Source organism: Epinephelus lanceolatus, chromosome 7 (assembly GCF_041903045.1).
Source record: "Epinephelus lanceolatus isolate andai-2023 chromosome 7, ASM4190304v1, whole genome shotgun sequence".
Classification (NCBI taxonomy): domain Eukaryota; kingdom Metazoa; phylum Chordata; class Actinopteri; order Perciformes; family Serranidae; genus Epinephelus; species Epinephelus lanceolatus.
This window is the reverse complement of record NC_135740.1, coordinates 5,134,149-5,206,237: the sequence shown is the minus strand read 5'-3', so window position 1 is coordinate 5,206,237 and position 72,089 is coordinate 5,134,149. Positions and strand designations below refer to the sequence as shown.

Genomic DNA, 72,089 nt, shown 5'->3' with positions numbered 1-72,089 from the left:
TCACATGACTTGGACTTGAGTCAGATTTGGGCCACAAATTTGATGACTTTAGACTTGACGACAAAATCAAAAAAGACTTGTACTTAAACACCAATGACTCATGGCTTCACTTGGACTCAAGCCTTTTGACTTGAAAATACTTGATACCTTCCCCCAAGTTCAAAGATTACAAAGTATGTTATTTAAAAAGTGTGAAATGAATCAATTCATTTCCTTTCAAAACATTAATCTTTTTATTTCATTCAGACATAAAACATAAACCATGCATCAAAGTACAATATTATTTTAAAGAAATAATAGTCTTACAGAAAATGTCCAACAAATTTGGGTAGAAAAGGTTATAGACATTTTTCCAATAAATGATGCGTTTACAACAAGACAGGACAGTCACATACAAAACTCATTTTCTTGTGGTATACTACTGGTTAACAGTGTTATATCTTATGAAAATGCAATGTTAGTGCTGCTTTTTTATAAGTTCAGTCACACTTGTTTAAACAAACAAATACTAATTTATAAAAGCATTCATGATTTTTGTAAATGTAAAATTGTATTACTCTAATGTTAAAATGTTATTACATTTGGTGAAGGCAGCATAATGACTTGTTTAGGACTTGACTTGGAACTAGTCTCAGGACCTACCTGTCTTGACTCAGGACTTGAGTGCAAAAACTTGAGATTTACTAGTGACTTGAAAAACAATGACTTGGCCCCACCTCTGGTAAACGCCATGGCATTTTCTATGAGCAAGTCAAGGAACCGCAGTTAGCTCAGATATGTCTGTAATTAACAGGACAAAATATGTCTGTAATTAACAGGACAGAGAGTAATCAATGTTGCAGAAGATTTTAGAGAACAGAGATTAGAGCGAGAAAGTTAGAAAAATGACTTAAGAAGAGAGATTTGTTTTTTCAGGGAAAAGGATGCAACCAAGCTTCTATGACATTTTTTCTGTGCTAACAAAGCAGGTTGATCTCATTCACTGATCGTAGTTATTGCTACGAAAAGTAATGCATTATCATTTGTGTATAACCCACATAATTGGAGGCTATGATCAAGTGACCTATGTGCTGCAGGCTGTCCTCCCTCCTAAGATGAGAGCCAAGGAGGGAGTGAGGTCATGCAGTACAAAAATCGATAAAGTCCAAGTAGGGAGGCAGTCGGGGTGGTGCATGGATCAAACAAGCACAGGACTTTGACCCAGAAAACCAGGGTTTGTGTCCCCTGTAAAAACAAAAGTCAGTGTTGGCTATTTTAGGTTACATACGTTGCATCATGTTGTCATGTCATGTCATCACATCACATCATCACATTACATTATGTGACAATGCCCAACCATGATCCTTTTCCTGAATCTAACCTAACTGGTAGAGGCACTAATTCCAAAAAGATCATACAAAACCGCTATATGACAATATGTTGAACAAAGTAACCGTTGTTCAACTTTTTTAAAATCACAAAGGAAATTGCACTGCAGTGGATGCTGATTCGTCTTGAATTTGTTCATAACCCAGATGTGGTAACTTCAGCCCTCTCAACATATTCTCATACAACAGTTCGTATGATATCCTAAAAAAATGCAGTTCCTATGATATCTTAGGAAATAGTGGCCCATCAATGATGTTGTGTTCATAACGTAAAATTACATAATTAATGTAAAGTTACAGAGCTTAGGCAAGTAAAGTTACTGTGGTTAGGTTCCAACCACCGGTCCCTTGGGGATGTCCTGTGTTTTGTCACCCATCCACCATCTCAACCTGCCTTCCAAGTAGACCACTCAGGACCACTTCCTTCTTTACTCTTGTCAGCGCACTGATCACATGATCTCAGCCTTCCAAAATGTGTGGGTTACGCATGTATTACTGGCTCATCATTATGTGGGATTTGTACATTTTAGGGCGCATTACTTTTAGTAGGAAAACATACAAACAGTACATGAGAACAGCCTGACTCTTTACAATGTTTTGTTTTCACATAACTTAGGTTGGACTGTTAGCAAACTGTTGAAATCAAAAATATTTGCTTGGGAGCATTAATGTGCTTTGTAAATCTTCTAGCATTCTTCCTGTCAATCATGACATGTGTATGCTGTGTGGACTCCAAACCAATAAAACAAACTAGATTTTGGGGTCAAATATAATCAGATCCAGGCCCCAGGTCCCTGATGTGAAAGCCTCCTTCTTCTTTTCAGTGACTGTGAGATCTCCAATACCCATCTCAGACATCCAGTAGTTGATTACTGTCAGTTCATCCATAGATGACGTGCAAGCAGCTGCTGCTGGTTGCTAATGCAGCACCACTTCATACAGCACAGATTTGCCAAATGTAATAAACATAGTTTTTTTTTTTTTTTTTTTTTTTTTTAAATGTGGCTAAAGCACACACAGGAATGGAGTAAATTTTTCTTTTGTGCTATGCTTGTCCTGTGATGTATATTGTCGATGCTGCCATTTTGCTATGATTTGTGATTCAGGTGCTGTCAGGGTTGTTTGATTGTTTGTTTGTATGTTTGTTTTTCTTTCTGTTGTCCTGTTTTGTTTTTCTGTTTCCTTTTGCATTTTGAAAATTAAAATCAATAAAATATAAATATATATATATATATATATATATATATATATATATATATATAAAAAAGGAAAACATAGGGATGACCCCCTACAAGATAAAGATGGCAGAATACTCCAGACCTTTGCAGGCAAATGCTGCCTTCATGGCATGGTATGGATCAGGCTGTTCTCACAAATTTTTCATATGTTTTCCTAAGAAAAGCAGTGCACCCAAATCTGTACATATCCCATGAATTTCTGAAAGGCTGTGATCACATGGCCAATACGGTGCTGGTAAGGACAGACTTTCTTCCAGGACTTGTTACTGTGTATTTGTAACTGTGTGACCCTTGAGCGAACTTTGACTTTTTTTTTTTAAATGTGGCTAAAGCAAGCAATGTGGAAAAAGCAATCTGTGCAACAAAATCAATATTAGCTTTTTGTTTGTTGTGTTTTTTTTTTTTTTATATTCTTAGACATTACTTAGGCTCAGACTGTGATTTTTATGTATCTGGAACATTGCAAGCACGTGCACAGAGCCTAGGTGGTGCTCATGCACCTGCCCTTTTGCCCTCTGTCAAGAAAAGTTTCCTTTTTGCAAGATTTTTTTCTTCTTCTTTTAACAATTTTGTATTTTAGGTTTTAATTTTGGTCTGTGATATCAATCCTCAATTAAAAAGTGAGCTGTATGCCGGACAACTGCATTTGAGTCAAGTCCCTGCCCCTCCCTCATCAAATTCACGCACACACTAATTGTGCACCTTGCAGAACAGCATCACGTCGTCTAGCAGTGACCTGCCTTAATGGTCAGCCAGGTAATGATAGTGTTTGCCCTCAGCCTCGGCATTGTTTGTCACTGCTGTGATATTAAGCCACTATCAAAATATCTCAATAACAGCCAGACTAATTAAGGCAATGACCCACCATTAAGTTTAACAAGTAAGCCAGTCTGGCATAAAATCACACCATCTCCCTCCAACTCTCTAGTGATGGGCAAAGTAGTTCTTTAGATGTTACTGAATCACTAGAATCAGTTCATTAAAAAGATTTGTTCGAAAGATTTGTTCACTGAATCGTTCAGTGCTTGGCGGGAGGAGCCCTGACTGTGTACTACGTAGTCCAACTCAGTCTCTCTCGGTTGCTGCTGCTGCATCTGACCTGCACTGGTGAGTCTCATTACTGGCCAGCCTAACATTTGTTTATCTGGAAACTAAGTCTGTTAAATAAATGGGGAGGTGTGTGATTGTGTTCATGTGGCTTGACTTCTGGCTACATTAGCCATTAGCTTGGAGAAAACGGTCCCTATGAAAGTGTATCACTGAGAAGAAGTGATTTGAATCACTCAGGGATCGGGGTAACATCATTCACCGAGTGATTTCGTTCACCAAGTGATTCGTTCACCGAGTCATTCGTCCACTGAGTCATTCGTCACGTGGTAGGCAGTCCCTCCCTGCACCCTGGCTGCCTCGTGACCTCGTTCCACTCCCAGCCTGCACGCTCGCTAGCTCAACTGAACCAAGAAATGAACAAATCAGTTCCGGAAGTGATTCAGTTCAGTGCGTTCACTCAACAGATTTGTTCTTTTGAATGATTCGTTCAATTCAACACTACAACTCTCTGTTAGATTTAGGTTCAACAGCTGCCCTTTGTGAGCGGAGACAGATGCCGAATTGCTTTCCCACTTCCACGTATCTTTTTAAATTAAAACTCAATTTGAAATAATGTTTGGGTCTCCCACATTAATTCATGTAGTAAGAGAAGGCTCTGTTTCTTTGAACAACAGCTCTCTCATTTTAGTGTAGCGTGTCAGACTGGATTTATGAATGCTCCCATAGTGAATATGTCCAAAGTCTGCAAATAAAGGAAGTGAAAATCAAACAAAAAAGGCACAGGGCTCAAAAGGTGGTCTGACTCATTCCCTTTGCATGTTGTTTTCATTATGCAAATGATACACGCTGAACACATCAACATGCAAATAAACATATGATGCCTTTACTGACTTTAGAATTTGGGCGGCTAGAGTTACATTTGAAAACACTTACAAAGGCTGGTTTCTCTTGAACAAACAAAAAATATATTGACTTCTTTCTTTAGATACATTATGCATTACATACATTGCACAGTGGAACATAGACCCCCCCCCCCGTCCTAAATATATGAAATAGTTGTGTGCCTTTGATGAGTGTAAGGTTAAGGTGTCCACTTTCTGGGATTGTTACACAGCATCACGCTCTCCTTAATGAATATCTGAACATCTCCGAGCCCCCCACAGCACCAGAAGCAGGTGCGTGGTGAGGAGGCCAAGAGTCCCCTGGTCTCCTGAAAAACTTCCAACTGTTTCATCAAGTGTTAGAGGACTCTCAACATCTGTTTGATTTCATCAGCAGGGGCTTGCGTGGGCTTTGAGGTTCCCAGTGCTGGAGTGCTCTGCGTGTCGCTTAGACAGCTGCACAGACAGACAGCAACAGGCGCGTCCTCAATGTTTCCCTGCTCGTTGTCTGCTCTAATTGAGTAAATAGCGTTACTCTAATAAGAATATCTGAGTGTGTTTATATACAGGATCAAAAGTAAACTACTGCTTGTCCAAAAAGTTTCACATCATAGGGAATATGACAACGAAACAGCTTCCAACACTGCTTGTGGGATCTGAACACACAGTTGCAGCAGGAGATCAGAAGCCCTGGAGCCTCACACCACTCAGCCATTTTGACAGCCAGTGTGTAGGGGGAACATGGTGAACATATGGTCCCACTTATCTATCTGATTCCACACTTTTCTGACACCATGTAGAATCATAAATTGCCGCTATGTGTACCAGTTACACAGAAATTAAGATTGGTCTGCACCAACAAGATTTGTTGATCCAAGATGACTCTTCTAATTACAGCAACATTTAGATTTAAACTCAGATGAACAACTCTAAATAACTGTTTAATCCTCATCAAAGGTTAGGTTTACACTATCATTCAGTAGTTGTATCATTACATGAGTCACATCTGTGTAGACTGGAGTTGGCCTGCAGTTATGGAAGACTTTATCACTATAAGATACAATTAAAGCAGACATTGGGTTGTTACAGCCAGCCATATATTGTAATTTTTTGTGTGTGTGACATAGGTATTTTTTTCTGTTTCTTTGTTTTTTAGAGGATAGTGAGATATCCTTTTTTTTGTGAGGATCTTTGTGCTTCCCAGATACCAGTTCCAGCATGGACTGGGTGATCGTCAGTGACATGGCCACTATAGATTGGCCTGGCTGGTCTATTTGATGTCCAGGTTGTCCAACCCACTGTCATTCCCGGATACAACACTTCAAGTGTGTCTCATATCGAATACTTCTAAAAAACTTTTTAGTGCACAAGTGTGCTAAGTGTGTTCACACTGCATAGTACAGGAAAATGCAGTGTACTACTGGTGCACTCAAAACGTTGAGTATGGAATGATGGACACCTCTCACCTCAGTGGTCGCCATCTTTGTGACAAACTTCTCAACTTTCAAGGAGCCTGTGAGTTATACGTTTTTGTTTTGCACTTAGTATCAATACTGTTGTCCAATAGAAGTGGTCAGTAATGTTTGTTGGGTCTGTAATGACTTAGCCTCGCATCACCAGGCTCTTCACGTATGGAGTGGTTTCCATTCACTCTGAATTTTGTCTGGATTCTGGTTCTGGTCTAGAGAGCGGATCTGGAATTCACCAAATTCACCAAAGTAAAAGTGTTCACCAAAGTAAAACTTAAATTCTGGCTCACCATTGATTTACAATAAAAGAAAAAGATTAACTTAATGGCTTGGGGCTTTTCTTGTAAATTATATTCTTTAAATTAAAAAGTTTCACCGCATATTTATTAGCTTGGTGCTTTTATTTTGACGGAAAGGCACATCCATTGAATTCCGGATCCTGTCTCTCTCACCCTGGTTCCGGTTCCTTACCAAAACGGCCACTAAACGGCCCCAGACTAGTAATGACTTGGTATCACAAACAATAATGCGAGTGCTTCCAAGCTAATGTTAGCATTTGCTAGCTAGCTAACGGGCTCTTAGCTACGGCAGCACATTTTAATCAGCACTGACGTTGTGGCATAAGTTTGATTTATGTGTGGGCAGAGATAGCAGTCAAATGTTAGCACTAATGCGTCACCATCCGTTTGCAATTTTCCTTTCAAAAATAAGACAAAGAAGGAGAGGCGGTTAAAAAAAAAAGCGCAGTGCATGGTTTGAAAAAACGCTACCCTGTAGAAATTAGTGCACCACACAATAAGTGTACAACATTTAAGTGTACATTTAAGTGTACAAACTCTTTGTCACACCCAGTGACATCTGATAGTAATGCAAAGGTAAACCTTTAGCATTTCTATCTTATGCACAGCTGAAACACATTGTAGCACATAGCGTAGTTAATGTTCAGAAACACCCGCAGTTAGGTTCAGTCATTAAAACTCCTTGGTTATGTTTAGGTTAAAATGAGTATGTTTGTTACATAACGTAATGTAATTCAACGTACCATGAATACGTCACCTGAGTAATGTGAAACGTAAATTACATAATGTTGCATTAAAATAACAATGTCTTTTATTTTAAAACGGGACCTAAGTGCACAAGTTAACTGTGATCTCCTGGCTTAAAATCTTTTGTTTTACCCAACCCATACCCTCCCTCCTGTCCTACGTGCACTTCCTTGCTCTTCATACTACATGGGTTCAACCCGTACACGCCTCAACTTGTCAAATACCGTCGCTTTGTCAGAGGACCTAAATGTCAAGATGTGACACGCTAGGTAGCCTCCTGCATCAGTTTTGGACGTTCACTTACGTAAAACACTTCATTTTTACATTTATTTCCATCAGTTTAGGCAACAAAAGCAGTTTTTTTTTTTTTGGTTTTTTTTTTTCAAACAACACAGTTTGGCTTAAAATGAGCATGGCTCTTAGTATTTACATCACGACATACATCACGTGACTTACATTAGGCTACTAGTGTAGCATGCTACACATACGAGCCCACTTCTTTGTTATTGAAATTACTCCTAAATTATTTAACCCCTTATATTTCTCTTCGAAATACAGTTTAAAAGAAAGAGTTTGATACAGTTTCTGGATCCTCTCATTCACAACACTTCGGCTCTCCAGTCATTGGCCTTGGCTCAAACACTTGAAGTACTGGTGCCTTATTTTACTCCAACACAGTAAAAGTAACAGCTCAGCCTGCGTGTACCATTCATCCAGTTAACAGAGAAGCAGATACTTGCCATAAAGCCTCAGTGGCTCTACAGTCACAGAGGTTGTGTCCTCCATTTCTATGACCTCAGTGTTGAGACTGAATGAAAACAACAGTAAACCAGCACTTCTTTTCTCTGGTAACAGTTGTCTGTGAAGGTCATACTGCTGCTTTAATCCTATTGGCTCCATTCAGTGGTGCTCAGTTGGCCTGAGTCTCTCTCTATTTGTCCATCCCTGAGGCTGGCTTTCTGCTGTGTCCTTGGACACTGTGCTCACACTTCACAGCCAGTATGACTGCCACATACACACACACACACACACACACACACACACAAACATACAGTAACACATGTGCATATAGCTTACACACACATCCACACACAGATCTGTTATGGCCCTGGGGAGTGAGAGGTGCGAGCCAGAGGCATTTCTATCTAATACAGTTTTAACAGCCACTGTGTTTATTCCTGGATCAGTTTAACACCTTCAGCACACTGCTCAACCTCCACCCATCCCTCATCCACAGGGAGGGCTAAGGCAGCAGGGTGGTGGTGGTGGTGGTGGTGTGAAAACACTGACCATGCTCTATGACACATATGCTTGCTGGTTTCACCCCGTATGTGTGTGTGTATGTGTGTGCTCCCAGGGGATCAGAGCTGGGGTTTGATTTCCTCTTACCAAACCCCTCCAAGATTATTGGGTGCTATTCTTATCTCAGCAGTTAGGATAAAGGGAGATTGCTTGCCTTTTGTCCCTACAAGGAGGCTCCTTATTGGGTGTCAGGCAGGATAACACCCTCCTATCACTGTTCCAGGCCCGACTGAGCATCCATAGCCTCAGACAGTTTCTCTGGATTCAAGTGATACAGGCTTTAACATTGCAGTGCTAACACTGATACTTGAGTTTGAAGATTTAGACTTTTTGCTTATATCCAATATGACTAGGATTTCCACGACTAACATACCAAATGATTACAAGTATTCAGGGTGTTTTGCGAGAGTTGTTTTCAAGTGAACAGCTAAATCATAGATGTCCCAAACTAATAGCAGCCAAACCATAATTTAAAGCAAGCCTATACTGAACAGCAGCCACTGTGACCACAAGAGACATGCATCCATCCATTATCTGTAACCACTTATTCTCTACAGGGATGAGGTAGGGCTGGAGCCGATCCCAACTGATATTGGGCAAGGTACACCCTGGACAGGTCATCAGGCAAGGGTTGACCTTTCCACATAGAACCTTTAACATTAACACCTACAGACAATTTAGAGTCAACAGTTAATCCAAGTTGCATATCACTGGACTGTGGAACCTGGAGAAAACCCACACTAACACGGTGGAAACACAGAAGGGCCCTAAGCACCGTTCTAACCCGGAACCGTCTTATACCCCTTTTTCACCAAGGGTGCATTTGGACATACTCATTTCAAGGCCCAATCCCAATTCCTATCATAACCCTCAGTCTCAAAAATCCGCGCTCCCACGAAGTGCTAGTGCTGTCCCGATTCTCAGAGTGTTGAGTTGAGGGTCAAGAATAAGGGCTGTATGGCCCTCACTTTTAAGATTTTCCAGGACCACCCTTGGTGCTGAGTGCTATCCCAGAATCCTTTGCGTATCATCTGCCGAGCCCAGCCGAACCGAGCCGAGTACAGACAATTCAGTCAATCAATCAATCAATCAATCAATTTTATTTATAAAGCCCAATATCACAAATCACAATTTGCCTCACAGGGCTTTACAGTATACAACATCCCTCTGTCCTCAATCAATGCAAGATGGCGGCGACAAGCGTAAGGAAGCAGAGTTATCAATGTGAGTATTTTCCTAGTTAATAGTCATTTTAAAATTATGATAACCATTGCATTATCTTAGTTTAACGTCATTTTATGGACTATAGACCTCTTTGTAGCCTAACACACATATTTTTTTGGCTTGTCTGCCCCGCACATAACCCTGGTTCTCTGATAACCGAGTATGCTGTCATTCAGTTACAAAAGGTCATTTTCCTCAGTGATAATGTAGTTGTTAAGTTGTTTTAATACGTGAAATGTTTTCATCAATATTTTTGTAAGATGACCAGACGGTATCATCTCCTGTAGCCGTAGAGTCTGCAGCTGGTAACGTTACAGCTGCAGGTTAACGTTAGTGATCTTATTATCTGGTGAATTTCCGCTGAATAAGTTACGTCAGTTGTTGTGGTACAGGTTATTTGGTTGAATATCAACTTATAACCCAAAGAGTGAAACATTAACGTGGGTGAAAGTCACCATATAACACTTGTGTGACCGTGTGAACAGCCTCACCAGTTCTGCTGGATGTTGACTACAGTATTCATTGTGATAATACTTGCAATACAGTATGAAACTAAACTAATAATAACTTAACGAATATCTGACAGGTAGCCCAGAAAAATAAAAAATAAAAGAAAGTAATGCTGTTATCTTTGTTCCATTTCAGGGCCACCAGACAAAACACAAGCCCTGATTCATTTCAGGGCCACCAATGAAGACAAGTTTACAAAAAGCAAGCAGGCTCCAAAAAAAGTATGGGAGTGAGTAATTTGTAACTTGTGAACTGTTCATATTCATAACATAATTTTCGGTCACAACGGCAACTGTTCACCTAGTGATCAAGCATTCTGTTTCAATATGAAATCAGCACAGCTGCAGACAACATTGTCGAGTTTGGTAACTGTACATTTGTTTTGGAGCTGCCCCTATACTGTCACTTTTTTGGAAGGTTTTTGCCAAGTATATTCGTTGCAACATTTAAGTTCTATTTTCACTACTGTACAAAGATGTGCTGTTTGGATTTTATGATGTCAGCATTTCAAAACATAAACAATTCTATATCATTAATCTATTTATTATCTTAGCAAAATTCCATATTCATTAGAGTAAATTTTGTAATATAACAGAAAACCCTTGTTCAAAATTTTTATGAATGAAATGCAACAATACTTAGAAACCATTCAGCACTCCACAAACTCCAAAGCTATAAAGACTCTGAAAATATGTAAACAATTTAAGTGTTTGAGCTGCTGAACTTTTTTATTTATTTATTTGTTTATTTTATTGATCTTTCTTTTCTCTTAACCCTGGCATATTTGTTCTGTTCATGTCTGTCACTGCTTGTTTTGTACAAGAATTGAAGTGTTGGGAAAAAACAAAACAAAACAAAAAAAAAAAACGTTGCATCTTTTTATCAACCACTACTGATAACATATATTTCTTCTTCTTTGAACTGACAGACTGGACGGAGTTTTGGCGTATTGATTGCTGCCCCCCACAGTCTTAAGACGTATTTGCCTTTGAGAGCTGTCCCATTTTAAAGTCACAAGATAGCCCTTAACACTTGGTTTTGAGGGCTAGTGAGATTGAGGGTTGAGCTTGAAAATTAAGATTGAGGGTTAAGATAGGAATTGGGATTGGGCCCAAGTGCTGGGGTGCACTCTAGCACAAACTGGACCATTCGTAAATTCAGTGCCGTTTGGTTATCCAGGGTGGCAGAGCCCATTCTGGGTATTCTATCTGGGGAGATGGAACAACAGAGCGCCAAGTAGAGTGAATGTGTGATAGACTTAACCTATTGTTAATTCATATAGAAATAGAACATATATTTGCACATAACCATTATAATCAGGATTTTTTCATAATTGGAGGGTGTTGCACAATGCACAATGGATGTAAACAATGCTAGCAAAATTACATTGATTACCTGCAAAATTTTGTTCTGTAATTACAGATATTTGTTTTTATCCAAATTTAAGCATGGAACAACTATGAGACCACTGCACACTCTTTTTTCTGATGATTTCTCACTTGTATTCCAAGAACCAAGCTAAGCTGAGAACCAGCTTTTCGTGCTCTGAACCAATCAATTTTTGGTCAAAATGCTCTTAACATTTCAAAATTAGGTGCAAGAACCAGAACAAAACCAGTTTCATGTTGGTGGAAAAGGGGTATTACTGTGCTGAGAAGCGACAGTGCCAGCTACTGCACCACTGTGCTATCCCACTACAAGAGACAATTACAGGAAAATGGAAAATACTAAAATGCTGTGTAACAGTAGCTCATGCAGAGGAGTCAACTGACCCAGTGATGCATATTACACACAGTTATCCATGTCAAATTTTGCCAATTTTATCCACAATACCAATCACACCAGACCACATAGCTGTTCCAAAAAATATGCCCAACTGTAATGAATTTAACAAGAGAGTTGCTTATGAATAGACCGACAACTTAACATTTATAGAAGCCCTCTGCTGCATGTCCTCCCTGTATCTCCCCCTTCACACTTAAAGAACTGTCCTATCAGTTAAAGGCAAAAAAGCCAAAGAAATTCTTTAAAGAGTACTATCGTAAGCACATAAGCCACTGTGAGCTACTGGTCATACAACATTACATTCTTATACAGACATGCTTGGAGCCTTCTGTCCATACTCGGCATTGAGATCATCTGTATTTGTGATCATTTCTGAAAGCTCTCCTATATGAATGAAATGGAGCAACAGCCTACCACTGGAAATCATGGGGGTAGTGCAGCATAGCTCTAGCAAGACACAACTGTAAGACAAGACAGACATTTTTAAAATTTATGCAAAGGAAAGAATCAGTAATATAATGAAATACGTAAATTATAACGAATTCCTCTACTGTTGCCATGTTTGTTGTTGTCAGGAACTTTTAATTCTGCCTTCTCGTGCAACCTAGCGCAAGAATCTATGCCAGCATAAAGGATGCATGCAAGTATGTGGGCAGTGGCGGTTTCAATGTTTGAAGAGAAGTATGTATTTTTGTATGCAAAAGGAGTGTAAATGACCCTTAAAATTGGAGCAGAAAAAATCTTGACTAACACTGGGCTTTTAAACTAGATGTAAACTTGTCAGTTCAACTGAAATAGCACTAGATTGAATTGCTCAATGTCGGACTAACGCACTTCAAGTGATTGGAAGTATACAGTCAATCGGACCCAATCTGGCCAACGCCCTCTGCGCCTGCCCCACAGTTTCCACCCCAGGCTTTGACCTGAAGGTCAAATAGCATGACAGAAGTAGCCAGTAACAACATAACACCATAATCACAAGGGATAGAATGCATCTCATCTGTACGAAAAGTGATAGCATGTACGAAATGTACAGTGCTGTATTGTTGATGGTATGATGGTACCAGTTTGCAGCTAGCTAACTGCAGCTAACTTGTTTGTCGATTGTTTGGTCTGTGACGTAATAGGTCAACCGGAAAAAGGTCCAATACTAACAAGCTGAAAGGGGACATATCACCACCTATCGTAGCAGACTCGAGCATACTTAAGGCTAAAGTATACTTGCTGCACTAAATGCGTGCGTGTGCAGTTTTCGTGCATGTTTGGCTGCCACGCATATTTTGTGGTTGTTTGGCACATAGACCGCACACTTTGCTGCAAAGTAGCGTGATGCGTACGCAAGATGCAATTGACATGAACACTAGAGGCGCTCGTGCGAAGTATACCTAGAGACTGTGAACGTGAGGTCGGAGGTGGACTGGTGAAAAGGATATAATGGAATGAAAGATGTAGGAGCAAGGTAGACCAAGAAGATGGCGGTAATGCAACGTAACGGATGCCAACTGCCGTAAAACTTCAAGAATAAGAATTCCCTGTGCTTTTCCTCATTGATTGCTCACATGGGTAAAACAAGGGAAACAAACTCCCCATGTGATTGGTTAAGGGGCCGCACATACCATCTCCGATGGCGGCGGAGACGTCGCCTTTTCCTCTGCCGAGATCTTAACGGGAATAAAATTATGATCTCCTCTTAATCCAGAGTGTCCATGTTTGTCTTTATCCGGAAATACACTGTCACCGCATTCTTAGCTTTTCACGACCTCTGTGTCTGAGTGCTGCGGTCTGCCCCTAGCGGAGACCACCAGTATCAGGCGTTTTGGCTGCATCAATGAACGTCCGTGCTGCAGCAAGTATACTCACAGGTGCAGCACACTGTGTACTAGTGATGCGCTCCATCCCGCCCGCACAACCGCATCTATTTTCACAACCCGCCCCAACCCGCCCTCGCTGCTATTAACGTACACGTCTTGTGGCTCTCATGCTTGTATAGCTTATCACAGGAATTGCACTTCACATAGCCAATGCTGCTGTCGTCTGCTGCACTAACTACCTCACAGAAATTGTCCCAAACATGAGATTTAGCAGCTTGGCCTTCTTTTCTTTTAACTCTGTACTCTCCCGACCGTAATCTTTGCCTTACTTCTTCTTCCATCTTCACCGCTTCATTAGGCTCGTTCGAGATTTTTTTTTTTTTTTTTTTTTTTTATTCTCTTTAGTTTTTCCACTATGGTGTTTTTTTTTCTGTCAGATTCGTAATAGAGATTGATGTCCGTTTAAGTTATGTATATCAATTACTGATGGTCTATATTATATTTGTATTTATATTTTAGTAACCTTTATATTTGTAAATTAATTAATGGATTGTGCATACTGGACTTCACTCTCAATAAAATGTTTGAAAAGGCTCGCTCGAGATGAACTGCGCCTCGCCTGGAAAGTAGACGAGAGCAGGCAGCTGCAGCAGGTGGGGGGGGGGGGGGGGGGGGGGGGGGTGTGTGCTTAACAGGTGATCTGTAGTTTATGTTCATGGTTTATCTTCCATTTGACATGAATTCTCCTGTAAATCAGCATCACATCAGTTTGACCTGTCCCCTCAACTACACAGGCTGAATAAACAGTGCTTGACTATAAGGTTTATATTTTCAGAGGAAAAAAAATACAAGACAACAGCTTTCATTAAGGCTCAGTCAGATACAGTCAGGGCTTCACATCTGTACAGATGTTAGTTTAAGAATCCTCACATCCCACTGACCACAAGTCTCTGTGTCGCTAAATACTTCAATAATTAAAAAAGTCCAGTGTTAATATACAGTAGACTCTGTATAGTTTATGATGAATGTATTTAGTCTCTGATGACTAAACTTCACCATCAGTCACACAACATGTTTTCTGTTCACAGAATAAACCTTCAAATCAGATAAAATACAATCTTAATCTCTAAAATTGAACAAAAATGAAAAGTTTATCTAAAACGTCATCTTGCTGAGTCGACATCTAAACCAATCAGCTGTTAGATCAGGTGAGAGCCAGGCAGTGCAGTCGGTGGAGAGTAACTGGAGCACCTGGCTCTAAAAACTGAAGCCGCCTCGCTCTCACGGTTTTATCGCCATCCGCTTTTGTAATACTGGTTTGGTTAATAGTGATTCTGGTTTGTTGTGGCCGCTGCTTGGCGCTTTTGTGACGTTGCAGGTTACTTTACGTAACATGCATTTACCTAACCTACAACAGTTGTTGTTAACAAGTAGGCTATATCCGACATATTTAATCTTTAATGACTCGCCCCACCCGCCCCGATGGATTCAATTCTAGTCAATGTGTGTGTTTCCACTGTCTGCGGCTGTGCTGCGTTCCGGCTCCGTCACAGCTGCGGCACTCCGGAGCCCTCTGCAACAGATACGCAGGACTTCTATTTTTGCTGGACGCCGGAGCACAACGCAGCAATTCAGTACAGAGCAGATCGTACAGGGCAGGAAGTCGTGCACAGAAACAAAATAGAACATCCGGTTAATTTTCAAAATAAAATACACAGTGTTCACAGCGGATCATATTTCCCTGCACTACACCTTGAAAACTACATAATGGGCAGAGGCAGGCCTGGAGTCAACAGATCAGAGGTTTTCAGATATCATTTCACCCCGTTGACACCACGGACGAGGAGATGTTAATCATGGAGGTGCAATGAGAGATGTCTTCCAGCGGAGCTGCACCGCTCTGCACAGCAAACGCAGTCGGTGGGTGTTGACGGATGGCGGAGCACGCAGCGGATAACCAGCACTGCCGTTCCGCAACGGACACGCATCCAGTGGAAATCCGGTGTAAGACAGTAGGCCAATTAAATGGCCTACTTGAGCTATAACAGTACGTAGGTCCACTTAACTGTGCATGTAAACATACTGTATGTTACATATGCCAAATAACGGCCACTGTGGGCACAAGTAATAGCTACTGGTGAATGTTAAACAGTTATTTATTGTGAAGTATATGCAAAACTATAAAGTATTAACTATATTAAATACTGTAAAATCACTCGCGTTACATAGCTTTTTCTTGCAAAGTCTTAGCAACACTACTCATCTTATGGAAACTATGTCACCTTTAACCTTGGAGAATTCATCACTCAAAAATGTCTGGAGTGCAATGGAAGTCTAAAACACGGAGAGAGTTTTGGAAGTGTAACAGAAATAGTCTGGGGAGAGAGCAGGAGCTGCAGAATGTCTGTATGGCCATATGTGTGGACAACAGACTGTCTCCAACTTTGCTTGCTTTAACTGATGAAGAAATGCTGGAGGTTGAACACAACTCAAAATCATCTGAGCCATTTAACTCCAATGCCACTTATGACATCCTGCAAACAGTCTGATCAAGGTGTTTTATCCCAGAATGAGAATATGCATTTCTTGTTTGTTTGACATTAACAGACTGCAAAGACATTGTTGCTTCATTTACTTCTAGTCATGGGATTTCTATGAGACCGTCAAGCTCAGAGAAAAACTTGATAATGCAATGATTTGGATTAGGAAACATTAACTCAAGCTGAGACTGTTTTTATTAGCTTACTCAAAATATTACTCATAAAAGTGTAATAAAGTCATTATTTCTAACCATTAGCACATTAGGGGGCATTAAAAATGATTCAACCTAATGCTAACATTAGCATGTAAACATGTTTGTAATGACAAACATGTTAACATGTTCAAGTTTAGCAGGTATGGTGTTTACATGTTCACCATAGTTTATTTGCAAAATGTCTACAAACCACGATGTTGCAGTATCCCAGAAGGAAATGTAGCAATGTCTCTGTAAAATAACAACTGCTTCTTGTGGCACCAACCCCCGGTGGAAACACAGCGATAGGTCACTAGAATAGGTCACTTCCATGAGTAGGAAGGTGGGTGCCGAAGGTGCTGCAGCAACCCCCATCTACAAGGAGTGGAACAACACAGTATTTTAATAGCTGGCTATTTTACCAAAACTCATGGACTATCTGATCATTTGTTTTAAATTTTGAACAGGATAAGGTGCCTGTCAGAAGGATACGGAAAAAAATCTTTATTTAAAATGTGCAAATTTAATTTATTCCTGCGGTCTGATGTGACATCATCACATCAAGTCAAAGTGTAAGGGTCAGGGTCCGCTCATTAGGCAGCGAACATTAGCCTTGGGGAGAGATTTGTGGTAGTGGGAGCTAGTTAATTGACCTATGGCTAAGCCACGCCCCCCTCCACTCACTCGGACAAACTATCAACATTCAGTGACCGGCGCTATGGCAGGTGTCACAGTACACGGCATTTCGCAGGAGGCAATTGATGTTTTTTGGGGACACAACGATCAGATGTCATTGAGAAGTAACCAAAAGGGCCTAAACTACACATTGGAGGGATATATTCATCATTGTATTGTTGAGAAGGTCGATGAAAAGCTTAAATTACAAGCCAAAATTTACAGGTCACAGTGCACGCTTGTGAACCGCATCTCGTTGCCGTCGCCATCAAAGACAAGTTAAAGTGCCACTGAAGTTAAGGTTTTTGGCTCAGAACATGAGAAAAGGATAACGGCCTTTTTACCATCTTTACCAAGAGTGTCCCTCCGTTAGTTTGGTGCTACAGTATTTACACTGAATCATTCAGCATAACGTTTGCCAACCTTTGTTATTTCTGTGATTACAGATAAGTTAATGAAGCTAAGCTCCAGAAGTTAACGTTAGCTTAACTAGAGCCATTTGGACAACAGCTAACAATGATGTACGATCACCAAAGTACAAAACTAGAACACAATAGGCTAATGAACTCCCAGCAAACAAGGTGACATGATGAACAATGCAACTAGGAGCTAACGTTAGGCTAACTTTAGCTAACGTTAGCTAGAGATGTTAAAGATAACTTTATATTTCTTTCCAGCAAAGTGACAATATGTTGTCTCAAACACAATGTTGTCTTACCTTAAAACAGATGTAGACATCATTGTTAATCTTATTCACATTGAGTTGATGTTGTGGTCTAACTTTACCACACAACTTTATCCAAAGGAGACACTTTTCTCGGTTGAGATGTGGTTAAAGTGTAAAAAATACACCCCGTGTCCCAGCCTCTCAGGATACCTTGTGTCGGATTTGCATGTACCCCATGCACACCGTTTGACCATTTTTAAACTTCAAATCTCAGAAAAAGCTCATAAAACTGAACAAAACTGACTTTCTGTAATGCATTTCAATGAATGTCCAGGCAGAGAATGTCCGAGTGTGAGAATGGCTATACGCACTGTGACTGGCTCATCGCGTTTGAGGGCGGGACTTAGCCATAGGTCAATTGGCAGACAGGCTGAACAGGCTGAGAAAGACCATAAGTTTACAAGGACAGTTCTGAAGCTGCTTTTTAGATCCATAAAATATCTTGGATGCGAGGGACTTGGACTGTGAGGACATATCTATCAGGATGGAATTTTATAGCCACTGATAATGGAGTGGATGACAAGCAGACATAACATTATGAGTTGCCCCGGGGACCTGAACAGACGTGAAGCAAACAGACAACTGGATGTCCGCCACCATTCAAACGGCAATACTAGAAATTTTGGTACATTCAGTCCAAATCTTGTCTGAGGTGAGAGAGAGTGCACATTGTTTGGAATAACAAAGCCACTAATGTAGGTACATTTGAGCAGTTTTCCTGTAGCTCCTCAACCCAATTGTGGTTACAAATGTTTGGATTGTAGGTCTCTATAAATCATGAAGGCGAAGCACTTGTCTTTTGCTGGACAAATTTCCCCCACAAATACAACATGCTAATGTTATTAGCATAAACCTATGGCATTTTACATTGTGTGAATTAGCCTAGAAGCTAGCAGAGATTTCCTCTACTCATTTGAAGCCAGGAACAACAGCAACATTTAACAAAGGTAACGTTACAAAATTCGGCTCCATTACAGCTCACAAGGTTCACTCTTATACTAAACACGTTTTCCAAACAAATACAACATGCTTACATTATTAGTTCAAGTCTATGGCATTTTATATTGTATAAATTAGCCTAGCGACTAGTGGAGACTTTCTCTACCCATATGAAGCCAGGATAAATAGACTTAAAATGCTGTTTTGTGCAGACTTAATTGTCTTGACAATTTATTGTTTATCAGTGAAATAAAAGTTAAAAAAAGCTTCACTTCCACTAAGGGAAATGGTTGTCAGCTTACAAATGCACCCATGCTAACGTTAACTGCTAAGGCTACTCAACTTTGTAAATATTCTTCTTCATCTTGTTATACAGTTTTTGGTTGGTTGCTTTGCAGTCTGTCAGTAAACACAAACAAGAAGATGACGAAAAAAAACCTCACTCAGATTGGTCGAGAAGATGCAGTGAGGACACACTACACTACTGAGGTAGAGTGCCCTAGTCGTCTTTTTTACGGAACAGTTCAATGGTTTGTTAAATAATGTACCCAACACCGTAGCAGGTAGGCTAATAAAATCCACCCGTCACCAGTCAAATTCACCCACATTTGGTGGTTGCCAGGTGCTAATTTCCAACCCTAGTGAGGTCAGTCTATAAAATACATGTTTTGTGGGGTGTTCCTGCTGTGTCTCTCTTTGAGCTAAGGGGTCTTTGACCTGAAAATCATTGAAAACCCCTAATGATAATGGTTCCAATTCAACAACACTGTGGTTAATGTGTGGTTAGGTTAAGGCACAAAGACCACTTGGTGATGGTGAGGAAAAGAAAAAACACCCAGTTTTGTTCTTCATTGGTCTCAAACAGTGGTCTGCAGCTGGCATTCATCTCGCTGAGCATGTGCACATACACAGTCTTGTGTGCACATTTAAACTGTGCAACACCCCTCAGCGAAAATATGTCCCCATGCCTGCATGCTTGCAGTGGTCTGCAGCTTTGTAGACATCTCACCTAAATGTGATGCCTTCTTCTCCACCTCCCGATGACAAGGTCAGGTCATACATTTCGTCACTTAAGGAACACTGATATGTGCAAATGTAACGTTTCCATGGTTTGCAGAGAATCATAACATTTTCTTCTGGCCACTGGGCTGAGAATGGCACCTAAGTAGGCCTACTGGGCATATTCAAAATTTTATCCGACAATGTTGCTAATGTCTGTACCAAATTCATGACAATAAATCCAAAAGTTGTTGAGATATCTCACTCATGTCAACAAATGTCAACATCATGGTGGCGCTAGGTAAAAAGTATGGATTAATATTTTAGGGATGAACATATTTATACTATGAGACAAACTAAAGAATTACTTTGCTAGATTTTATTGTGTTATTGTGACTGCTTCCAGAACACTAAACACATAATGAAACACACATACACAGGCTGTATTTAAGTGTGTTAACATGCCTGTTGCAGATGCCAAAATATGACTCTTCTGTGGGAATAAACACTCTGAACACTGCACATTCCTTCCACTGTGTTACTCTAGCAAATCCAGATGTGCACATGGCTCTAAGACAAAGACAGCCTATGAATGGCAGTGGATAGATATGTATGATATATATATGTGTGTGTGTGTGTGTGTGTGTGTGTGTGTGTGTGTGTAAAATTCTTGCTATATGACACTTATAGCAAACAATGGCTTTGACCTTCAAACTGCTGGCAGTAAAGTTAAAAAACTATTCAGGAGAAGTGCGTCTTCAGGAAACACACCATATTCTGATGGAAGGGGTGTGTGTGATATTGTTCAACTTTGCAGGTCTGTCAGGACTATTTTAATGACTTTGTGCCTGTGATGGCGACTCTACAAAGCCATGTGGAGGTTGCAGCTTCACTCTGCAAAGTTCTAAGCTCAGAGCTGCAGAACTGTAGGCGGCTCAGGGAAGAGAAGAAAATGATTGAAAGAGGAGACGAAAAAATAGGTCACAGCTGTTCTCTATCTTTCCCAAGCACACCCCCACTCCAAGCACTCCAGCCAACCCCACCCCATCCCACCTCCTCAGCAATCCCACCACCCCAACGCACACACACACACACACACACACACACACACACACACACACAGAGCACTTGGAACAGACTTTGGAGCCCCAGACCTCACATTTCATGTGTTTATTTTCTGGGTGCAGGGGGGAAAGGGAAAAAAAGAAACTCCACATTCCACTGGACACATGATCTGCTGGTCAGATGAGGAGGAGGAAGGACAACATTAGATGTTTATCAGTGCAGAACTGTCTGCATTGATGGGAAGTAGTGTTACCATGTGGAAAGGTTTAACTACATTTTACACTAACTTAGTTCAACTAAACCTTGAGCATGTTTACTGTGAACAGAAAGAAAATAAGATGCTGATTTTAAACCCTTTAATACTCAAACTAATGTAGTCTAATCAAACTATGAAGATTAAAAACAAGGGAAATGTTCAAAAGCACATCTTTAGCACATTCTTTGATCTCTGTATGTCCAGTGTACAGTGTTTAAACTTGCTCGGCAGAAAGACTGGAAACAGGGTGAAACAGCTAGCCCTGTTCCATTGAAGGAAAACATCAACAGTTTGGAAAATACACTTAGTAGATTTCTTTGAGAGTGAGATGAAAAGACTTGATAGTAGTCTCATGTCACTGTGTTTAGTGTGAAGCTAGAGTCGGAACAGCTTATCTGCCTCTGTCCAAAGTTTAAAAATGATCACAAATATCATATTTGTTCATTTTTATGCCTCCATGCTGGCTACAGAGGCGTTATGTTTTTGGGTTTTGAGTCCATATATCCCATTCTTGTAAACACGATATCTCAAGAATGCCTGAAGAGAATTTTTACAAATTTGGCACAAATATCAACTAGGACTCAACAATCAGCTGATTGGGTTGTGATAGTCATAGGTCAAAAGTCAAGATCATTGTGAACTTGTCTGGCTCATTTGCATGAATGCGATATCTCAAGAATGCCTTTAGAGAAGGTCTTCAAATTTAGCACAAACATTGACGTGGACTGAGCGATGAACTAATTAGATTTTGGTGGTCAAAGGTCAAGGTCACTGGGACTTCTCCTCAGTCTCATTCCCATGAACACTATGGCCTCTATTTTTGCAGACCATGCACCTGCGCTTCGCCAACTGGGTGTGGCCAGGCGGATTTTGCAAGTTTGGCACACCGTGCGCGCTGACACAGCCACTCTTCCTTCCCACCTCCGTCCCTCCTACCAGCGCAAGTCAGAAAGAGGGAGGAGAGAAGGCGTGGAGTGGGTTTTACACACATCACACCAATCAAATGAGCCCCTCTCCTCGCCCTTAAATGCGCCGTGCAAAGGCGTAATGAGAGTTTACTCAATTCACCATGGCAGAAGAGAGCAGCAGCGTCAGACGGCCAAACTTCTCCCAGGAGGAAACTGATGTTTTGGTCCGGGAGGTCCAAGCTCGCAGTGTCTGAATATACGGAACTGCGAGCAGACCTCCACGGGCTGATGATGCAAAGGTAGCCTGGGAGGAGGTCACCACAATTGTAAATCAATGTCGCGTTTCTCTCGTGCACACGCGCTCTCTCTTTCTCTCTCGCAGTCTCACTCTGTTTCTTTTCTTTTGACTTTTCTAAGATGACAGATGCTGAATATATACTCCCTATCTGATGCTGTGGCTGTTTGTGGTTGGCTGAGAGGGATGTGAACTCATTAGTTTGCAGCTGTGTTAATCAAATCAGGTTGGGTTTACATTACGCGTGCCAAACGTGCCAAACGTGCCAAACGGTGCCAATCCCCTTTGATCTGACATCAGATGTGACGGGACAGTCGATATAGAGATACATTTATGTGCTGATTGCAGATAGTTGCATTGAATAGTGGTTTATGTGGGTATTTTTTTGATTGTTAATGTGCCTGACATTCTGGAAACCTGCCTGTGAGGTTTGGTGTGGCTGTGAGGTCAGCCAAACTTCCACTTACACCGGCTGCGCTCCGCCTTCGCTGACAATAGACCTGGTTTCAGCTGGCGGGCTTTTAGCGCACCTTCGGCGAAGACTTTGGCACGAAACTGTCGCTGCGCCAAGCTGGATCTGTCGACACCTCCCCCTGCTGCGCCGCCACACCCATTTCAGCGCACCTCGGTCTGCCAAACTACCAAACTGAGCGCACCTCGGGTTGCGCTGCTCGAAACTAGCTCTGCGCGGGGTTCGCCACCCTGTGCTGTGCCAGAAACTAGAAACTAGAGCCCTATATCTCAAGAGCACCATGAGGGAATTTCTTCAAATTTGGCAAAAACATCAACTTGGAGGCAACAATAAAATGATCAGGTTTGGATAGTCGTCAGTTAAAGGTCAGCAAAAACAAGAAGTACAGGAGATGTAAGGTTACTTTCAAGTAAAGGTATTGTACAATGACCCTCCAAATGTGAGTTAAGTAACTAGTTGCAATGACTAGAGTCAATTACATTTGATTGCATACGAGTTGGTTTATATCAGTACTGAACTTTACACAAGTACGACTATACAAAAATAAAATAACATACAATTTAACATCATTGTCCAAAATAGGAAATAACTTTGGTCAGCTGTGCATACAGTGATGAATACAGTAACAAAAGAGAAATGCTGTGTATTATCTCACTTTGCTTCATCCAGTGTGTTCCCTTTCCTTACCTGCTAATACCAAACAAAGCATTTGGCCACTCTGCTATGGTCAGATAAAGTCTGTTGCTGGAAATAAACATTTTTATTTAAACAAACAAACAAACCAAAAACAACAGACAGGGTGAATAGATAATGAAAGGTTGGCGTTGAGTGTAGGAAAGTTTGGAGTGGCTCCTTTTGGCTTCTCAAACAACCCCCACCCTCACACTCTCCCCCTTCAGCCAACATATGGGTCCTCTGCCCCTCAACTAGGGACACTGGCTAACTGTTTATCTGGGATTTGATAGGAGAGCAGTTTATCTTTCCATCTGTCCCCATGTTCCTTCGCTGCCTCTTCGCACACATGCATTCATATGGTGTGTATATATATATATATGTATATATATGCATGTGCTTGTACATATGTATTATAGCTGCAGTTTTTACATCGCAATGGTCTCATGAGTCAGATAAACTGTCCTTAAACAAGACTCTGGATTCCTGCCAGCTAAGGGGCTGCTGTGCTGCTGCTGACCCTGACTTTTGACCTGTCTGTGGAGAGAAAAGGAAAAATATGAATTCCCACTGGACCACTGGTGGAAGATACTTTTTTACCAAACTCTACTGTATAATCTTTACAACATTACAAGTCATACATTCAAAATCTAATTTAGGTGAAAGAAATATCAGCAAAATGCACCGAAAGCATCAAACGTAACGCAGTGAAGTGCTCGTTATGCAGTTGGGATGGCCTCTCTCAGTGTTATATTAGTGGATTATTATTGCTGATTATTACTTATTATTTACACCTAAGTGCAGCATTTGATACTGTTGATCACAGAATTTTAATAGACAGACTTAAAAAATGGGCTGATCTCTCTGACAGTGTTTTAGCTAGGTTTAGGCTGTATTTAACTGATAGACAGTTTGTTGTCAGCCTGGGTATTCATAGTATTAAATGTGTTATTCCTCAAGGAACCAGTCTTGGCCCAATTTTGTTTTCAATATATATGCTTCCACACAATTGTATGTCTCTGTCACACCAACTGCCCTTAATGCACTGCATGCTCTGATTGCCTGACTCGCTGACAATGTATGGATTGGTAAAAACTTTTTAAAGCTAAATTAAAAAACAATTTTTTTTTTGATTGGACCAAAAGCAGCGAGGGAAAAAGTGCTCTTAATGTCAGCTGGCCTTAGCTAGCACATTAAAACTAATATTACTCTGTGTCTCTATGATTTATTTCTTGTATATATGTATATGCCCTTGTGAAGCACTTTGTGGCCTATGTCTGTGAAAAGTGCTTATAAATAAATCTTGCTTACTTTTACTGACTTACTTACTAACTTGGGAGGGGTTTTAGACTCAGATTTAAATTTTAATTCTAATTTTAACAAGGTCATTGAAATATCCTTTTTTTCAACTTCGGAACATTGCCAAAGGCATTTTTTAACCCAGAAAGGTGCTGAAAGTTTTAACCATTGGTTATACCATATTACAACCCTCCTGTTTATTGTTATTCCATTTTATTTATTTACTATATTCTTCTTTATTCTAAGAACTTTTAATTATTTTTTTGTTAGTTTGTTTTGATTTTTTTTTTTTTTACTATTTAATTGTCTTACTGTTGTAATTTCTAGTCTTGCAAAACTTAATGTTCAGTTGGTTGTGTTTTCCCCCAAATTGTGTCTGTGTCATTCCAATTTTGCCATGTGAAGCACTTTAGGCTGCATATTTGTATGAAAGGTGCTACATAAATAAAGTGGGGTTTAGCTGAGTTGATGCACAAACGTGTAATAAGTGTTCAAGGAGAACTGGTTAAATTCAGGACAGATGGGCTAACAATTATGAGGGCCTTTTTGAATACTGACAATGTTGGGGCATTTTTTTATGTGATGTGGTAGTGAATTTGACAGAGAGAAAATGCCCTGTCATGCCAGGTTAGGCACTTGGTCCTGGGTATTCGAAGGAGATTGGCATCAGCAGTGCGGAGACAATAGGAGGGGGAGTGCCGATGGAGGAGGTCAGAGAGATATGGAAGACCTAGGGTTCTACCCCAAACCAGATTTCGCATCCACGTTTCCCTCACTTGCATCTCTTCCTCGCATCTTAGCTCCGCCCTCATAGGACACGGGGAGAGATGCGAGGATGAGAAGTGAGGAGAGAAGACGACATCCTTTCCTCTGAAGCGTCACGTGAAGCAGCGTCCATTTCTGATGATGGCGGCAGCTGATTACAGCTGGATCAGCTGTCAGGAGGCTTTATTAACAGCTATAGAAGCTTTTAATGGAGTTTGTGTCTGCACACACATAATGTTATATATACATATATAATGATAAAGATACAGTTACAACACTAACGTCTTCTTTTGTGGTAACTGACCGCTCAAAGTGTAGAATTATTCAGTGCTAACAAACCCTGTGTTTGGCATTAGTGGGCAACCCTGGCAACAACTGAAATGCTGGACTCAAGGCTTCAAAATAGGAGTTCCCAAACCAAGGGGGTGACATCATAGTAGGTTTGTCTATTATTCATACAGTCTACATTTGGAGTAAAAGAAAAGTAAAGCACATGAAAATCAAAACTCAAGGCTAAAATTCTTTTTGCTCATGAAGTCAACTCTGTCATTAGGAAAAATAAACACAATGGCTGTGTTGTAGTGTGTAAATGATTAGCCATTATATAAAATTCAGGATGTCCTGGCTGTATTTACCACACACATGAACCATTACACACAGGTGTCAGGTATGTCACAGTCATTTTAAACGTCTTTACAGCAATTAAGATTGTCACTAAGCTGTAACACTTTTTTTTTTTAGATATTTTTTAACACAGATTTCTCGGGCAGTGACGGCTGCACTCCCTGTCATCTGGTTTAAAACAGGTCGTATGACATCAACAATCCATCATTTATGATCAGTGCATTAGACAAGTGAAAACATATCCACTACACTATTTAAGAACTTAAAACAGGAATTATAGCTTCCAAAGGTGAGTGATCAGAATGTTTTTGCTGCCATTAATGCTGGGATTTATTATTTACTTGACAACACATGAATGCACCCCATACTGTAGGCTTTTTCAGGTGGTAAATACTCATGTAGGTTGATGTTTTAGATTCAGAGATTTTTAGATTTAGATTAATAACTTTATAAAATAATTCTCTCATTTGAATTTAGTCTTTATTCTGGTGACAGCAGCAGCTTGTTGCTCGTATCTCCGTTATGTTAATTATTCATGCTGTGTTGGCAGCGCTCCAAAATACACAGTGGTTCAGTGCAGCATTTTTCAATATTATGTGTCACCAAGTCAGGTCTCAGCATTTTGCCTTCAAGTCTCAAGTCAAGTCAAGTCTCACAGCACACAGACAGCTCGTGTTAATTTGTTCATAGTATTTATTACTACACCATTTAATTTTTAGGACAAACGGGACAAGATTTGGAATGCAGGACAACTGCTTGTAATTCAGAACTGTCCTGAATTTTTCAGTACATATGGTGGCAGTAGTGTCAGCTTATCAAGGTGGAGCTAATTTGATTAACTTTGCACAGAGTGCTCCAGGAATCAGTTTGAAAACCCTGAAATTAGTTAGAATTTAAGTACCTCTGGTTCCCTTGTCTTGAAATCAATGAGTTTTTCGAATGGGTTTTTGGTCTGAAAAAAGGTCTGTGGTTAACACGAGCTTAAGAAACATTCATGTTTTGTTTTACAACATAAAATACGTCAGTAAATCCCTGAACGGCCTCACAGCCTTGTTGTGGTAGAGATGTTAAGTAATGTGACTGCGGAATAGTTTGTTTTTCACTTACCATTAGCATTTTACTTATAGCAATAGCATTTAGGCTTCAAAAGTCATAAAAGTGGTGTTCATTTGTGAAGGTTATCTTGCTGAACAAAATGTGTAAGTATCATAAATATTTGTTTGCCACAGAGTTTATTTTCTGCAGTATTCTGAAATCCAAAGGAAAATCGCATCAGCTTTTCGGCAGAGCAACCAGGACAACGCTAACCTCTGTGTCTGCCTTCAGAAAAATCCCAGGAGCACTCTATTGGCCTTCAGAGAGTCAATTGTAACTGTAAAAAGCATAATTTCTATAAGCTCATCATATGTTTTGAATGTAAAAATTCAATCTACAAAGCACAGTGATGAGTCACTCCACGTGTTTGTAGTAGGTACAGGCATAGCACCATTCCCACCAAACACTTTCGGTGTGGTACCTTTCGGACTAAAATTAATACTTCAGACATGGTACCTAGACCCTAGGTCCATTTAGCATTTCCTCCACAAACAGTACTCTTAAATGTGGGCGGGATTGTTGTCACTCACTGCCCCGTACAGCACTTGCTGTATTTCTTCATCACTGGTGACACAGAGGGAAGTCTGCTTCTCATTTATTGTCCACAGAATGAGGCCTCACAGCGACATTTTCAAAACAAAAGAACAGGCTGCAGTGAGAGTCTCTCCTGATGGGATAATGAAAAATAGAGGGTTTGTGCATTTAATCCTTCTCAGGCAAGCGCAGGGGTTTAGTGTTACCAGAGCCCACAGAAAACACTGCTCCACAACACTTTTTTTTCTCCACTTGAGGATTAGAATATATGCAGTTCACATAATCCGGTCGAAATTAATACATCTTTTTCATTACTAAAAGTGTATGTCCTCCACGAGTGACAATAAAAACTAATGGAATGGTCAAAGTTGTCATATTTCACATTTAAGGTGTGTTGATGGATTTAAGTAGTCAAGTCATGCATTGAGTAACATTACAAGTAAATGTTCCACCTTAAAAGTTGGAGTTAATTTATTTATTTATTTTTTTTCTCAGACTACAGTTGCTGCGAGAGGCAGCAAAATATCCTTTCATTGTATACTTATAGTTTACTAATCTCTGTAAGACTTGCCACGGTATTAACAGTGGTTACATAAGCCTCAAAAGCAGCCCCAACTCAGCCCTGAGCAACAGTGACAGTCATCTATCGACTAATCAATGGACTGCAGTGTTTCTAGCTCCACCTTTTTGTACCAGATCTGTGTGCTAGGAACCCCAACAGAGGGGCAACCGAAAATGGAGACAGAATGGAACAGTTCCAGTGGTACCATCCACAACTTTTCACAGTGGAAACGGAAATCATGTGTACTGAACTGAACTGAACCATACTGGACTGCTTGGTGGAAACAGGGCTTTAGTAAGTTGGCCTACATTTCCATCTGAAACGTAGTTCAGTGAAAATGTAGCACAAAATTAAAATACTTAAGTCAAATACAAGTACCTCAACATTGTACTTAAAGCTACTCATCAATATTTGTGTGTAAACAAATATTTGCTAATGTGCTTGTGACATCAACCTTATAGGGATATTAAATGTTAGTGTTGCTTTATTCTGCTGTTCCCACAAGGTCAAAAAATAAATAAATAAATTAATTAATTAATTAATCAATTAATCAACCAATTAATTCTGGTTTAATACAGCATGGAGTAATTTTGACCACTTGGAATAAGGACTCCACAACAAGGTAAAAATCATATATGCATGACATATTATGGCTAATGTGTCAGCAATCATCCTTTATACATCCAGCAGACCTAGAGCAACCACAGCAAATAAAGGCATTTAGTGACATTCCAATATTGGTGGTGGTAATTGAGAGGAAGATCTGCTGCAACAGCTGCAACACCTGAGTTCCAACTTAAGAGACACAGAGACAACCAGGCAACCTGTCTTTCTTTCTATTTTCTTACCCTCTCTCATTTTGCCATTGCTTTGCTTTCAGACGTGGAAATACATGTAATAGCATTTCAGTTTAATGCAGAGATTGAACCCTCCATCCATTTTATAGTCCACACATACATGCACATGCACACTTGCATACGTTTACATCAGCTGCTAGGCTGGGATTTTCAAAGCAGCACACATACAGATCCTCACAAAGATTGCAATGTTTATCTGGAGTCTTGTGCATGCTTATGTTGTGCGGAGACGAGAAAACAGGAAATTGGTAGCGTCTCATTCCCTTCTGCCAAGCTTCAACTGCTAATTGAGCATATGCTTCCCCCCATAGTTCCTCATTAGAGAGGGAGAGAGGGGGGAGGATGGGGGGACAGAGGCAGAGGAGAGAGACTGAGGAAGAAGTGATTGAAAGACAGTGGGAAAGGAAGAGAAAATAAATGACGGCAGGAGAAAGAAATGAAAGAGAGGAGATGCGAAATTCCCTTCAGGTGGTAAACTCTGCTGTGACTGTGGAGCCCTGTTGTGTTGGGGAGAATTCCCTTTCTCAAGTCAAGCTGACTGCCATTCCTGTCAAAGAACTGCAGGCTATGGCACACACAAACACACATACCTGAACACACACACACACACACACACACACACACACACAAAAAACATACCATAACACTATTCAGCAAATGCAAGCCCTTCTCTCTCCAACACAAGAGCAGTATTGCACATACAAGCATCACTGACATTATTTCAAATTGCACACTGTGTACACAAGTCATGTGCATCTGTGTGTATACTTTACCTGAGCCTGATGGGATCTGATGTTTCAGGCTACGTTTGTATAAATATTTACAAATCATGTACGGGTTTGCGTTCGGTTTGGCCGGTTTTGGCATAAAAATGATGAACCTGTGTGAGGCTAATGTTAATTCTTCTTAGTGCTAGGGTTTGTTATTCATGTGACAACATGTGTATACAACACATAGGCTATTGCAGGCCTTATATATTCATGTAAGTTAACGTAATGTAACGCTAGTTAGCTTACAATGGAGAACTTCAAACAAAACATGCCATTCCCTAATGCCACCCAAAGCTCGGTGTACTAGCTCTGCAAACCGAACATTGTTGTTTAATCTGGAATAACCATTGAACCATTGGTGAAACTCTGCCAGATGAGTTTCACTGACCCTCCTGGGCTGGTGCTTGAAATACAGGTTGTAGCTCTGGGGTTTGTTATTTATGTGACAAAACGTTTATACACTACCTAGGTTATTTCAGGTCTTCAGTATTCATATAAGTTAAAGCTCCAGTAGGCAACATTGTTTTGGTATAACTGAGTAAAAATGTTATAATATCCTCTAAGCATAATGTAAATCAAGTGGTCTGAGACAAACAATAGGTTTCTGCACCTCTCCATGGCTCTGTGTTCAGCCTCTAAAGAATCAGTATCGTGCCAATGTGCATCAACCAATCAAAGGTCAGCTCAGACCACTGCGTTCCTATTGGCTGTTCTACTGCATATGCGCGTTCCCGTGCCGCCGGCAGAAGGGGAGAGCAAGCGGCAATGGCGAACAGTGCACCAAGTAAAATAGCTATTCCAGCATTGGATACAACTGCCTACATGGCTAAACAACCCAAAAAAAGGAAGACAGAACTCGGTTTCCCGGAGCCCTGGACGGAAGGGAAGGGTGAGGTGGGGCCGGGGCCGGCCGGAGGGCGCGAGGGTCGGCCGTGGGAGCAGAGCCGATGGCTCTCCGCGAAGAGGGAGAGCCGAGCCTTTGGGGTATGTGTGGGGCGGGTTGCTGCGCGGTGAGGGACAGCCGAGGCTCGGGAGTATGTGCAGGTCCACGAGGGAGGGATGGGGAGGGCTGCTGCACAGTGAGGGAGAGCTCCCTGAGAGGGAGAAATAGAACCAGAGATATTGGATAAAGGAGATACCCCACCGTAGGCTTATCCAATGTTAAGAAAACGGTTACTCTTCCTGTCTCCTAAGTGGGCATGGTTAGCTCTCCCTCCAATTAGAGCCTGTTCTCCCTCAACTCCCCCTCCCCACCACCGTGTTGAACAGAGGCTCTGTGGATGTCTGTGTATGCGGATCGAGAAGCAGGTGGAATGAAAATACATTCTTCCTATTACTGCAGCTTATTGTTGCACAAAGCTTGGGCATTTTTTATTTATTACTAGCGGTAAATAACTGTGAGCTAACTGTGATTTTACCACCTGTTCATCAAGATCACAAGATCTCGCGAGAACTTGTTTTCTGAGACGGACAGGGCTCAAACACAGTTAACTTTCTCTTGATCTGTGCGGATGAAAAATGCAGCTTTAGTGTCAGAATGTTGGTAAGATGTGTGGCTTGTGGAAAACGAACCCAATATTTACTTCAGTGACTAAAGGGCGAAAGAATTGACCATAAATTGTGATCACGTTAATTTTCCTCATTGACGACAATACATTCAGAGCTGCCGCAAGTCTCCTACGGGGGCGTGGCGCTGACGTCACTGAATCAGGAACTGAGCTGAGTGGGGTATCTCGCTTTATCCAATATCTCTGATAAAACCAAGTAGGATAAAATACTCGCGTGCTTGTCTGGTAGGAGGGCTCAGGGCGGAGACAAGCGAAACCTAACTCAGATAAGACTCAAAAATCAACCATTTTCAGGCTTTCTACCTACTGCAGCTTTAATGTTAGTTAGCTAATGATGGAAGAAATCAAGCAAAATGTCATAACCTAATGTTACCTGAAGCTCGGTGTACTTGCTCATTGCATGAAACCTTTGTGTTTATGCTGGAAGAACCATTGAATATCCTCTTGCTCCACAAAATAAACCACGATGGTTTGGACTATGTAAATGGAACAGTTAACAGTGGTGACAGTACAAAAAGAATACGCCAATAGTAAGAATCAAAATATATTATCTATAACTGCTGATGACATTATGTAATGTGTGTGTGTGTGTGTGTGTGTGTGTGTGTGTGTAAAAACAATCTACCTATACAAAGGCTGTGTCCTTGCCGTAGTGGTTGAAGGTTTGATTCCAACCCATTACTGACCTTGGGAATAGTTTGATTAAAAAAATCTTGGCACAAGTTTTCTGGAACTTTCAGCCACATGACAGTGCTATCATCAGCATAAGGGCCTATTTCCACATAGCTTATGTTTTTTTTAACCTGAATGGCAGCATCTTTTTTTCCAATTTGTTCCCATTGAAGAGAGAGAGCATAGACAGCTGCATGCCGCTGCCTAAAGAAAAGCAAGATTTAACGTCAATAACACTGCGTACAGTTGACAAACAGTAAATATAATTTTTATAAGTTTAGAGAGGCAGTGTAGTACCAGCAGGGTGTGTTGGAGTCTCCCTCCTGTGGTGTTCAGAGGATGAGGCACTGAAGGACTGATGTTACTCTGTGTTGTAAATTAATTGTAAACAGATTACAGATACTGATGATATTGTGTATCCAGCACATTACTTTAGAACAGTGAGCAGATAGTTTCATCACTACTTAGTAGGTGTCCATTATCAGTTTTTAACAGCCACTCCGCAGAATCAAGTATTCACCCAGATCGATTATACACCTGTAATTCTATTCTAAGGTCAAGCTCTGTAAATATTCTGGTAAGTAGACCTTGTGCTGACAATGTTTGTCACACTGACTGACACAGTTCTGAACACCAAGACCTATATTAATGTGCTAGTTCGAATACTGTATACCAGCGCTACAGCACTTGAACTTTAATATATCTGGTTTTGAACCAATTTATTGTGGGCTTGGATTATTTTCAGGTGTAGTTATTCTTATGAATGTAATTTATTAGACTATATCTTTTTTTTCTTTCTGACTTTCTTTCTAATCCTCTGCATCCAGAAAAGTATATATGTTAGATAGACCACACTCAGTGGGAAAAGAGACCTTGCCAATGTGTGGCTGGCAAGCTAATGGTTTATAATGGATTTTTTAAAAAGTAAGGACAGGTGTAACCTCTGTCCTTTAGTTGGGTGTTGGCCTATTCAGAACTCTACTGTACATTCACATCTTCACGTATCCTCCATTCATATTTGTTTGTCCTCTCCTTTCAGCTCAGTCCTGCAAACTCACATATTGAGGCAACCAGGCCCAAACAGTCAGTGTCCTGTTGCTTTAGCTGGATTTTTATTTCTTCCTTTTTCTTTTGTCTTTGTTCTTGCTGAAACCGTCTTCCTGATTTTTTTTTTTAAATCACAAATTATACACATTATGATGTCGGAAGTGTTTGCTAAATTGTGCCAATTTCATCCCAGTGAGAGGAGCACAGTGAAATCTGTCATATGAAATCAACAAAAGTGTGGCAAAGAAAATGTGGGTTCATGTAGGTCACCATCATTCAATATCAGAAGCTGCTCAAGAAAAAAGGTTTTCACTTTAATTTATTTGAAAAATACTTGTGTAAGGATGAATAGTTTCAGATTTAGCACAAATTGTGATCCAAAGCTACAATTTGTAAAACTTTTTCAGATAAAGATTCTAATGGCTTTATTGATCTCCTAACCTTTCCTCCTTGCCACCATGAGGTTGACATTTGTGTGTCACAGTGAAATGAACAGATTGTCATAAAATGTGGTTTATGCATTCATGTTCCTCTCAGGATGAGGAACCTTGGTGGTTCTCTGACTTGTCATCAAGCACCATCATGTGATCAAAATTATAACTGTCTTTGTTATGTAAAGAAAACACTCTATGGTCAATCTCCATTGCCCTATTTTGAATGTATCTTATTACACATCTGGCACCAGGAAGCCAAAACTCCACACAGTGGCTGCATAGGTTTTTGCCTGGCAAAGAAACACTTCCAATAGGCTAGATATATATGAAAACAAGGACACACACAGGGGCATCTACGTCTCTATCCAGCATCTCAAGAAATTGACATACCAAGGTCTTCTAATCTTTACACTGAACAATCTAAACCTCTTCTCTGAAGTCAAATGTCTCAATGCCCCTTTTAAGTTATTCAACAGATGATTTACTGTAACACTGATTCAACAATGTATACTGACATAATGCAATAATGTTCTACCATAATTTGGTTTATGACCATAGATCTGCTAAACTAATGACATTCGCAACATTTGTACTTTGTGTGCAGCAAATGTTAGCATGTTAAACTGAGATGGTGACCTTGTCAAAAATGTTACCTGCTAAACATCAGCACATTGGTTTTGTCATTGTGTGCATGTTAGCATGCTTGTGTAAGCATTTAGCACTGCTGTTTCAAGTACCGCTCCGTAGAGTTCTGATAGCTGTAAATTCTATGGGCCCGAGTTAAATGATCTATAGCGCATGTAATATAGCACAAATGTCCAAGTCCACCTTGCTCGTTAAACAGCGCATTATCTGTGTGCAAACTAAGGTACATCGGGAAAAGGGTTTGCATTTTGTCCCTTAAATAATAATAGGTATGTTTTTGGTGTAACGTGAATTCAACCAATTAGTGTCACCTCCCATTTCCTTTGGTTGCTAGGTGTTTCTGCATCCCGTGCACTACTACTTTACATGGCGGATTTGGCAAATTGGATAAGTGAGTGGTTTTCTGCTGAGAGTAATGCTGTAAAAGCAGTAATGTTACTGCAGCAAATATTGTGGGACATTTCCGCAGCAAAACTAAAATCTATAGATATTAACTTGACAGAGGAAACAGCTAAACTTTAGCCTCTGAAATAATAAATGAAGTTATGCTGCTCTTCATTTGTAAATGTGCACAGCATCTCTGCAATGGGGAATTGGACAACAGCTCTGGAGCTTTGCTCTGCTCTCTGCTATGTTCACATTTTAGATAATGTCATTAATATTTTCACTCACTCGTAACCTATCTGTGCATCCCTGTGTGTATTGACTCTGACAGGAATGAGTCCTAAAACCCAAAAATGAGTTAGCATTTTAGAGCTTTCGGTTCCCTCGTCTCAAAGTCAGTGGGTTTTTTATTTGGTTATGAACCTCAAATAAGGTCTGTGGTTAACTAGTCTGAGTGGGCGGAAGTTCACTGCATAGATCAGCCTCTCATTGGGCGGAACGAGCCACCCGGTTGTGTAGCAGTTTTCAACCGTTTTCAACACGTCCTTTACTAACTTTTGCTGTGTTTGATCTTGCGGGGATGTAGCCATTTTTCTGCCATGGTTCGTGGCACCGCCCAGAACGATTGTGATTGGTTGAAAGAAATAAAAAAAGCCGGGGTGTTTTTTTTCTCCAATCTTAAAGTGAGAGTCGGCCCAGCCAGACATTTCTTTTCTTGAGAAAGGTCTGGTGAGCAAGACTAGTGGTTAACACAAGTGTGAGGGATTTTCATGTTTTGTTCTGCGACATAAAATACCTAAATAAATAACCCACTGTGAACATCATCACGCCAACCACAGCGTTACAGTCTTGTTATGGCGCTGACATTTGTCATGTGACCGTAGTGTAGTTTGTTTATAGCCTAACGTAAGCTTTTTTCTTCTGGTGATTGAATTCAGACTTCAATAAACATGGAAGTGGTGTTCATTTGAGAAGATATTCTTGCTGAACAAAATGTGTAAGGATCATAAACACTGTTTACCACAGAGCTTATTTTTGGGAATAATCCAAAGGAAAAATCCCATACGCTTTTTGACAAGGGAACCAGAGCAAAGCTAACTTCTGCATTGGCCCACAGAACAACGTCTTCCCTGGCAGACTCTATAAAGCAGAGCGTACACACGTGAACCTACCTATGTGAGCACATCTTACTATTGGAATAATGCACACATTAAATGCAGGAAAATACGTGTCACTCACCCTTTAGACCAGGTTTTTGTTGATTAATGCCTCAAAATAGCAACATGCCAGTACTGTGTCTGACTACACCACGTTTTAAGACCTACACATGCATGGACACACAAGTCCATTTACTGCTTAAACAACATAAATGTTGGCCATTAAAATGATACCTGAGTCGGTCTGAAACTAGCAATGACAGTTGCACTGCGCACTGTGCACTGGATGTAAGACAGGGCCCTTAGTTCAGTTTCCTTATTGATAATACTGGCTTCAGTTTGACAAGCATGTATGTTACATATATGTCTAATTAACGCTACATGTTAGCGCATTGTATGAGTGTTCTTTAATCTGCATCTAGTGCATCAGTAAAACAAGTCTCTACAGGGCTGAGCCGAATACTCAAATGAAACGAGTATCCAGTACAGATAATGTAGTTCTAATAACAGCAGTTCTTCTAATAGTTTTTAGTTAAAACATACGAAAGACTACTATACATAGAATATTGGCAAAAACTAAACTGAGATTACACCTCTCTCACAGTCTCTCACTGTTCTCATACAGACAAACACAGCTATGGAGGAATCTGCCCTAATAAGGCGTCAAAACTTTACTAAACATCCCTTCTCAGTCACCTGTCTCCATGTCCTCCACCCTGCCTGTCTCCTCTCTGTTGTTGTGTTGTTCTTATTCATTGTCCTCGCTGTAACATTCTGCCTGCCTCGTGTGATTTAACCAAATCTGATGCAAAGTGGAAGTTCTCTAGAAGCCTCTCTATCTCCCTCGTGCTATCTCTCTTCCAACCCTGTATGAAAGGCGTACCAAAGCTGATCTGAAGGCTCTCAAATTGATACTTAAATCTCCCCAAATCATAGAAGGCTCAGGACGAGGAATTTTTAATCTCCACCCACCCGCAGGCCAGAGCTCACTCTGCCATAACAAGCATATCTCCCTCTCTCTCTCATTGCCTGTCTGTGACTCTCAATCCCCCAGCTTATCTTTTATCTGTCGCTGTGGATTTTCTTTGTCATAATCTAACCTCCATTGTTTTCAGGAAGCATTTTGAGGATGACAGTGTGCAGGAGCGAGCCAAGATCAACATCGGTTAACATAAGCAAAAAGTACAAAGGACAGCAGCCGTGTAGTCCATAGTTTGGCACCTAGTCTATGTCAGCCATATGACATGCACAGATCTCTCAAACAGTTGCACAGCCAGATGAGTTTCTGTATTTTTGGTGTCCAACTGAAAGTCTTGTTCATTTTTTGTAATGACAGCGTATGGTAACCAGAATTTTGATCACTTTCAATGCTTTGGATAGACATAAAACTGTCTTGGTTGAATTATCAGCACAAACCATGAGCATGTAAGAAATACTGAGTCCCGAGACACATCCATTGCAGAACACAAAATACTCTTGTGTGCAATGATGATGGTAAGTGAAATCTGATGATACATTGTGCAGTTTGAATTAGTTTACTTCTGGAGTGTTGATCAGTGTAAATTCTGTAACCATAGCTTGTACATTTGTTCCCGATTGCAATATGAAGCATTCTGAATAAGTGTCAGCTCTGATTTGCTCCTCTGATTGGTGTCTTTGCCATAGAAACAGTGACTGAGATTGACAGATGCCATGTTGTATTTAGACAGGCTGTTCTCATATCTCGTATGTTTTCCTACAAAAGGTAATGCACACACATCCGTGTATATCCCACATTACAATGAGCCAGTGAGTCATGCATAACCCAAGCAGGCTGCGATCACGTGTCCCGATGGAAGCAAACAAGGAAGCCATCCCAAGTGGTCTGTAAGGGGGTAGGTTGGAGTGGTGGATGGGTCATAAAACACCATGACTTTCCCTGGGGACTTTCCCTAGGAGATGGGTGTTCAGTACGGTGTGAACTCTGAGCCATTTCAAGGTACATCCTCATCATGTTTCTTTTCTTACACCTAACCACAATAACTTTACTTGCCTAAACCTAACTTCTTTAACTTATCATTAAGGCAGTAACATCATTTGTGGGGTGCTATAACCCTATATCATAGGATATGATTCAAACTATTGTGTGTGCATTTTTGTAGGATACCATACGAAGCGTTCTATGGGGATACATTGATTTAACGCCATTTGCCATAAAAACTGATGGAATACAGAATCTACAGCCATGCTAGCGGCTCCTTGAGGATGTACTTAGGCACAGTTGTGCTTTGACCTTAATGCTAATGCTAGCATGCTAATATGGTAATTTTGGTAGGCACCTATGAACAACTTTGTCATTATTGTGATGAGGACTTGTTTATTTATCAGAGTAAAATGAGTTGAAACTGATTTTCACCAGTTTTTAAAAAGGGACTATTAAAGGAGGATGTTTATATAAAATGTGGCCAAAGCTTCAGATATTGAAGTGAATTTATGTAAAAGTAATCCCTGTGAGCAAAAACAGGCTTAGCCTTTAGACTGTTCTGAAAACTCCCTTCCATCGTGTTTTTTCTACTTTCGAGACAAACTGACGTCAATTTGTGATAGATTTCTTTGTATGGTCATTAGCTCCAGGCATGCCAGTCCAAGTGTTTACATTATGTAGCTTACACTGTCACATGAAGCTACATGCTAACATCAGAAAGACAAGCAAACTTGGCTGCAGATGTTATTAATTCCTACATGATTGTGGATCATATTGCTAATGGAACATGTCTGGTGGGCCTCCGTTCATCCCTATGAAAGGTGCTCAGTGGCTCATGAAGCCAGAATCGTGTCCACAGTATGAACTGATTACCCAGATGATCAGTGCTGCTTCCGTATCAGTGGGCCCATAGAGCAGGCGCACCAGAGACCTATGGCTGCTGAGTACGGCCAAGTGGTTGACTTCTGCCAGCCAAGCAACTGACTTCTGGTTTACCCCTTCTTTAACTCAAATGGGAATAAAATCATTTAATCTTGCAGCTCTTTTAGACTTTTCAAATGCTATTGGACCAAATGGTTTAAATCTTGACAACAGAATGAGTCATTCTGCGGTGAAACGCTCAAAAAAAATGTATCCCCTGATTTCACAGATGTCTCTCTCCCAGTGTTAGTCAATGGGAAAAAGCCTTTTTGGGCCCAATGGCATGATAGACCCTGGAAATTGCAGTACCTCTGTTTGACCACTGCAAAAATTGGCTTAAAAGCATGATGCACTTTCTGGGGGCCTGGTCCGGAGGGGGCTTAAGGAGATACGCGCAAAAATGAAGCATATCACACAGAGGGTAAATACAGATGTTTTTTTAACATTAAAGCATGTAAACATATTCTTGTAGAAACCTTAAATACAAGTGTGAACCTAAAAATGAGCAAAATGGGTCCCCTTCAATGTTCAACCAAATCAAAACATTGTTGTGTTTGGTCCAAGTGGCAACCTCCAGGGCTGAAAAGGAAGCTGAGAAGGATGTGCCAAAAAGTGCAGTTCTTTGAATTGTCACTTGAGACTGATTCCAGAACAACTTAACAGCAGAAATAAACATGTTTACAGCCTGGTGCAAAATCGTTTTCAAATGACAGGCTGTCTGCAGATAGTGTCCTCGGCTTTTCAGTCAGATCCACCCTTTGCTCCTCCACAGCTCCACCCTCTTACCCAAAAATGATCACTTCTGGCTCCAAAAACCAAGATGGCAGAGGCTGAAATGCTGATCTCAAGGCTTCAAAACAGGAATCCACAAGCCAATGGTTGATGTCATGGTACCCGCGTCCATTCTTTTTACAGTCTATGGTTAGGTGACAAGCAAAGCTCAGGGAAGCTTAAAGTAATAGAATAAAAGAGAGTGAAAAATGGGAGAAAAACATAAATGGACACTTCATTCTGTATCAGAAATGTCTCAAAGTAAAAAAGTTACAGAATGGTCACTGTGAAAGTGATATTTTTATGCCTGCATGTGCTAACATTCTAATTGCTTCTGTTGGACAAACAAGGAGGAAGACAAAAAAAGCCTGCCAGCATGCCACTTTGTGATGTAATGTGTAAAATTTTAACTGTGTGTGTGTGTGTGTGTGTGTGTGTGTGTGTAGTTTTATGTTTCATTTAAACATAAAACTAGGCATTTATGTCAGAAACACAACTAGTAATAAACTGTAAGTGAGGTTTTAAAGGAGGAGTAATCATCTCAGAGCATTTCACCGATTTGAGTTCTTCATAAAATGTGCTTGTTCATTTTTGTTAAGCTCACACTGGTGGAACATCTTTAATGGCACACAGTGACCTAATACTCCAGGGTGGAATGTATGCATAGCTTAATGCCACATTTTGTTTTGCACATGGTTATTAAAAGCATATTTGGTGTTGCTTGTTTTTACATCGGCTATAAAAAGACGCTTTCTCGACTTCCCGGGGCCGCTGGCAAGTTGACTCGCTTGGAAAGGATCAAGCATGAGAAAGAGATGAGGAGTTTGCATCATTCCTTTAATCTGAGTTTTCGGAGGGGGTTGGAGAGAAAGCAAGAGGGGGTGAGGAGAGAATGAGCCAACAACAAAGAGAGAAAATGACAGGGAAGAAAAGACGAGGGGAGACAAAACAAGAGAATAACAAAGGGGGAAAAAATACTTAACAGTTCTAAACTGAGTGTGGAGAGACACTCAAATATAAGAGCATTCATCCTCAGACAGGACACACACCGAGTGCAAATACACTAATAATACACACCACACATGCCCTGCCTCATCTACTCATCTAAACTTAAAAAAAAAAAAAAAAAAAAAGAATTTATTCCTCCGAGCTTGCAGTTGGTTTTCTTTTATTAAGTAGATGAATATTGTGTTTTTCTGCTGGGATAATATTGGAACACGACTGTTTTCTCTCTGTGCGCCACAGTGTTCATAAAATACAAATATCAAACCAATACATCAGCCAAGATCCCCCCGTCCGTCCCTTCTTCCTCCTCTCTCCCACCCAGATGTCGCCCCTGAGCAGCAGCATATTGATTCGACTTGTGAGCTCCTAAGTTAAGAAACAGATGGGTCTCAAAGAGGACACTGACAGGCGTCAGCGGAGATGGCGATCAAAGCGACAGAGTGACAAAGGCGACATCCAGCAGTATCCAGTCACTGTGCACGGTTGGAGGGCAGACAAACATGATGCCATTCTCGATCTGGCACTCTTTACTCTGCCTGTCTGTGTTGTCACTAACAGCCAACAGCAGGCACGGTGTTATAGTCTTCAAAGTTTGAATACATAACATTTGCTGAATTCAAGTGCACAAAGTAGTTCATTGTATCTCAGTTAACCCCAGGTTATCCCTGTTTTTTGTGCCATAGCATATGGTGCGTTTAAAAAGGTACCCTGCAGAGTTTTAGGCTGACATTATTGTCTTTGAAAAGCTGTGGCTCTTCAATTTTTTTGGTACCAACCATGCCAGCATAGCTTGTTGAAAAGGGGGACACATAATGCTTCAAAGTTGGGCTAAATTTTGTTGAGGGAACAAGTGGCATGGCCATTTTCAGAGGGGTCCCTTTTATCTCTTGCCTCTAGATATATGAAAGTGGATTCTATAAGTACCCTTAAACTTAACTGACTTGCTCCAGGTTAATGTTTTGTTCCTGACAATAACTGTACTTCTACAAATTAAGCTTGTATATTTAGCCCCTTTTACACTACCTGTTCTTTATAAAAGGTAATTTTGCAGAATGAGGGGGGCAGAGTTGTCTTGCCAGGACCGGACCAGGGATGGGATGGATGTGACATTCTGACGGCCTGTTATGTGTGACTGGCAGATTTAAACAGTAGCTGGTACCAGTTAGTAGCTAAATTTAAAAACAAACAAATTGGCGAAACAATGAGGTCCAGGAGCTCGTTACCGTCCGAGCAGAAGATGAGATCAACCACTACACGACAAAGATGGTAAATGATTGTTATTGCCATGTCAATGTCATTATAATTATTTATAAAGCACTGCTGTGTATATTATATGCCAAACTAAAGGCCAACATTGTGATGTTACGTCATGCACTTCAAGCCTTTTTTGCTTCCGCATTGCTGGCATGCTGTGTGAAACAGGCTCTTTTCACAAATCTTTGGTATGTTTTCCTACAAAAAGCAATGTAACCAAATTCACACATATCCCACGCATTTTGAAATGCTGTGATTATGTGACCAATGCACTGACAGGAGTAAATAAGGAAGCAGTCCCAAGTGCTTGTAAGGAGGCAGGTTGGGGTGGTGGATGGGTCACAAAAAAACAGACTTTCACTCATGTCCTCACCAGGTTTCCTAAACCTAACTTCAGAAACTTTACTTGCCTAAACCTCATCTCCATAACATTGCATTAACTACGTAACTGTATGTTAAGGATGTAACGTCATTCGTAGGGTGTCATACGAACCATCCTATGAGAATACTTTGCCTAAAATCACATACTGTAGCGGCATGATGCTGCTGTTGCTTGGTTCTGTGTAAAAATGCAAATGAGGCAAAAAGAAAGGACTTTATGGTTGCTCTATACAGCGATCTCTGTGTGAAAACTGTTTTCGTCTTTTTAAGGAGACAGAAAACCAGCCTATTTGAAGAACAATCACCTAACGTGCATACATAATGTTAACTGTACTGGTGCTAGTCTATGCACATAAAATAATAAGTAATATTGATTGTAAGAAACCAAAGTATATCAGTATGTGTTTCATTAACTCTCATAGCCTATATAATTAATAGCACAACTGAATTCCTAAAATTCCATTACGACTTTTGGTTTTGGTCTGTCACCCAAAGATTTTCAGTAACCCCCTCTTGTCACCCCTGTGAAAAGTTTTTAGAGGCACCACTGTTCTAGTAGCACAGTAGTGCGATGCTTTGATGACGAAATCCTTGATCACCTGACCCAGAAATCGATCTAGACTGCCCATCTTGTAGGACGTCTTAGTACATTAATGTGCTTGGAGGAGTCAAGGAGAGAGGAGGCTTTCAGAGGGGAGCGAGGATACACGAATGCAGCCTTCGCGGAAGTCTTTTAATGACGACTCTTCACGATCTGTTATTTCCCTCATCAAATTTTATTATGGATACAATCAAATTCAGAGAGTCTGTCTGTCAGCAAGAAACGCTTATACATCACTGACCGTCGTTGGGAGCTTTGCCCGATTAAGTGAGTATTCCCTTATGCGACTTGGGTGTAAGCAGGCAATGGTGCTGTGAAGGAGTGACTGCCGGCTGTCTCTTATAACACGTTGCCTGTGAACGTGTGGACTTCGGGCATGGAGGAGTGGAGCTACAGTGTAGTGACGCCATATTGGCTGGAGCCTGCTGCCAGATACCTCGCAAGACTGAGGTAAGGACAGTTGATTGTTTTTTTGGGTTTTTTTTTTTTTAAGATTTTTTTCTGGGCTTTTGCCTTTAATGGATAGGACAGTGTGTGAAATGGGGAGACAGAGAGAGAGCGGGGACTGACACGCAGCAAAGGGCCACAGGCTGGACCCGAACCCGCGACCGCTGCAGCAAGGCAACGCCTCTGCACATGGGGCGCCGGCACCACCCACCATGCCACCGACGCCCCAGTTGATTGTTTTTAATCCTTGAGCTGCTTCCCTGGACATTTAAAAACATTTTTATGTGTGTGTTTTATATTTATTATAACAATATTGCATTGTTTTTCAGTAAAGAGTATTAAATATTTGAACTCATTGTTTTTTATGGTCCTATCAACACCACCAGTTGGTTTTTAGTAGCTGAAACTATTTTAATTCTTGTAATAATTTTTTTAAACTTAAGCTGGCATCCTTGGTTATTTCAGTATTGGTATACCCTATCCCCGCTTACACAAGCACAACTAGAAATGCAAGGTGTTGAGTCTTTGGTGTGTGGACCATGTGGAAGTCTCTAAGCACACCTACTATCTAGGTTTATGACAATAATGCAAAGTGTAGAAAAGCTGGGTGAAGTAGAATATAAATTGGAGGGTGTGTTGATTTATAAATATGCGCTCAGCCAGTTACATCATGATTGTATTGCCACCCCTAGTACTCTCACAACTAACTACTACCAATACAAGTACCTTTACTACAATATTAGTACCACTATGAATTACCAAAAACTCCATACTGAAAGCTACTCCCAAAGTGCTACATATTGAGCCATCAAAAAGACAAAGTGTTGTTTTTATTTAATTAAACCATATATCTTATCATGGATACAAAAACTATAGACAGTTTTAGCAGCAGATTTGTGTCAAGTGACCCAATGAATATTATTTATTTATTTTTTTTCCTTAAACATATAAAGGGATTCCAATGAGCAGGAACTCAGACACTGTACAGAATAAGACACACACTCTGAGCATTGTATGCCATGTTCTGAGCCTCTTGTGATTTGTCCAGTCAATCAATCAGGCAATCAGCCTGTCTGACTGTCAGCCCAGTCACGGCAGTGGCTCAGTAAAGCAGAGCAGATAAGAGCGAGTCCCTGCGGACGAGCAGAAAAACACTGCTGTCACTGCAATCATTCCAACAGTGTGAACTTGGCTCCAGTGACCACAGCCTGGCCACGGGGGCACCCACTAGAGAGCAGGCTGGGTGGATGGCTGGTGGAGAGGGGTTAGTCTGGGAGGAAGTGTCTTGTGCCGTAGGAGATGCCTTTCTGGGAGCAGCTGGTGCCCTGGCAGGATTAGATACAGAGGAGAGGCCACGCTGACAGAGAAAGATGGAGGGCATCAAACACCCACACAGTCATCCCTCCCTCCTCCTCCCCTCTCCCTCGCTCAGGGTAAACAATTCAATAAAAACTGTGCCAGAGATAGCAGTGATGCCCACTATGATGCCAAGGCCAGCGCCCTCCAACCATCTGATATTGACAAAACACCCGGCTCACACTGAGAGCAGATTTCATGGAGATGCTCGGTGGGTTGGCTCTGTGTAAATGCACATCGAGGGGAACATTCACAGTGAGGGAGGGTTGCATCAGTTTGAAACAGGCGAATGCTATATTTTTGTACATAAGTGTTGAGGAACATGAATATAAGATGTTTCTCCATCATGAAGGGATCACAACTACTGTATGTCAGTTGTAATTGTTGATTACAAATAGAAAGGTCAGCCTTAGATAAAGCAACTAAAACTAACTGGTTATAATTAGTATTACATTTTACAGAAAATGAGACCTCTTGTTATGAGTGAAATATAAAACATCTGTCACTCATCTACATCAGGATACTGCCCTGTCCCACTGCCCAGGATAGATGTGTGACTTTATCACATTTGCACCCAAAATCAACACATGCTGGCTACACACTTTGACCTCTTCCTCTACCCGTATGGTGTGTACAGTGTGTGCTACAGGTGTAAACTGATGCATCATATTACAGGATGCTATGTGAGGTGGCTTTTTGTTTTGTTTAATTTATTTATTTATTTATTTATGTTAGACACAGCATTAAACACACAGGTCTCAGAATAACACTGATGACAGTGAGCAGCAGCAGCAGTCCAATATAAAAAAAATCTCTAAATTAAATGCAAATTCTGAAGAACAAAAATACAGACATACACACAGACACACACATATATTCTTTCACAGCAAATGTTGATGTATGCAATTAATTTAGAACAATTAATCAGAGCATGTAAGCATGCAATTAATATATTTTTTTTTTTTTTACTTAATTGACAGCTGTTCCAGAAAACTGAAATATAAAATACATATATATATATATATATATATATATATATATATATATATATATATATATATATATATATATATATATGTATGTGTGTGTGTGTGTGTGTGTGTGGACCCTTAAGTAAGCTCCATAATGCTGCTAGCCAACCTCAGAATGAGTGAAACTGCAAAAGCAAGAGTCATACCAGCTCAGACGTCGGCCGAGTCAACAAGGTACGTGTTACGTGTTGGGGTACCAGAGCAACCTGATGAGAAATGGGCTACTGGAAAAAGACATAGATGGACCAGAGCAGAGAATATAGGACTGCTACCTTACAAGTTACTCCAGCCGGGCTGCTACATGCAGAGGATGTGGGATATATGGATGCTTCAAAACCCAACATCTAGGCTGAGAAAGTTACAACTCCTATCCAAGGGTTCCAACATCAACAAACGGCAACTGCTCTGGCAACTTCAGATTGATGAGGTTCAACAAACGCTACGGCAAGGGGGAGCAATAATTGAGAAGAATCAGTGGATATACACCACAGCAACAATGATGCTAGAGATGCTTGGCTACAAGATGAACACCATGAACCACAAAGAGTGTAACCCTCCATGGAGAAGGAGGCTGGAGGCCAAGATCAAGGTGACACAGAGAGAGGTTAGTCAACTCTCAGAACTACAGAAAGGTGTGGGGAAGAAAGGGATACCTCGGAAGTACAACAAACTGTTTGTACCTGAGGCACTGAAGACTGCCAAGCAAGGGCTCACAGCTCTTGCTACCCGCCTAAAGAGATACCCAAGAGAAGAAGAGGCCAGGAGAACAAATAGGATGTTCTCCACGAAACCATCCATAGTGTACTCTCAGTGGCAAGGTAACAACATGAGAATAGATCCAGCCAGGGCTGAAACTGAACAATACTGGAAGAGCATATGGGAGAAGGAGGCACCACATAACACCGATACTAAGTGACTAGTGGATCTAAGAGCAGACCACAGCAATCTCCCAGAACAAGAGCCAGTTACCATTACAGCGACATCCAAGACAGAGTGTCAGGTATGAAGAGCTGGACAGCACCAGGCCCTGACTTGATCTACACCTACTGGCTAAAGAAACTGACTGCACTCCATGAATGGCAGCACAAATGTACCAGTTACTGAAGGATGGGACCCATCCAGAGCGGTTGACCCAGGGACGGACAGTCCTCATCATGAAGGATCCCCAAAAGGGCGTAGTCCCATCCAACTACCGGCCAATAACCTGCCACTGCACAAAATGGAAGCTCCTGTCCGGCATCATAGTGGCTAAGATGAATAGGCACAACTGGCCCAATACAAGAGCAAGGCCCAGAAAGTAACTGGTAGTAACAACAGTGGAGCCAAGCACTAGCTACTGCTAGACAGAACAGTCACCCAAGACTGCAAGACCAGGCAGACCAACCTGTGCACCACCTGGATCAACTACAAGAATGCCTGCAACTCAGTGTCACACACATGGATACTGGAATGCTTGGAATTGTACAACATCAACAGGACACTAAGAGCCTTCTTCAATAACTCAATGGGGCTGTGGAAAATGACTCTGGAGGCCACATCAAAGCCAATTGCACAAGTAACCATCAAGTACGGCATTTATCAAGGTGAAGCACTGTCTCTGCTACTGTTCTGCATAGGATTGAACCCCCTCAGCCAACTCATCACAACTCATCGAATACCAGTTCCAAAGTGGAGCTACCATCAGTTACCTCCTCTACATGGATGACATCGAGCTGTATGCCAGGAATGAACGAGACATCCACTCACTGATCCACCTCACCTGGATCTACATTTGGATTAGATAAGAGTGGTTGGATAGTGTCAAAGACAGGGAAAATGATCAAGGCCAAGGGAGTTCTACCGAAAGGCAGCATTGCAGATGTTCAGGACAGCTACAAATACCTTGGGGTCCAGCAGGTAAATGGGAACCATGAGGAGGCTGCAAGGAAGTAAGCCACAGCCAAATAACTACAAAGAGTAAGGCAGGTCCTGAAAAGTCGGCTGAACGGAAAGAACAAGGTCAAAACCATCAACACATAAGCCCTGCCAGTCATCATCTGCACAATTTACAATCACTGTTACAATCACTTGTAATCTCTGAGCAAAGTTCTTTTTTTGTCAAATATAAAACAATTACAGTGAAGCAGCTGTTGGCAAAGCAATTCTCTGCGGTCAAAATGCTCCGAAGCAATGTTCATATAATGAGGAAAAATAAGAATCAAGTGACTGCATGTTGCTATCTGTTTTTTGGTGGCCACCGCAGTCTTTACATCTGTAGTATGCATCACCTGCAGGAGGTGACAGGTAAAGAGGCTTAATGGGGTGGTTACCTGAGTATGCACAGAATAAAGCAGTACTCTAACTCTCCAAACAATGTTTGGTGTTAAAGGGGCTCTAAGCAAAATTCAGATCATATGAGTTAGCTGTTGTCAACATGAAGGTGGCTGAGCAGACGGCTAGCAGCTAAGAATGCCAACTCCATAAATAGTGCTAAATAATGGCAATGCTAATGGTGTTAATCAGGGGGGGAATCAAAGGATGGGAGCTTTGCTTCTGTGATGATGCCATCAGTGGTAACTGCTGTATCAACACGATGAGCTAGTCAGTGGGATACACAAACTAGGACTCACACGCACTAACATTCATGCACGTCTACCCCAACAAACAACAGAGAAGCTCAGATTACAATGCAAACAGCGGTAGAGTGACTTTATTCTCTGCTCAGGATGCCATTACTCCACTATATCCTTACATAGAAAATAGTAGTTTGCTACTATATTAGTGCTCTGAGTGTTGCATACAGAACCCTGAAGAAGAAGAACACTGCAACATCCAAATTAGATTCCTGAGGTCAACAAGAGGCAACCTTCAGGGCAGAAAAATTAAGCCAATGTGGAAGTGCCAAGAAACTGCAGTTTGCAGCACAAATGAATGAATGACATCACAGTGGCTACGTCCTTTATTTTTATACAGTCTGTGGAGGTCAGTGGTGGAATAACTACTCAAAGCACCAATACAATAATGATAATATTTCCTTTTAAAAAATGCAGTCAGAAAGTCCTGCATTCAATATCCCACTTAAGTAAGTAAAACTACAGCAGTATTATCAATAAAATATATATAAGGACCAGTCAGGACAAAAAAGTTCTGATGCACAAGTCTGTTATCAATTTTTGGATATTTTCCTTGTTTTGTTTTTGTAAAATGATTGATCATTTTACCTCTTTGGACCTCAAACTGTAGTTTAAATTAAAACTGAAATGTGACAAGGGGTACCAACCATAGACTGTAAAGATGGATGACATGACAGCTCCCCAAAAGTGAAGCCAAAACATATTGATTCACCCTGGTTGCTGGTTGCAGTATAGGTCATAAACCCCACCCCATCCATGTAAGCAGATGGGACATGGGCCAAACTAAAAGATCTAAGAATACATCAAATACATTTTACAACCCACAAGATGGGTCCTTTCATGTTAAATAGTTTTCATCACACTGCCGTTTTTTCAAGTATTCGTTTTTCTGATTGCAAACACTTTGGCTCCAGACGACATCATTTGTGTAAGCTGGCAGTGGTCGTATCCAAGATCTTTTGGCTTCACTTATGTATAGTGGGAGTGGGTGGAGACGCATCAATCATCTTTTATACAGTCTATGGTCCTAACCAGTCACAAGAAACTTGTGATCTGTGGGAACCACAGATTTGATTATAACTATATTTCATTAGATTAATGTTTTGATTGATTGATTGATTGATTGGTTGATTGATTGATTGATTGATTGATTGATTGATTGAGTGACTGACTGACTCTTTATTGTCAGGACAGGTCTGAAATTTAATTTGCATCTCAGTAGTTCCATTTGCAACATTATTGTTTTGACAGGATAAAGTGACGTTGTGGTATGTTGGGTGCCAAAATCCTCGAGTGCCATAACTCTTTCTCTCTCTGATCCACTGTCTTGTCGAAGCTAGATCAAATTAATGATTCATAATTGACATATTAATTGAAGCTTAATATTTTAAACAAGTCATATTTATACTGGTTTAAATTAAAAAAAAAAAAGATTGTATTTCCTTATCTTTGCTGAGCAACAGTTTTGTGTGAAAGGAATTAAATGCCTGGCCCAAATATAAGCCTGTTGATATCAGTGACTTAAGAAAATAATAACCCGGGCCACCGATTGAAGTTTTATGGTATTTTACTCACGTCATCAAAGTAATGTAACTTATTGCATTGGATTACTTTTCAATTGCTTTCTTAACAGATGTTTTAAAGTGGGCAATAACACTAAAAGTCCTCAACACATAAGTGTATAAATGTTGTAATTAGATTTGTCCCAATGGCTTTTTTTTCTGTCTGAAAATATGCAAAAAAAAAAAAAAAACAGAATTGTTTTATGCAACATATAAACTTTTTATCAAAATAATTTAGTCATATGTAACTTATTTGTAATCACCAACATTTTAATTAGTAACTAGAATTTTATTACATATTTTCTTCTCAGTAAATGTAATTGATAAAAGCAACATTTATTTTCTAATTTCATTATGTAACTCTATTACAACTAGTTACTGGGCGCATCAGTAGCTCAGTCCCTTGGGGCTTGGCTTGGGAACCGAGGGATCATACATTCAAGTCCCAATACAGACCAAGTATGGCACATGGACATGTTGATCAAGGCACTGAACTTCCAACTGTTTGAGGCGCCTGTCCCAGGCAGCCCCCTTGCTCTGACATCTCACATTCAATGCATGTATGGGTCCTGTTTGTGCATGTGTGTGTATTTCAGGCCTGTGTGTATAAGACAACACAGTAAAAAAGAAATTGAATTTCCCCTCATGATTGATAAAGTATATCTTCTACTTCTACTCCAAAACACTGATCTTGAGTTAATGTAGCCTACTTGATTACTTTTCATCATACTTGTGCTATTATGTTTTCTGCCTGCTGATGTGCACTGCTGCACTCGTCCTACACGCTCGAAGTATATATGGTCAGGAAATTGAAGAGCTGGTTTTCTGCACAGTTTTTGATAACCATTTGGCCTTGGGTTGGATAGCAAATCATATCATGTCAAAGGGCTAAACACACAATTCATTGGTGTTAATGTCAAAGTCAAGTTTTTCATGTCTTTGTCAAGTCTGAAGTCAACAGATTCCTGACTCATGAGCTCAAGCAGCTCATCCAGGCATCAGTCTTTTAAATGGTCTCCACAGCCTGTAAGCAGGTGAAAATGCGTCAGTTTACACGTTTAATAGGAACTCGATCAATTCTTGTATTTAGTTTTTACATGAGATCCCTGCACATGCTCACCTGTTCATCAGACCAACATGAACTGTTTTTCTTCAACTTTAAAGAATGAGCAGTGCTGCTCTGGCTGAAATCCATCTAGATGGTGTCCTTTCTGTTGATTACCACAATTTCACAGTTCATGTGAAAGTCATCTAAAAACCAATTAAAACAGGTTCACGCTACATTCCTCCTCATTTCCACAGATCACAGGGAACTGCCAGCAGAATTAAAAGGTAAGATCTGGTAATTACCTCCAAACCGGCCAAAAAATTTCAGATCTATTATGTGATTTCTCCACTGGGCTTATCACAGCCTTATCAGACTGCAGGCTGATTACCAAGCAAAACCCTGTGATGAAAAATTAGGAAGAAATAGCTAAATGGAGTGTAAAATAACAGAAAACAGCATACACACACACTGAGACATACCAGCGCCCCTCAGGTACTGAGGTGATTGTGGATTCTGGATAAAAACTCCCCAGGGCACCCTCCTTCTCCTGGCAGCAACAGACGGATAGTAAGATGAAAGGACGGATGGATGTGTGGCGAAATGAAAGGGGGAAAGAGTAGATGAAAGAGAGGTCAAGTGTGAGAGATGGAGCGACAGGTTTTCATCATATTTTTTTTGAGGGTGGGGGATTAATGGCCTGTCACCTCACAGCCCTGATTAGCCTGGTTTACTCTGCTCATTTACAATTGGTGATAGCACTTCATGGGTGAGTTGGTCACATCTGGTGGCCATGAGAAGATAAAGGGATGGAGGAAACCACAGACTAAGATGAAGGCATAGAGTCAGCAGCCCACTGACAAAAATGAAGGGAACTGTGTCAACTTGAAAAGATTTGCCTTGACTTTGTGGGTTTACAGGAAAGCTTGATGTGTAGAGGATAGGTTGCTGGTGAGTGATACACTGTATTTAGCCCACACTGACAGCAAAAAAAAAAAAAGGAATTCATTCACCTATAAAACAGTTTAGAACAAACTGAAGTACCGGCAGCCCAGTCACCAGAGCAAAATATTGGCATTGTGCATTTCTGCAAACCACAAACATGTTACATTTGTACGTTACTTACGTATCATATCAGCGCTTTTTAAGAGATATAGTATGAGAGCTGTATTTGTCATCAAGAGGTGGAGGGGACAGTTGATGGTGTGAAACCTAGGCAAGACACGATGCAGACTTTTGTTTGGTTTTTTTCCACAACCTGTCACTGTTTTTTTCCGCTAAGGATAGTGCCAAGACAAGCGGTTGTTTTTTTTAAGGAGACAATGGCACGGAACCTGGGTATTTTAATCCAAAACTGGATCTTTTCATAACCATAACCATTTGTGCCTGAATAGCATTTTCTTTCTGGTGATGTGGTTGAGTATTAATGTTTATAAACCACAAATCATGGTTACATTATTATCATTTGTTTTTTTGTTTTTTTTTCATAGCCCAGGCCATCAGCTCTATCAGTAATTCAGTAATGATAATGTTGTACTCACCAAAATACTTGCCAAGATCTCAGGACATGACAACATCTTGAAAATAAGTAGAACAGGGCAACAAGCACAAGCTGTCAGACAGTCAGACCAACCAGGTCTCGCACTGAAGTTGCCAAAAACAGTCGCTTGGTCAGTGGCTTCCAGCATCAGACACTGACAAATAAAGCCTTCCTTTCACTTTGGCATGATACGTGGCTGGTCGCCGTTATTGTTTAATGGGGGCAGGAGGGGTAGCAGATGGGTCCAACAACCATTTACTTTCACCTGGGAGGCTGGTGATCACTTCCCGTATGATTGTAAAGCCAAAACCTGTTATTTTCTTTTGTCCTAAACCCAACCACGTGCTTTTGTTGCCTAAACCTAACCATGTGTGTGCACTGGCAAAATGTAACCACATGCATTTGTTACTGAAGGAGGAAGACGTCAATTTGCAGTGTTGTACTGACATAGTGTGTACATGTTAATGGTAGGGTCTGGAGGATTTTCAAAAAACAAAACAAAATATAGACATATACAAATAAAATCCTGCTTAATCATCACCTATGGGTTTCTACTCATGTGTGGTGGTGACTCTGTCTGCAGAGCTCCTGCCCTCTGCCTGTATTTTGATGTTTTTGTGAGCTCGGACCACTTCTAGGTGGAGATTTCCCCAGCCAATGAGAGAGCGCAGGTGCCGTGCCCGAGCGTGTCTGAGCGTGCACCAGTGCGAGCGTGCCTGAACCTCTTCCGTGAAGCCTTCTTCCGTACCTCCGGCCTCCATACACCCGGGAGAAATAGCAGATACAGACGTACCCACTAGGGCATTAACAGAAAAGTTGATTTATCGACGTCAGTGGCACAAGTCGACACCCCCCGGGAGGAGTCGACAAGTCGTGTGTTTTTCCCTCTCTCTCTCTCTCTCTCTCTGTGCTTGTGTACGGAATGCAATCGCTGCCTCTGAACGTACGTGGAACGGACTCAGCGGAGGTCCGCGCGGACTCAAAGCGGATGTCTGCAAGCCCTGTGCGCATAAAGCTTAGATTTTACGACCGCACAGACTTCGCTCCGCGCACCAGTGACTGCTCGGCATGTATTTTTCACATCATGGGGATTTTTCACAGACATTTTTATAGGAAACTACAACGCGGAAGTGCGCTCGACTATGAAAGCCCGAATGACTGCAGACATTCCTCGTGGAGTCCACTCTGCTAATAGTACACCCGAGTATGTTCGGGCCATGAGAGTGACAGACACACATCACGTCAGTGTGATGACATCATCAAATGACTTGTCGACTTGACTTAGACTTTACTGACAGAGAAGTCGACCTGAAAAAAATCAAAGTCGTTAATGCCCTAGTACCCACGAAGAAAAGGAAATTCAATGTGAGTGAGGCAAAATGCTGAAACGATAAAGCACGGGCCAAAACTCGTGTGAATATCGGGGTGGCTTTCACCCGCTTTCGAGCATTGAAGGAGAGGCTTGGCATGTACAGCGACGCTGAGTTAGCCTGCTTTCTGTTGGACAGGTAAATCCCAAATACAGGCCGGTTAGCTTGTGCTAGTTTGCTAATTTATCAACTTTTCCATTACAGCAACTGTAATTCCTACATTAACAGGGACATTTTTTGCTATGGGCAACGTGGGCGACCGCCCAGGGTGCAATCTATGTGAGGGCGAGAAAAAAAAAAAAAAAAAAAAAACTCGCCAGTTTTCTAGACTACCACTCATTTCCACGTCAAGTTAGTGGAGTGGGCGCTGGGGTGCCCCTATTATCACATTTCAACCAGCAGCAGAAAGGAAAGGCGAATCCTGACGGTTGTGGGTTGAACGGGGGTCACAGACAGAATATGGCGAAGGCTCATAGTGCTCTGCAGCGCAAGATAATGGCTTACCGGCGACAGAGACGTCCAACTCCAGATCCAGTATTTTCCTCTTTCATTGGTGTCATGACTGTTCAGTAGTACCTGGACAACCGCGCCGTGGCGGCACACAGGTATGTGACGTGTCAGAGGAGAAACAAGCCGTTCACATTTCTCTCTTTGTGGCTGGTAACAGTCCACAAACCTCACCGCACTTTAGGGACTGTTCTTTACTTGTCAGGGGAGGAGGGTGGCTGGTTGATTTTTATTTTATTTATTTATTTTATTTTGATCCCCCCTATGTTAATCACTTACTGATGCTGTTTTTTAAGCATGAATAAATCAGTAAGTAATTTATTCCTTTGAAATATCATTGATGTATTATAGAAAAGTGATTTATCTTTTTATAAATGACAAAAGGCACATCTGCCTCATTTTTGCTGTGGTATCGTGATACTACTCAGAACCGTGATACTTTCACTGGTATCGTACCGTGGGTCCCAATTTTGGTACTGTGACCGCCTCTGCCTACGTAGTTTATTGTGGAGACTAATTCTGACTATCAACCGATGCAAATAACTTTACGTTTAGCTAATATATGGCTTGATGTAGTATGAGGATTGAGCTTTGAATCATTTTGTGTAATATACAAGTCACATCGGGTTATTGTAGCATTCCCAAAACGATTTTGTAAGGTGACTGTAGGAGACAGCCAGCAGAAGTTTTGTTAATTTGTGCATTCACGTCTGTAATCACAAATATAGTTATGCAACTTGCATGCATACTTTGAAGCAGCACAATGTCTGGCCGCAAACCTTGTTTTGCTAACTTGCAGGCCTGTTCCTGAATGCTAAGTATGAACATAACTGTTTGTAGTGCATTTTATTTATGTCGCTGAAGAACTGATACAACATACATGTTTTCCTCCCGTCTTTCCCATAGCTATGAGAAGGGCCCCCCAACTTCAACACCCCAAAAGCATCTCTCTGTTTTCCCTCTGCCTTTATCCCCCATTAAACCTGGACTGTCTAATATGTAAGTCAGCTAATATATATCTATGTAACTGCAGTATTCATTGCTTATGAGCTATTTTCTATTTATGTTTTCTGCGATTGCCTGTCAGCTCTTACCTAATAAAAGTACACTGACAGAAAGACATAATGAATGGATGAAACTACTTTTCTCCATAAGGGAAATTTGTTACCACAGATGTAATTAGAGGATAAGTAAGATTGAAAAAATAGATAAATAAAAACATACCTCTGTGAAATATGACATACGTACAGTAGCAACACAGATACTGTATGTATTATTTTACTGAAAGATTGCCCTAGAGAAAGAACAATCTAAAATTTCATTGAGCGAAGGATAAATGTTCAAAAATTATGATGATAAAGAAGAGCAGGACGACTGTCCGATAATGCTCCTGTCATTTACATGTATGTTTTTTTTTAAACAGACAAACGAGCGACATAGAGCCTCTTCCACCTTCAAGTGCAGAGGAAGGGGAACCAATGGAGTTCTTGGAAAAAAGGTTGGCTTAGTTTTAATTTTGCTCGCATGCATTACTATGTCCAGATATTACAGTTACTAACCACAAACTGTTTCATCCCTTTAGTCTCTCTCATATTCATCATGTATCTGAAGCAAACTGTGTTATGTATATAGGATTTGTTGGTCGAACGAAGTCACGCTAACTGCTGATGAGGGACGAGATCTGGAGGAAGAAGATGGTGGTGAGGTCTCCTCTGATGATGACTATGTGCCTCCTATTGCTTTGAGGTTTGTTTCTACATTATGACTTATCTTACTCTCTAAATATCACTGTGATGTAATGTTCATAGAGAGGCATTTCACTTGTGTCAAAACAGGACAGGTGGTGCTCTCCAGGCAGCTCAGGTAAACCTGGATGTATTACCAGCTGTCGGGCTGGATGACACAGTCTATGGCACTGATGACCCTGAAGACGCAGCTGAACAAGTCCCAGTCACAGATGCAAAAGAGGCCCAGTATGATGACATCATAGGTCAGCCAGCCTACATTGCATACCAGAGCAGTTTGAAGACACTCTGTTCATTCGTTGTGCTGCCAATTGATAAGTGTCCTATCAAAGACTGTGTCAGCCAACCACCCTTTGAGGTCAACATCTCCTCAAGAGGTTCAGCAGACATTATCGATTGGGTAGTTTTTTTTTTGTTTTTATCTAGCCTGCAATAACTCTAAAGAGTAAAATATACACTTATTTGCAAAGCTTGCATTGTGGCATTTACATTGTACTGATTTCATTTTGTTCTATTATTTCATTTACTTTATCTAAGTGTACTTCCTATATATAATGTTACAGGTCTGTTCAGAAGGACACACTGTCTGGACATGGAATTCCCAACCTAAACTGAAATACAGTATGCAGGCAGGAGATTTCATGTTGGCAGTCAATATTCTGCTCTCTGGAAATAATTTTGCAAAGGTGCACCTACTGTTCAAATACATGAACATGGGCATCGTTAGTAGAAGCACATTCTTCCAGATCCAGAATGCCTACTGCGTGGATGCCATTAAAGATTTTTGGATGGAGGAGACGGCAGCAGTAATCCAGCGACTTGCTACACAAGACGGTGTTGTGGCCCTTGGTGAGAATTTCTAATTTATTGGTAGCTAACAGTTATGTGTCACATTGTCTTATAGCTGTATGTTATTACCACAGGGCTCGTTAAAATTATGTCTAAGTATGTATTTTGTTTGGTTTGTCAGCTGATGGAAGAATGGACAGCCCTGGTCACTGTGCACAGTATTGCACCTACACAGCCATGGACAATGAAAGCAAGGACATCATCTCGGTGATCACAGTTGATAAACGAGAAACTCAGAGAAAGTCTGTCCTAATGGAGAAAGAGGCCTTTATTAGGACCATGGATATTCTCATGAGTGAGGTCAACCTGAAAGAGATTTGTACAGATGCGCATGTACAAATCTCTGCACTTATGAGTAAGTGCAATACGCCAAGCCGATGTATTTCATGGATAAAAGACTCTCAAATAATGCTTTTCTTTCATCTGAAACAGGCAAGGGAAAATATAAGGACGCTGGCATATTTCACAGTCTGGACATGTGGCATGGTGCCAAAAGTTTTGCAAAGAAGATTGTGACAGTAAGCCATGACGCATACACACATGCATTATGTGTTGAATGTCAAATGTAGTCCTTTCATGTGAATACTTTTTAATGAAAATCATTATGTTTGTCTGTTGCAGGCAGGACAGCAACGCAACATGAACATTCTCCTTCTATGGGTCAAGGACATTGTAATCCACTTTTGGTGGTGCTGCAAAAAAGCAACAACCCATCTGCAGTTCATGGTAAGAACACAATAGACACACACAGACATTATATTGAAGTTCACTGTGCATTGTACTTTTGGGCTGTTATACTGTACACACCTAGCCTACTAATAATGATCCGTTTTTACAATGTATTGTTTAGTTGACATGAATGTGAGAGGACTGCTTATTTTATCTTCTTTAATTCATTAATTTTTTTATATTGTGATATTGTGAATTTTTTGTAATGTGAATGGTTGTCTTTTGTGTGGACCCCAGAAAGAATAGTTGTTGCTGTGGTAATAGCTAATGGGGATCCTAAATAAACAATAAACAAACAATAGAAACAGTCATTACATGTAGGGGGTGTGGTAGATTAGCAGCATGTAACAGAATAGATTTATATTTTTCATGACCTTTGTATGGGGATCCTCCATCATGTTGCCAATGAGCATGAGGGGGTCATGGGCAGATGCCAGCATGACTGCCTTGCAGCAGACCGGACAAAGACCAGGACTGAGAGGGGGACCAGGGCTCACAACACCCTAACCAGCATTGTGAAAGACAAACGGTGGCTAAAAAAGTCCATAAGTTCCTGAACTTTAAGTGAATACTTTTTCATTTTTTTTCACATACACAGACACACACATATCCATGCAGCACTGGGAGAGACGATTTTCAGTACAAATCATCTCCTTAGGCCCTCCCAAACACAGATATGTATACATGGACACAGAATTCACCTTTGGATCATATGTCAATGTCACCGCCATGTTCCTTATGCTGCATTCTATTGGTAGCTGGAACCGGGATTGATACGGTGTCTGGTCCGGAAAGGTACAAAAGAACACCCGTTCTACCCGGAGGTCTCGTCATCCAATTTGGGCAAGGTCCAGGTAGACCGAGTCCGTAGAACTGACGTCACGACGAAGATGGCTGCGCACATTGTGAATGGTAAACAAAGTTATTTGTCCTCAATTTGTCCTCGTATATGCTGTTTAATTAAGCGTTTGTGTTGTAAAAATCATACAAGTACTTTGCAATGGCATTTCTATTTCCACTGTTGATTTATGTTGGAAAAAAGTCTGTGCAAGCCCGTTGTAGCCTAAAGTCATTTGAACCAGCAAAGTCTCCGGTGCTCAGCAACTATGCAAACAAAAACAAACTTACGGCACGCCGCCATGTTTTCCGGACTGTTGCAATGAAACGCTTTCAGATCAGACGTGTCATATGGTCATATAAATCCGACAAGGAATGACCGGCCTGGATTGCCAATCGAATGCAGCATTAGATTAAGACTGACCCGTGCTTTTGTACCTTTGCTGCTTGTGTGTGAGTGGGGGTGTATTTATTTCTTTGGCAAAAGGCTAAAATGAAAAAAATGAAGGCAGTGACAACCAACTTCTCTTTTTCATGCTGCTTAATCATTTACAGATTTACATCCGAGCTGGAATCATTTCAAAACCATATTTTAATGTATGCATCGAAGAGGTTTTCTTACTTCCCCCCTGTCTATGAGGCAAGGACCATCCTTGCTGCGCTGGACTACATCTACCACAAGAATCGTCCAGCCAAAATAAACGCACATGGAGAGACTGTGTAAGTTTAATGTATAATTTTATATTTCTGAGTAATACTTGTCAATACCATTGTAGTTACTCAGTATGACACCAGAATTTGTCTTTCGTATAAAAATTATCAAGATGTTATTTATAATAACTTTTTTTTTTCCAGGATGGCAAACGAGCAAGCTGGACAGTCTAGGTGAGTCTAATAACTAAGCCTATTTGTTTTGCTGTTTTTCAGGATGGGGAGAGTGTTCAAGAAGAGGTCCAATCGATGGACCTTGTACACTGAAAAAACTCCAAAGGCACACAGTTACATTCCCAACCTGCAGAGGCATGTACTGGAAAAGAGGGTGTCATCAGAAGGAGGTCTCCCAAAAGTCATGAAGCAAAGACCCAGTGATTCCCGGAGTCAAGACTTTGACTTCTCCCTGTCCTTCCACCACCATTGACCCAAGACCTTGTTCAGGCCCATGTGAGCAGAGGTCATGATATGTCAAAAAACTCCATGCATCACAAATTAGGAGAAGCATTTCAATAATACTTCCCCGTAAAACTGTATTAATGATTTTAGAATAACCCCTGTCTTAACCACAAATGAGTCAGAGACATTTTTCACAGAACGGAAATGCTCTCATTTTACTCTGCAGCTGTCTACAACATGCATGTTATGTCTTGGGTGCACCTCACAGGTGTAAAATGTTCATACAAGATGGAAACAGTAGACAGACACTTTAGGGTGACATGAAATCTGTTATGCAAGTGTGATGCTGATGTGACATTTCATGCTTTTACCCACTTTAGGACACAAAAGCTCTAAATGTCTAACTTCCCCCTGTCTTTTTTTATTTTATTTTTATAGGACCTGTCTTGCAGCAGAGTCCAACAGCTGTTGATTAGATGGAATCACAGACATCAAGGTAACAGAGTATGCCACAAAGATATTTCACATTAAGGGTAGATTTTGTCTGTATATGATTCTAGCCCTGAACCAGTATTGTGCCACAACAGCTAATAAAGTGACACCCTTATAAAAATGTAAATTCTTACTGTGTAATTTAGTCCATATAAAATTATGGCTGTAGCTGACACTGAATTACGTCATTGCATATCAAGCTGTGATGATTCATCTTTTTATTTCAGTTTTGAGTGGCCTCACTAAAGTCCTATACTGGTCTCCCTAATTGTGTTTCACCAGTTTTAATGTCTGTCTTCATCATCTGTAAGAACTGTCAGATTTTCACACAGTCAGGATGTAAAAGTCTGTGTCCTCCTCCTGTTATTTGAGGCCACCCTTCCTGCATGTTATACAGTGTGCTAGGTGGCTCACACTTAGTTTATATTAGGGCTGGGCGGTATGACCTAAAATTTATATCACGGTATAAATCGAATCCCTTCACGGTAATGGTATATATCACAGTATAAATTTAAGTGTAAAAGTTATAATAGAAGTGTTTCTGAATGGGTTTTGTAGTCCCTTAGCAAAGCTAAATTGATAAAAAAAACAACAACAACAACAGCAAAGATATAATGTATTTTTTAGAGCATTTATTGTATAGAATGCAGATCTCAAAACTCAAAATTAAAACCCAGTACTCTATGGTGCAAAATGTCCCCTGGAATCTATATCAAAAGGTAATTTCCTTCTTTTAGCAAAATCCTAAATGACTGAGTTGTGTTTTTTCCACCTGGACCTTTATGCTCTGCCATTTCTCCTCTAATCATCACGCTGTAACCTGTGACAGGCTGCTATGATACCACAACTATCACACATTCACATATGGAGTTTTTTGTGGAGCCCCTAGCATCACATAGGTTTACATTACCAAAGGTTTATGACAAACTCTCTTGCCGAAAACCAACTTCCATGTGCGCACGGCGAGAGAGGAGAGGGAGAGACGCTGTGCTGCTGCCAGAGGAGACGCTGAATGAGTTCCCTCTCCGGTAAGTCGCTAAAAGAGTCTGAGAAGTCCGGGGCTGTTCATAAGACATTAACTCACTCACTCACAAGTTCTCCAGCAACACATGTTGCACGTGCTATGCTAAATCACGGACGTGAACCAGCTCCTCTTGCTCTGCTGTCTCTGTGCTCGCAGCCATTTTCACACTGAGGCAGGTGCGATGACGTCATCGACGATAGGACGGTAGAGCGCAAATCTCTACCGTGGGCCAAATTTATATCATTTCTACCGTCTACCGCATATACCGCGCAGCCCTAGTTTATATCAAAGTTTTGTGTTGATTTAGGGGCTCAATTTGTAATGTTTACAGTGGTTACATTCCCAACCTGCAAAGGCATATACCACAGTAATGTTTCTGTGTGTTTTAGACTTTAAGACTTTAAACTTACAGTATCCATGTTACAGTATGAGGTCATATATAATAGTCAAATAGTAACAGGGGATCAGAGCATGTGAGCGGAGCGGAGCGGGTGAACATTTCCGCTCCTCGCTCACAGACCTGTCACTTTGCGCCGCTCGTCCGCTCGGTTCTGCGCATTCTTCGCTCTGCTCCATCATAAATTTTATCCCTCTCCACTCGCTCATCACTCCGCTCAAAACAACTGCGTCGTACTACCCTAACCTGTAATCTTCTATTCACAAATAAAACGAGGTCTGCCCATTTTTCCGACAGCCCATTGGTCCGACATCCCATTGTTCCGACCATATTAAACCCATTGTTCATGATACCCTGTGGTTAAGGTCTGGTTAGGTTTAGGCACAAAAACCACTTGGTTAGGATCAGGAAAAGATCATGGTGTGGGTTAAAATGAAAAAGAAAGTGGCAAACACATAAGCCGTGAGCCTGCTTCGTCTCAAGCCTTTCCCAGCTTTACCATCAAGGCAGAAATACGCCCGCCAGGAGCCGTTCAGCACCGCGGAGAGCTCCCCACACAACCCGGACCCCAGAGTTAATAACAGGAGGTTATGGTGTTTCATTCTCTCCTCTCTATGACACTTGTATCTCGACCAGTAGCCTACTTTTGTTGCGTTGCTGATCCTCTATGGTACACAAATAGGCTACAGTAATAATCACATATCGGAACAACGGGACGTCGGACTAATGAGAGGTCGGAACAATGCTACGGCACCAATAAAACATGAGCTTGGTAGATTCTCCGGGGAAGCCCTCTCCCCGCAGTTAGGGACCATTCTACACGGTACCGCTGGCAGCGTGGAAATAGTCAAAGTGTGGAGGAGACGGACCAGGTTAAGCGGCCGACCTCCGAAGCCCTCTCACCTCTCCCCGCAGTTAGGGACCTTTCTCCAAGGTACTGCTGCTTCTCTTCTCAGTTTCTTTTCTGAAGTACACAGTAAACTCCATAGTTTTGAAAGAAAATAGTGTGGGTGTGTGCAGGTGCAAAGATGCATTCTGGATGGGGCACGAGCGAGAGATAAAGCTTCGCTCCACCTTTTAAAAAAATAGCCGCTCCTCGCCTCCACAAAATCCTCCTGCTCACATGCTCTGCAGGGGATATGTCTCGTGGATATTTTAATAATGCCCATAAGGGCTCATTTATGCTCCCTTTACATACGAAAATGTATACGTCCGTTTCAAATGATGTTACCGTCACTGCCCACATAATTCCATGCACCCTTTACGTTGGCATGGATGTTAACCAATATATCCACCAGGAGGCAGCTCAGCATCAAAAGTTTATGACAACAACAAACTCAAAAACAAACATGGCGACTGTGGAGGAGATATTGATAATGTACCTCTTGCATAAAAGACAAAAACAGAGGCAGCGTTGTAGGAGGCGGCGGTCGGTGAGGCCGTTAAATACATTGTGAATTCTTTTCTCTAGTATCCTACTGCCGATGAAAGGAATTGAATTGTTATTTCTTCTTCGTGTCTCACTAGAGCTACGTATCGGGTAGTGACAGCAACACTGCCCCCACGGTTCCCGGTGGTACTGCTCTGTTTGGCCCGTATCCGTAAGCTTTATGGAAACGTGCAGAAATACGGACGAAATGACTGCAGAGCACGGACAGAAGGCTCCGTCCGTATCCGGATCCGTATTTAACGTTGAGCATAAATGAGCCCTAATACAAACATTTGATTCCCCTCATTCTTAATTCTGCTGTGAATTGTAATCGCTGTGAATTTTAGTTAGTTTATAACTTTTTTATCCTGTTATTGTAATGCACACTGACAAATAATAATAATGATAATAATAATACAAGTTGACAGAATGGTCTGCAAGTGATTAGAATATTTGACTTTATGGGTATCAAATAAACCAAATCAGCTGTCAAATAAAAATGTTTGTCCATATGCATTTAGGTAAGACTTTTAATACTGCATCGATAACCATAACAACAATTCATGGGACAAACCTAAAACTGTTTGCCAAATCACCAGTTATACAAAAGCATAGTGAAAACACTAGTTGTGACCTTTTGTATGTCTTTATAGGTGTTGCAGAGAGGGCCCAGCTGTGAGAACACACCACACCACAAAGATGCCTGTACAATCTCTCAGGGTTACTCCTTTTAAGACAGTCTCCCAATTTGTTATTACATGCCCTTCATTAATTACAACTACAGCATACTTGTGCGAATTGTAATTATTTGTATATGACCACTGTTGTGTAATAAAAAAGTTTCACATGGATTGTTTGATTTCCTGTGTTTGCACAACAGATTGGTCATGTATGAATTTGTTAATTATCACATGTACTGATAATTAATTCAAATTAGTTATTTATTAAAATAACATGGAAAACAATATACATTTACAATCTGTGCGAATAGAAATAACAAATATGAACTGTACTTAAACTAAACAAACTTCAGGTAAAAAAAATATAAAATTTCTACAATAGAACAAGAAAAATACTTTGGAAATATAAAAAACAAATATATAGAGCTATTCAAATATTGAATAATGATGTGCCAGCCTGAAAATCCTTAGTGGCCAGGAATAAAACCAGTGTATTGGCCATGGGGGTCAGGGTAACGGACCCTGATGGACCAAACACAGCAAGAAGGGATGACGAGCCGCACTCCCCAACCAAGAGCACCATGCTGCCAAAATATGTACTGTATGCGGCGTAACAGTACTCGCGGTTGTCATCCCCTGGCTCCCTTACATTTTCTGCTACCAGCACATCATCCCTGTATTGCCGATGAATGCGCAAATGGCCTTCATCAAGGCAGTAAATGGAGAAGTGTGGTAGCAGAGAAATGCAGTTTGCAGGGTCCTGGCCACAGCACAGCTTCTCTCGGTCTGTTGGCATGTCCCTGCATTTGCCACACGTGCACCATAGTACGTCAGGTAGGCCAGCAGGAGGTGGAGCACCATTTCGACGTTGACGCATCATCAGAGCATCAAAAACTAAGCCTGGCTCCCTTGCAAACAGCTCCATGCCCAAGACTCTCCACTCCTCTAGGTCCATCTCTTGAAGAAGTTGCTATGGGAACAGAAAACATGGGTGGGGACAACATAAATCCCCATCATAATGTGCATCCAGTGTCCTCAGAAGTAGCTGTATAATTGCAAACAGTTTCAATACGTGTTCTTCAGAAATAAATGAGAAATGTACAACAATTACACTATATGTTAGAATAATAATAATACATTTTATTTGTAATGCACTTTACATTATAAAATAATGTGAAAGTGCTACAATACAGTTCATAAGCCTAAACCAACCTCTGTATGCACCCTTTTCTGCTGCTGGAGAGCTTCCGCTCTTTCCTGTTCATCAGGCCCCACTCCTAGTCTCCCTCTGCCTGCTCCACGACCTCATCCCCGCACCCTGCCTCTGCCTCCTCTGCCTCCTCTCCCCGACTTCTTGCTCATCGTCCTCTCCCTCGGGGCTGTGATCCTCCGAAATCCTTGTCATCTGCGTCAGAGGCTCGGGAAGCTCCGCTAAATTCTCCTGTCTGGGTATAATGACAATTAGCTAATGCTGCTGTTTGTTGATGGTTATATGTAACTACATAGATAACAAGGCATTGTAATTACAATATTATCTGAGCACAAATATTGCCTGTTAGCAAGCTAACGTAAATAAACACGGCTAAACTCCCTAGCTAATTAGAGTCAATAATCCAGCTATTAGCGTAGCTGTTTATTCTAATACACAAACAATGCCATTTGGACACGATAACACATTTGATATATTTGCAAAATACCTCATCACTCATTTTCCACGTCAGGTACAGTCCAGTGAGATACAGGGCTCCTAAGTCACTGCCATCTACGTAGCTGTGACGCTGCAGGCGGGTGCACTCAGCTGCAGGCGAGTGCACAGCTGAGTGGGCCAACGCACCAACGCACCTAAGGTACCTTGTACATCATAACTGGACATGAAAAGTCCATGACCAAATGTCGATATGTGACGAGGTCGGAGTGAGAATGTGTTGTGATATCCTACAACAATGCAGACACAACAATTCATATGATATTATACAAATTAGCACCCCACAAATGATGTTACATCCTCAACGTACAGTTATGAAATTAACATTGTGTTACTGTGGTTAGGTTTAGGTAAAGAAACATGGTCAGGATGTAACACCACTAGGGGTGTAACGGTACACAAAAATCTCGGTTCGGTACGTACCTCGGTACACAAGTCACGGTTCGTTTGTTTTGGTACAGTAATGAAAAAAATAGACAACTATTAAATATCTTTTACTTATTGGTAACCTTATTAAAACATACCACCACAGCAGTTAACTCTTTTTACACAATTTTTGAATGAAACAAATATATATAAAATCCTGCTTTTTCACATTGTTTGAATGACAATAGAAATATAAAAGTGAAAAATAAAATCCTGCTATTTTTTTTAACACATTTTTTGAATGAAAAATATAAATATAAATTTATGCTTTAACAGTTTTACTCAGTTAAAATAAAAAGTATAGTGCAGCTGGTCAGCTTTAAAGCCTGCTCAGATTCAGTTTTACTAGGAACTTACTTAGCTTTCCCACTTTGTTAAAGTGCAGTAAACAAAACATGCAGTGCAGCTTAAATAATTTTACTCAACTCCAATGGCATTGGTTATTTCTTTAGCACGATGGTCAGGGAAACGCTCTTTCATTTTAAACGACGAAGATATCGTAGTTTGCACCAGATTGCTTTTTCTCCAAAAATTACTTTATTGATTTACTGAAGAAAGGATCCAGAGAGAAAAAAAAAAAAAGGGGGGGGGGTTGCAGTGCTCAGTTAGTCATTTTGGACGTCAATAGTTAGGGAGTCTATGTGGCTTAGAAAAGGTTGCCACGTCTCATAGAATGTACATAAGGAACCCTTGAGGGAAAACCTTATCTTCTCCAAGGTGATACATTGCAGCATTTCAGGGATCCATTTATTGTGAGTGGAGGGGAGGTATGAGTCCACTTAAGGAGGATGAGCCTTCGAGCGAGTAAGGAGGAAAATGCAATAATGTGCTGTGAGGATTTAGACAGGCCATGCGTGGGGGAGATGCCGAAGAGGACCACAAGGGGCTCTGGATTTATGGTTCGGCCTATAACTTCGCTAATTGTTTTGAATATTGCAGACCAGTATTCCGATAATCTTGGACAGGTCAGAAACATATGAACGTAGTCAGCAGGGGAGCCTTTGCACCTATTACACTCATCTGTTCTGTCGGGGGAGAGTTTGGCCAGTCTAGCGTTAGTGAGATGGACTCTGTGCAAAATTTTGCATTGCAGCAGACCATGCCTTGCACATATGGAGGAAGTGTGTACGCGGTTTAATATTCGTTCCCAAAATTCATCAGATAGTGAGGTCCCGGTCCCAGGCAGCCCTTAAGGAGGTCAGTCGGTTCTGTGACAGAGTATGAACGTGGTTATAGACACTTGTTATGAGGCCTTTTCGTTTGGTGTTGAGAGATAGGAGTTGGTCCATCATTGTTTCTGGGGGGCGATTTGGAAAGTGAGGGTAGAGGGATTTCACAAAGTGTCTAATTTGAAAGAAGCGAAACAAATGTGCTTTTGGAAGATCGAACTTGGCTGATAGGTCAGCAAAGGAGGGAAAAATATCCTCAATAAAGAGACCAGACCAAGACCTAAAGGCTTTATCAGAGTAGGAAGGAGAGAATAAGTGATTGTGGTAGATTGGGGAGAGAATAGAGGGAGAGTGAAGGCCAAAGGTCTTCCTGAATTGGGTCCAAATCATCAATGTGTTCGTAACTGGGTTAGAGCTAATTCGCCTAGCAGCTTCCTGATGTTGCTAGCCCAGTAGTAGTATTGAAAATTAGGAAGCCCCACCCCGCCCCACCCCTTATTAACGTTCAAACTCAGGTGGTGTCGCTTTAGATAAGTTAGCATGTTAGACGTGTTTCCAAGTACATACCTGACCGCTGTTGTGCAGTGTCAGCACACTGCTTTTGTCTTGTCAACTTGTTTATTTCCATCTTCGTATTTTACCCTGAAACCAAAGTGTTCCCAAACGGAGGACTTAAGGTTTGCGGGTGGGTCTTCAGGTTCGTCAGGCTCACTTGCCATGTTGTCAAAATGCGAGAATGCGCTGCACAAAGTGAAAGCGGAGATTTACGGTCGGACTTGGTCCGTCACTCAATTATGTCCGTCGGGGAACTAGATATTTTAAATGGTTCGGCTCGCAAAAACGGAATTAAAATAAAACAAAATAAAATAAAATAATATCCTGCGCCCAATAATTTGGTACAGGGTCGTGCTGAACCGAAAGTCGCGTCGACACAAATACATGTACCGTTACGGCCCTAAACACCACATAAGTTCACATGGTTCCAAATACACATCTCCAAGTGAAAGTCCTGAGGGAAAGACCAAGTTTTTTGACCCACCCACTACCCGCACCTGCGTCTTTGCAAGCATTCAGAACTGCTTTCTTGTTTACTCCTGTCAGCACATTGGTCACGTGATCACAGCCTTTCAAAATACGTGGGATATGTACGAATGTGCAATACATTTTGTAGGAAAATATACAGTTTATAACAGCCTGGAATACGTTACCATCCCCTCCACCTCCTGATGACAAAGCCAGCTCATAAACTACTAAACAATAGAAACGTTGATGTGATACATATGAAACGTACAAATGTAAGTCAGTGTTGCCAGATGGGAGATGAAGAAATATTGTACTGTCGCTTTAAAATTATCATATTTTGACCCAAACTATTGTATGTGCTAAAGCAACTTGAAAAATCACACGCTAGGACAGTGCATTTAAAAACAAAGCTATTTTATGTGCAAGAATGCAAACTCTGTGCTGTTTTCACCTCCAGCGGGAGGCACCCAGGAGGCAACCTGGTCAAATGCCGAACCACCTCAACTGAACCCTTTTGATGCGAAGGAGCAGCAGCTCTACTTTGAGCTTCATCTGACTGTCTGAGCTCCTCACCCTGTCTCTAAGGCTGAGCACAGCCACCCAACCGAGGAAACTCATTTCCGCCACTTCTATCTGGGATTTCTTTCTTTCGGTCACTACCAAGAGCGCATGACCATAGATGAGGGCTGGGATGTAGTTGGACCAGTAAATCGAAAGCTTTGCCTTCCAGCTCAGCTCCCTCTTCACCATGACAGACCGGCGCAGAGCCTGCATCACTGCAGAAGCCGCACCAAACCTCTAATCCATCTCTCGCTCCATTCTACCCTCATGTGTGAACAAGACCCCGAGATGCTTGAACCCCCTCACTTGAGGCAGTCACTCTCCCCCAATCCGGAGAGGGCAATCCACCGGTTTCTGGCAGAGAACCATGGCCTCAGATTTGGAGGTGCTGACTCTCATCCTTACTGCTTCACACTTGGCTGCAAACCACTCCAGTGCATGCTGGAGGTCACAGTGTGATGAGGCCAACAGAACTACATCATCTGCAAAAAGCAGAGATGCAATTCTGAGGTCCCCCTTCCTCCCCCAGCTGCGCCTCAAGATCCTGTCAATGAAAATCACAAACAGGATCGGTGACAATGGACAACCTTGGCGGAGGCCAACACCCACCGAGTATGCGGACACAGCTCTCACTTTGGTCATACAGGGACCCGCCCCCCGTACTCCTGCAGTATCCCCCACAAGACTCCCCAAAGGAACACAGTCGTAAGCCCTCTCCAAGTCCACAAAGCACATGTAGACGGGATGGGCAAACTCCCATGACCCCTCCAGCAGCCTCGCAAGGGTAAAGAGCTGGTCTGCTTTCCCACAGCCAGGACGGAATCTGCATTGCTCCTCCTGAATCTGAGGTTCAATGATAAGTCGGAGCCTCCTTTCCAGCGTCCCGGAGGAAACCTTACCCGGGAGGCTGAGCAGTGTGATACCCCAATAGTTGGAGCACACCCTCTGGTCCACTTTTTTGGAAAAAAAAGTGCTTTGCTAAAATAGAGACATGTCTCGAACAAAGCTCATTTTCTCCTGATCTGTCAGTCTGAAAAATGCCATTTCAGTGTCAGAATGTTTAGAAGGGTTGAGGCTTGTGAAAAATGGGTCCAGTATTTACTTAGGAGACTATGGGGTGAAGGAAACTAATCTGTACTCATGTTCACTTCTCCTATTGGAATGAACAGACTTAAGACTGCTGAAGGGGTGGAGCAGTTGTGAAACCCATGTGACATAGATACAGGAAATGAGTCCAAAATGAGCTGTGGAGGTTTATCAGCAGACTCTGATGTGGCTCTTTAGCCCCCCTCCAGTGGCTCCCTGTGGCCTTGACAAAACAAAACTATATGAAAATGAATTACAGTTATTTTTGGAACATTCACATTTTATTTATCATTGTTGTAGGCCTAAAGGCCTACAGGGAAAATAAAGAATTTCATAATGCTTGGACAGATTCATTGGCTTTCACCACCAGTGCTGCAGACTTAAATGACTAGATAATTATAAATAACCCACTACGGACTAGTTGTGGTAAAAAATATTAATGAATGCTCATAGTAACGATGATTTAATAGGCTGTGCTACCTTCATATAAGGTTTAAACATTATTAGCGTCTCCAGAAAGATTATTTCTTTGTTGTTGTTGTTGTTTATTGTCCTAAATTGACTCTTTGATAGTAGAGGTCTCAACCTTTACTTTTCATTATAATATAAGCTTAACAATCTATGCAAGCATGGTTATTTGACAATCCTGTAAACTTCCAAGACCTCCCTGGAGAGATGCTGTAGATACATTTACACAAAGGCCATGAAAAAAAGTCTTGGATTTCAGACAACATATTACAAGTGAAGAGTTAAACCAAAGCTCTGAGTCACTGTCAGAAACTGATGTACTGACACACAACTGTTTTAGCCACAGAGAATACAGTTTGGAGCAGCACTCAGCATACACTTGCTAATTAGTGTGGAAAAAAATATTGTAGAAACTACTGCAGTTCCCTCATGCTTTGAAACATTCATATTAATACCACATGCATATGCTCTGTGAAGACAAGTGTGCTGACATGGAAATATTTGCACATTAATGCATTATTTTGCTTCATTAATTACCTCTTTACCATAACTGTTATGTTTAATATATCACAGTGACTGTGGCAGGACATTAGGCAGATCAAGTGCCTCTTTTTTATGTTTTTACTTTTATACATATTTAAAACTAAAATGAAAAAAAAGATTACTGTCTTTTTGTCAGTAATAGACAAAGAATGGGTTCAGTTCCAGGACCTCCTGGGAGTCAACAACCACCAAGCAACTGTAATGGAAAATACTGTACAAAACAAATAGACAATACAGAACCTAAATAAACCCAGCACTATAACCCAACTCAACAGTTATGGCACACTGCTAAAAATGATGGGAGCATTAGTTTTTGCTACACTATTAATTAAATGGTTGTTGAAATATTGCAAAGAGCTTGAAAGATACTTGTGTATCTTAGAATATAGGTAGTAAACCCTTGGATCATCTTTCACTTTTTTCAGACATGCAGCAAAGGGCCAGCATTGGAATCGAACCCACGACCGCTGTGGCAAGGACATGGCCTTTGTACATGGGGATCTGCTCTACCAGGCAAGCTACTGGGCACCCCTATGATTCACCCCTGTGATTTGCACAGCAAGATTACATACAAAGTCAATGCTTATATGCGAACGGACCACGCTCGGTAAATGCCACAGCGCAAAGATGGGAAATTTGGGCTTTTCACATATTGGAGGAAGATGAAAATTTTCGACCAAGAGGGAGGGTATTGCACAGAGACAGATCAAAAAGGAGAGGTTTCGGGGGCAGTGAGCAAAGCCATAGAACTACCTGGTAAGTTCCAAATTAAGTGTTTGTGAATTGTGTAAGTTATTTTGTTGAGCTGTTTCTCAGCAAAATGCTCTGAGTAATTTAGGCTGGGGTTTTATCATGGAAAGTAAACAATGAAAGGATTGAGGCGGCACGGTGGTATGGTGGTTAGCACTGTCGCCTCACAGCAAGAGGGTTGCTGGTTCGATCCCTGGTGTGGGAGCCCTTCTGTGCGGAGTTTGCATGTTCTCCCCGTGTCAGTGTGGGTTCTCTCCGGGCACTCTGGAGAGCTGCAGATTGGGGACTAGGTTGATAACTCTAAATTGTCCGTAGGTGTGAATGTGAGCGTGAATGGTTGTCTGTCTCTATGTGTCAGCCCTGCAATAGTCTGGCGACCTGTCCAGGGTGTACAGGTACCCTGCCTCTCACCCAGTGTCAGCTGGGATAGGCTCCAGCCCCCCCGCGACCCTCAAGAGGATGAAGCGGTTAGAAGATGGATGGATGGATGGATGGATTGAAGCAGTAGTGCGCTACTGTGACAATATTCATTCATTCAATCTCTGTAACCGCTTATCCTGTTGGGGGTTACAGGGAGCTGGAGGCTATCCCAGCTGACATCGTGCGAGAGGTGGGATACACTCTTGACAGGTTACTAGACTATCAGGGGGAGACTAAGAGGGCTGATATATCGAGACAGTCATGCTCCCATTCACATCAACGGCCGATTTAGAGTCATGGATTAACCTAACCTATCTTTGGACTGTGGGAGGAGGCTGGAGCACCCAGAAAAAGAAGAACATGCACAGAAGAAATCCCCCACTCCAGGGATCAAACCCCCCACCCTGGGTTCAAACCAGGAACCCTCTTGATGTGAGGCAAC

At 41.2% G+C, this 72,089-nt stretch overlaps 1 pseudogene; it reads left to right on the top strand.

The window, feature by feature from the left end:
- The first annotated feature begins 30,753 nt into the window (after window positions 1-30,753).
- On the top strand, window positions 30,754-46,901 carry LOC144463927 (uncharacterized; annotated as a pseudogene).
- The last annotated feature ends 25,188 nt before the right edge of the window (window positions 46,902-72,089 follow it).